The sequence below is a fragment of the Aulonocara stuartgranti genome (genome assembly GCF_965226115.1).
Source record: "Aulonocara stuartgranti genome assembly, chromosome: 15".
In the NCBI taxonomy this organism is placed as follows: Eukaryota; Metazoa; Chordata; class Actinopteri; order Cichliformes; family Cichlidae; genus Aulonocara; species Aulonocara stuartgranti.
Genome location: NC_138951.1, coordinates 15,310,095 through 15,382,183, shown reverse-complemented (window position 1 = coordinate 15,382,183; position 72,089 = coordinate 15,310,095). Strand labels below are relative to the sequence as shown.

Below are 72,089 nucleotides of genomic sequence, written 5' to 3'. Positions count from 1 at the left end.
TTCATTCTTTCTCCCCGTCCTATCCCCCAGTCATGTCTGTCTCGTTTGTAGCAACCGAAAATAAAATAAATTCATAATTATAATAAAGGTCAATCAAATGGACCAATATGGCAAGGCCATGATGATCCACTTGGTAAAATAAATCCGCTTGGCATCTTTCTTGGCCTTAAGACAACAACTCTGATGGCTAAAGATCCAAACGGGACACAAAAAAAAAAGAAAAAAAAGAAAGAGCAGATTATTTACGGATGAGAAGCAAAACAAGAGCCGCCAGGTGCTAAAAAATAAACCTTAGACTCAAACGTTAGAACAGGCTTTTCCCCGCAGCACGACGTGTAATAAATACTCACAAAGAAAATGGCGGCCGTTACCAACCTGTGTCTAAAAATGTATCGTGTCATGCATCGGTTAAAATACTCGACTCCAGCTACATGACGTACGGCTGGAAACACTTCCCGCAAGTCGAGCTGCCCGAGATTCACAGAATTTACAGAAAATGTTACATTTTTGTGATTTATATCGTTATCGGGACGATAGAGGTCTTATATCGGTATATGAGATTTTGGTCATATCACACAGCCCTACTCTCTTGAATAGGAGACTTTCCTTAGCTTAGTAAGAGCTGACTTAACAACTTTTTTAAAAGGCCAAATACAACTTTTCTTAGTTACACATTCGAGTGATGCTCATCCCCATGATCTCATCTCATCTTCCAACTCATCTTGATCCTTTGACTCTCCCCCCTTTCTGTCTCCCTCGAGTTCATTTCAAGACTGCCTTATTTCTTTTGCTCTTATGGACTTCAAGCTGTGATGCAAGAGTTTCCCAGTCTGGGATGTCTCTTTGCATCCACCAACTCTCTCCCTTTACATCTCTGTATCCATCCAAACTCTTCCTTGTGATGTGCACAAATCAACAATTCAGTCACATCTATCCCTTACTCTCTGTCTCCCGCCTGCCGGTTTATTCTCAATTCTTTGTCTTGTTTCTCATAGGGCTCAGACGGGAGCGCCAAATGGCAAATTCAGGTCAGGCAGGCAGGCAGGCGGCCATCAAACACAGCTTTAATGACAGCTGTGATTGAATGGAGTTTATATGTGAAATGGCACGGCTATGATAGATCTGCAGGTAAAGATTACTTTGACTGCTATACTCGAGCTGTTGCTGGTCATTGCACATTTTTAAAAGTCTGAATGCATTCATAGCTATTTCAATTAGATTTTTGTATTCAATCTAAATGGATTACATTATATTTTACAATAGGGTAAAATAGCACTCAGCATTAAATGAAAGTCATACCTCCTACAAATAGGACTGGGGTACCTGTTCAGGGCTATGAACAGTCATAGACTTTGTGTTTTTCTAGTGTGTGTTTCTTCTTTAACAGTCCTTCCTGTGATATTTAAGACTGTCTGGCTTGGTAAACTAATGAAAAGGACTCTTATTACATAGAAATGAATAACAAATAGCATCTGTTAGTTCTATCTCTATTTGCAAATCAATTTACTTTGGAAAAAGAGCAGCAGGAGGCAATCTGATTAGTGAAAATTAACCAATTATGCTCCATCTAAAGTGCTTTATGATGATTTGGAAAGTGCACTTATAAGGCCCCAGTCACACAGGCATAGAGAGGCAGAGGCATAGATGGGTTAGCAACCATCTGTCAACAACTGGTTGCAAGGGGAAAATGTGTATTCCCAGACTGGTTGCTGGCAGTTGATATGAAATCAATCGCTAAAGCCCAAGGCAAACAGGCCAAGAGACAGGTAGGTGATTTCCTGGTTGCCAAGGAAAAGTGTGTGTTGGTCGGGGATTTCCAGAGGCATCAAAACCCTCCTTGCAATTGCTCTGGTCATCTGTAGTTTGCATGGAAAATGCAGATTTGTCTGCAAAGACTCATTATTGAATGTATTTTGGCAAAAATACACTTGGGACCTCTTCAACCAGCGTACATCACTATTGCATCATAAACACTTACAAAAACCTGATCAGCTGCTCTGCTAGCTAACTTAACTAACATTAAACATCAAAGTAAACAAAATAAATAATATGGTGCTTGTGAGAATTTTTTTTTAAATTCCTCTCCCCAGCAAGGAAGGCTAGAGTAGAAGCATTTAGTTTTGAAGCACTATACTTAGTGGTTATAAACTACTCCTCTCTCCACTGTGTTTTCCCCCTCAACATCTTTTTTCTTCTCCAAAAAGTTGATTCTGTTCATCTGGACTTAGCATTTTGTGGGAGAAATGTTTCGTCACTCATCCAAGTGACTTCTTCAGTCTGAGACTGAACAGAATCAGCTTTTTGGAGATTTACTTCCCTGGATGACTGAGAATGCATCAAGACATCTTTTTTCTTCTTTTGTCATTGCAAACTTTTCACATCGCCATTGCTGTAGTTTAAAGTTTGTCACCCTATGGGGATCACTGCTGGACTGAGGGTTCAAGCAGTAGTCTGTTCGTAATCAAATTAAAAGTTGTACCTTTTGAAATGTGTTGGTTGCAGTGGTAAGGCACAACTTTCTTTTACTTTTTTTGCACTGGAGGTGAATGTTTTTTAGGTTGCACCGCACTGCAGCTTGGAGAGTAAATCTCAAGTGTTTGCAGATAAGTTAGCATTTGTGGTGGACGATTGCAACAATCTGCCAGGAACCAAAGCAATCAAAGGAGCTTTTTGGTGGGGCAGTCTGTTTGCTAGCATCGGCCAGCAACCTCCAGCTCATGCAGTGGGTTTTTCCTTTGCATTCAGTTGTATAGCCATAACATTTTTTAGATCTACACAGAAGAGCTGTGTGTAAGAGAACAAATCTGTTGGTTTGAATATTAAACAGCCTGCCCTGCCAGCTCTCTAGTGCAAAGTCTGAATATGTGAGAACAAAGCAGGTAATTGTCCAGAGAGTTCTCTGGTGTCATGTGTCTGCATCTGGCAAGCTCTAGAAGGAGACAACTTCTCACCTAAAAGAGATTATTTCCAGTCATGCAGTTACTTTGAACCACACCTGTATTTTGATTCTCACAATATTGCCAAGAGTTCAAGAGTGAAAATGACACATAGCAACATATTTAAAAGTTTGAAGATGTTTCATCCAATACATTTAAGTCTCCTCTTTCACACTTCATGACAAAGCACACATCAAAAAATGAAGTGGACAAACTTAAAGCCAAAATTGCCAACGGTTACACACACCAACAGAGCCATCTCCAGCTGACTAGACTCCATTAGTTGAAGGCAAGTGTTGATTGAAGGTCCCAAAAGAGGCAATCATGAAAACTTTGACTTGGAATCGCTCTGTTAAAATGTGCTATGAGCCTACACCCAATGATTAGGTCTCTTTCTCCTTTTGCTTTATTTCACCCGTGAGTGTATGGAATACCACAAGCCAGCAATCTATACTAATAGTGGCTTGGATTCAGTCTTTCCTCTGAGCAGAATAGGGTTTTCATTTGGACGGTGGCTTCAAGTGCAAATCTGTCTGCTCCTGATAGAAGCCTTGGCCTAGCTTGTTATCACCAGGCACTTCATAAGTGATTCCCAATTGGACGCTTTCCTGAACTGGGACCCAGAAATCAGATTGTGAATGACTGTGACACTCTAGTGTCCCTTCAGCAGTCTGTCTAAAATGCTCTCCCTGCTGCTGAATGACAGCTACCTGCCAATAAACCCATTTAGTTTTGAAGAGGGGACATTCTCTACATTGCCCGCCTGAACCGCAAGACCTTATTAGTCTTTAACAGAAAGTGTCATTGAACCTCTGTTCTCCCTTGTTGGTCAATCAAAGTCACTGGTAGCTGGAAGTGCTGAGGAGGATAGGGTTTGTTTTCTGATGCACAGAAGTTCTTTTTTATCTGAGGAGTTCTGCAGACCTGATGATCGTCTGCGCCAAAAAATAATGGACACTTAGATAATGGCCAAGTTTAAGATAAGGTACACGGTTAGGGTGTCATTTCTCACAAATGCATGGTGTTACATAACATGCACACAACAAAAAATACATTGTCATAACAGGCAAAATGACTTAAGGAAAATTGGCATTGTGCACTACTTTATGATAACAGTCTGCAGAAAAAGCATTTCCCAGATACTGTTTGTATTTACTAAGAGATATGCTTATATATAAGTGCAAACCATTTCATTTGTGGCTCAGTCACAGTGTGAGTCCAATGCTGTCAACAATATATTCAGTAATAGGGTATCGGTGTATACCTGTTGAAGTGAAACCGCACAAGTATAAACTTGATACCAGAGCTATTGTGCTCTTTTCTTTTTTTGGGATTTGTTGAAGCTTTTTTTGGACACAAAAATTAAAATAAAAGCAAAAAGATTCAGTCATCTTGAAAGTAAGTAGTATCCTCCTGACTGTGTGTACACCTGTGTACACATCACGATTTAAATTCCTCCCCCCAGTCCTTTGTTAGTGTCACGTTGTTAAATGTTGGGGTTTCCGGGTAAATCCCCTCACATTTATGAACCCCGTTGTTGTGATGGTAAATGACCAGCCTGTCAACTCACAGTAAGATGCGTTCCTATAATGACAGCAGTACGAGCATTTAACTGTTATCTAGATTATGTCACAAAGTACTTAGTGGAAAGATAGATGTAGGAAGTTGAAATTCAGGCGATATTACAATCGGCCCACACAAATATTGCACCAATCAAATGACGGTTTAGAAATTGGAGCCGAAAATTAATGCCCTGTGGAGAATATCATTAACAGGACACCATTACAAAAATAAATCAAACTTCAATTTCTTCTTTTTGGTAATTGGAATGTCAGCAAGGAAGTCAAAACAAACACCCAAAGACTGAGGATACTGCTTCCATTTCATTTCCATTTTGCATCCACACAGGATCTCGCTGGCTGATTAGACTTTTGCTCAGGTTGAACTTGGGTGAAGTTTTTATTATTTAGCGAGTCAGTCCCTTAGTCTGCTTTGGTTAAAAAAAAATCAGCAAAACTTTAAAGAAGCATGGACACCCCGAGGTGCAAATTCTGTTGACCCAAGGTGCCCCCACACTGTTTACAGCCTCCCGTGTCAAATGTAATCATCGGTGAACTTTTGACTAACAGTTACAGGGGTAAAGGATGTGGAAGCCTGTGAGCCAGAGGCTTGAACTGACAAACGTCTAGTATCCACCGCCCACAGTTATAGAAGCAAAAAGGCTATCCTGAAGACAAACGGTGACCCATATTGAAAATCTTTTCTGTTTTTTCCACTCATTGCACACAATGTCAGTATATTCCTCGCCTCACATCTCAGAGCTCTGTCTCTCAATCTTACTCTGTGTTTTGGGTGTCAGGCAAAGAGGAAGGAGTGGCGGCTGTACTGGTGTGACAGTGTGGGTTGCTGCACTTTTTTTGTAGCTGCTTCGAAACTGTCAGCCGTTCGCCTGGGGAGGTAGATGCATAAAGACAACGAGACGGGAGTGTGTCACACAGAATTGAGCTGTCACTTATATTGAGAAAAGAGTCCCGTTATCAGGCTCTGTATAGTATATAAGAGGTCACACCCAATGAGATTTGCATTGGAAAGTGAATGCTCGGAGGGATAAATATTAAGCATATGGAAATAATATATCATTAATGTATTACCTTGCCATGCTTGGGTGGGTAAGTGCCATGCAGTAAGACCTTGGGTTTTTATTTAATGCTGTGATGTCAGATGTGTGTTTACTTAACACTTGTGTATGCAGGTCTGTGACTCAGAAGGGTCTATGAAACTCTTTATCTTGTTTGCTATGGTTTGTGCAGTGGGAACAGTGTAAATTTGATTATTCAGTGCTGACAGTATAAGTGAGTTACACTAAGCTACACACAGTAGGTGTCATTATTTTCCAGTTTCATCACTTAGAATAATAAAAATCCTTTTTAAAGCAATGATTAGAAAATCTGCATAGAAATCACATTTTTAAAGTTTTATTCAGTGGTTACACTTTTTTTAAAAAAACCTCCGGAATTGCATAATCAGCACCTCATTTGCATTTTCTACTTTCCTTTTCACGTTGAATTGCCACGTTTTTTTGAACTGAGCATGTTATCGTGTGCTGGATGAAGATCCTTGTGTGTTTCTTGCTGAAAGTTGCTTAAAGCCAGAGTAAATCTATTTCTATGCCCTTGCCTGTTTGCCTGCGGTCATGATTGATATGTGTACACAGTGTGTTTTCTGTGTGTTTGGCTAGCATGAAATGTCTGTTGTGACACTGATAAATGGCGATGCTCTTTGAGTAACGGCTCTCCTGGCTGTCTTTGTTCATTGCTTTGTTCTATTATTTACTTGTGATGAGAGAGGTGGAGGGCAGCCTCTGTGTGTCACAAGACAATCCATCTGCAGGGAGAACCGTCCCCATCACCTTCCTGTAACTTCCACTCCCTCTCTCATTTTCTCAAGGTTTGGCTTTTTACCGCCATTCAAAACTTTACCACGCCCAGTAATTTTCACATATGAATGGTTTTATAGTTGATAGATGCTGCTCTCCAGCTCCACTGTGCTCCACTGCTGTGACAGTTGCAGGACTTGTAGGAGCAGATAAGTCATGTCAAAACCTTGATTGAAACACAATTTGAATCCTCCTCACTTTCACTATAAAGGCTGTATAAACTACAACAATCCTCCAACCACACAACAGCTGTGCATGCATTTCAATTTTTGAAGAGTATTCTTTTGGACACTATTTTTGTAAACAAGCTTAAACCTTGTCTCTAGGTTTTATCTCAGCCGTGCTTGACTGACATTTCAAAACCAGCACTGCTGAAAGAAACACTGACAACTTTGGAAGTGAGTTTCTAACTCGAACGCTAAATCGATCCCAAATTCCTGGGGTTTATCCTGTTTTCAGTAAGATAATTGAAACACTTTCTGAGCCCTAATGGCTCTTTTACAGACCCAGTGCAATCAACAGGTTGTCTTCTATAATCAGAAATATGTGGAGTATCATATGATGGTACAGAGCTAAGCAAACATGAGACTTCTAAAAGCATTGATGAGAACTTTAAAGGTTTCTATTGAAGGAGCTCATTGACCACACGAAAAAGTTAGCCTGCTCTATGGGTCCTTATATGGACGGTCATATGGACGGTCATATAAGGACCCATAGTGCATGGTGCATGACGGTCCTGCTCCCAGCTGAGCCATTTGAGTCTCCATCTCACAGACCCACTAGCTTCCAAAATAGCTGACTTCCTTTTGGCTCCCTGCACACATAAAAGCATAATCATATGGGTCAAAAATCTCCATGCAGTTAATGGACTGAATGACCCAAATGACAAACTATTATTATATACTGTTATTACATTATATATATATTATTATATTATAGAAAAAAATGACTGTTTTACAGCACTGTCAATGACCAAATATATTTGTTTATATGAGGCATATAATTAAATATATTTATCTCTGCTGTAACACTGGGCTTTTACAGGCTCAGTGCCAGACCATATGGGCTTGACAGGCAACCAATTTTGAAACAGGGCATCTGGGTTAACTCACTTTACTATTTCATTAAGATTAAGAAAAAAAAGCACCACTAGAGGCAATAGTACATAATTGTAACCTATACCTTGGCCAATTTTTACTGACTATACACAACAAATTCAAGCATGAACAGCTAGTTTTAAATTTCATCTTTAACCGGTGTCTAATTAGACCCACACGCATATAACACACTCAAAGAGAAAGGAAATCTCAGTTAAAAGTCCAAAAATATCTGTCTTAGATGGGAGAGTGTATAAAACGGGAGAGATGTTGGATTAATGAACTCACCACCAGAGTTGGGCAGTAACGCGTTACTTGTCCGATTACTTTTTTCAAGTAACGAGTAAAGTAAGGGATTACTATTGCAAAAATGGTAATTAGATTACCGTTACTTTCCCGTAGGAACGCTGCATTACCTCATTACTAAAACCGTGATTTTTTTGCGAGAATATCTCATGACAGTGACGTAAGCGAGTGCGACGTTCGTGACAATAGCTGTGTGCAGATCAACAGTGGATCATATCAGAGGTGGGACCAAGTCATTGTTTTGCAAGTCTCAAGTAAGTCTCAAGTCTTTATCCTCAAGTCAAGTCTCAAGTAATGTCAGGCAAGTCAGAGTCGAGTCTCAAGTCACTGGTGTAAAAGTCCGAGTAAAGTCACGAGTCTGAAATTTTGAATTTCAAGTCCTTTCGAGTCTTTAAAAAAAAACGAAAAAATAATGTTGCAGTTATGCTAAATGTAAATATTAGACCATGTAATTTTTAAATCTGTGTTTTTCTCAACACATGACAAAATAGTGAACTTAGAAAATATACACAAATTGTGAAATTGCACCTCTTTAAAATGCAGCTCAATTAAACCTAGCTCCAAGAAAAATTTTCACCGACAGTTCTGAGATAAGCTGCATGTTATTCTTCGATGCGGTTGTAGGACCGGCTTTAAAATCGCATGACAAAAATATCATACACATTAAAAAAACTGCATCACCAACGTAGCCTGGCCAACATTTGCTAGTTAGATGAAGTCAGCTATCTCATTGTAGCATATTTATATGCATATTTATAATCATACGGTTCTTGGAGTGAGTGCATACACTCATGAAGTTTAGTAACTTCAGGTCACTGCAACAAGCCCAGGTACAGTTTACCGACGGATGGGTGCAGGACCTTGAAATGCACCGTGTAGAACGAAAGACCATCGTACGTATCATAAGTTTACCAGTCTCACAAATCATCTTCATAAATACACATTCGTTAACCGTTTATTAATAGGACCTTATATTTGGTCTTTGAATGGCTGCAATCCAGTCGCCTCTTTGTTACTTCGGAAACATGGCTCAAACAATTTCTCTTCAACGACGTAATCCGATAACAACCGATCTCTTGCAGACCGGCTATTGCAGTTAATAATACAACGAGTTCTTGACATTTTTGTGTTTCTTTTTATCGCTGTGTGACTGATTTCAATTGAAAGCCTGCGTGCGCTAGTACCGCTTGCCACGAGTTCCCAGAATCCTTTGTGGTTCTACCCCTGAATGACGTCACATTTTCAATCTCTATATAATATGCATGTTAAATTTTATATTTGGGGTGAAATATCAAGTCTTTTCAAGTAAACCGGTTCAAGTCCAATTCAAGTCCCAGGTCATTGGTGTAAAAGTCCAAGTCAAGTCACAAGTCTTGCAACATTTTTTCAAGTCAAGTCTAAAGTCATAAAATTAATGACTTGAGTCTGACTCGAGTCCAAGTCATGTGACTCGAGTCCACACCTCTGCATCATATATCGAGTGCGGGAGAGAGTATGAGCGTGCAGCGTTTAAAGCGTGGAAGTACTGACCTTATTTTGAGTTTGATTCCATAAAAAGTGACAAAAACATTAGTGTCCGTTGTGTGTGGGAAGAAAACTTCTTTTTACAGCAAAAACCCCCTAAACTTTCAAGCAAGCACCGAGTGTGCTATGGCGTAATGGGAAATTCACAGAGAAACTCGGGATTCTTCAACTGACCACTGCGGCACACCTGCACCAGGGTAAACCTCCGCCTACGCCACTCCTGCTTTACAGGTGAAAATAGAGCAACAACACCGCTAGTCTTTGATTGTATTTATTTTCTGCTGTGTTTTACTTGCATCTATTTGAAAAAGTGAGTGTAAACACACAAAAAATATTTTATTTTATTTTATGTGCTGGAATGTGCAGAAAATAGGTTTAAATGTTAAACAAATTTCTTCCAGTCAGAGAATGTTGCATATAATAAAATTTTTGCTTGATGCATAAAGTTAAAAGAACTAATAAAACTAATAAAACAAGTTTTAAAAAGAGACTTTTCCATTTGATTACATTTTGTATGATGGATTATGCAGAAAAAGTAGAATTGGGCTGAAAGATCTATTTCTTTATCACCTATTCAGGTTGTAAATCGTGTTTTTAAAAAGTCACTTAATAATTAATTACTTTTGAAAATAAGTAATCAGTAAAGTAAGGGGATTACTTTTTGGGGGAAGTAATCAGTAATTAGTCACTGATTACTTTTTTCAAGTAACTTGACCAAAACTGCTCACCACACACCGGTCAGAGTCTGACCGGATGAGGAGTGTTTCCCAAAACCCGATGTGCACGGGCCCTTTTAAATCGGTGTCCCACTCACTGATGCTACCATGACTGCTGCAGACGCACTAGGCTATTAAATAATAATTATTTTATGATTTGAGTCCATCTTTTCCTTTCTTAAACTATATGACTTAATTGTACATAGTTGTAAAAGTATGTCAGTACAATTCAGCTGAGGGTGCACTTTGAGCTTTGTACAAAGTTTTAGACCCCTGGGGCTCAAACATAACGCAGATAGCTGGCATTTAAGATGGAAGACTTACATGTAACTGGAAGGTTGCCGGCTCAATCCCCAGCTCTGTCTGTCTTGGTCGTTGTGTCCTTGGGCAAGACACTTCACCTAACGCCTACTGGTGATGGCGAGAGGGGCCGATGGCGTGATATAGCAGCCTCGCTTCTGTCAGTCTGCCCCAGGGCAGCTGTGGCTACAACTGTAGCTTGCCTCCACCAGTGTGTGAGAGTGAATGAATAGTGGAATTGTAAAGCGCTTTGATGGGCTCAAAAAGCGCTATATAAATACAATCCATTGTTATTATTTAGAGCCAACCTCAAGTGGTCACTTGAGAAACTGCAGCTTTTGGCCTTCATTGTTGCTGCTCTGTTAGCCTTTAACATGACATAATTCCACTTAAATCATACTGAACATTAAAATGAATGAGAATAGTTGTGTTTTATTTAACCTAAAATCAATATAATGTGAGTGCTTACGTTTTGAATTCCTTTAAGCTGCGTGCTGTCAAATCATTCCATCAGAGCTCTGATGGTTATTGCTTTTCTAAGTGCTGTGGAAGCTGGAAAGCACAGTGACCAAGACATAACAGCACATGAAGCACTTTTAATATGGTAATTTTCATATTAATAGCTTTTCTGTTCTGTGGCATGGTGTGATTGAAAGTCATATATATTGATACGTCAACATTTTTTTTTCCTTAATGTGGCGAAACCTGATTAAAAACTCAAGATAAATGACAACCTTATCCCAAGGGTGCTACAGCGCTCACTTTAGGAAAAAAAATTAACTAAGCAGCAAATCTGTGGCCAGTGCCTGTTGTGGAAATCAAATAGCTTGTACACTATGTAAGGACGCAATCACACCAGAAAGCTAATAAAACATTTCTCTTTTCCTTTTTTACGGTAGACTTTGGCTTGTTATAGTGGCAAAAAGCACAGGAGTTTTCTTATAAAATTAACAATGGGTCTGATCTGTTCAGCTGCTCCACTAATCCAGGACGCAGCATGCACACTCATAATATGATTAATTAATTGATTTTCACCTGAGCTTTTCAAACCGTTATGTCTAAATGTTTTCATGGAAAAGGCCCAGTAGTTTTGACGAAACACGACTGAACAACCGCACCAAACCCCGTGTTCCTATTTCTAATTAACATTTCTTTTTTTTCCAAGTTCAGATTTAATTACATGTGTTGCTTTCCCATACTGGTCCTTCCTGTCAGTTACTTCATCAGTAGAGCCAGTGCAACAAGCAGCAATGTTATTTCGGGTCCTCGGTAAACTGAATGGAACTGGTGAGAAAGGAATGCTAATATGGGAACATGAATAGGACTGCTGTGTTTAACTTCAAAGGCATTATTGTGTTACTTCTCCACCAGTGTTTTAATTAACTGGGTCAAGGACCACATCTCCACATCATTGTGCTGGTTTCAAAGAGCCTGTTATGCATAAATAACAATCAGTTCTGCTCGCTAGTCTTTGCTTTTATCTAATCGCAGTCACCTGGTTTAGCAATTGGGCAGAAGCGTGTGAAGTGTGTATGTGTGGTTTTTAAGAATTATGTGTGTCCAGCTGGGGGTGGTGAATGAAGAGACAAATGATGTGGCACCCATCTTCATATGAGGGGAGAACACTTCAGTCATTATTCAGGATCACTCTGTAAGGCTTTTAGATGCGTGAGCTGCTCCTATTTAAAAGCCAGATGTTGCTTTTCTCGCTTACTATTTTGTCGGGTCGGTGAACGGGCCGTGCAGCTGAAGAGAGACAGATGTGAGGAGACTGCGAGTAAAAGGTACCGAACAGATTGTCAGATACAAACCGCAGACAGACAGCTGAGCAGATGAATCCCCTAAGAGCACGTGAAAGAGCAGAAAAAAGTGAGCAGAACAAGCGGGGGAGATGAAGTCGGGGGATTGAAAGGCAGCGGCTGTCCACTTCACTGGCAACTCTTCTGCTCTGATCTGGTGTCCACTGGCTCAAGTTCTAGGCATCCATTCCCAGAATTTGTGTCCAGCCTGCCAACCTGGTTTATGTTGTGCCCCCTTTACACTCAGTCATGCCTGAAGCTAATGGATTTATTCTACACAAGAATTCACGTGTCTGCTTTGTATTGCTGTTATGGATCAAAGTGTATAAATCAGATTTGAAAGCAGTGAGAGAGTGTGTTATTGGCTCAGTGCGAGTATAATTTCAGATTTTGTTTTTTAATAAAGGGGGAAAAAGTGCAGTTTCATTGTAACTGTTAAACTAAATACAAAACTAAATTATCAAAGGCTTTTTTAAATATAATAAAATGGTAAAAATGATTGTGCTTGTTCACCGGTAACATGGATGTTACCTGACATACTAGTGCTTCATTATTTCACACTATTATTATTTGCTTCAGTAAATTCCTGGCTTTCTCCCTTCTCCCATCTGCTCCTGCCAGTGGGTAAAACACTGCTAATTTTAATTTTTAGGGTTTTGCTCTTAAAAAAATTAAATATTAAATATATACGCAGTCATTGGTGTGTCATTGCCTGCAGGTTTTGAAAGCCTGTCTTCTAATTTTGAGAATAAATGAGAAATTACATTCTTTTCCCCATCTACTCTTGAATAACACACTTTCTGCAGATATCATTTTGTCCAACATTATTACTGTGAAATGTGAGGGGCAGCTGGTCATTGATATGAGCTGAGGAGCAGGTACAGTGGCTCGGTTAATGAGGGTCACGGCCACTGCTGGCTGTCAGAAAGCTGAAAGCGGAGAGGATCCAGTACATATTAACACAGTTAATTGTGGCTCTAATGCAACGTAGCCTAGGGCTGCTCTCTTCTTGTAAAGGACCTGAACCATACTAATGGCCTTGTCTCTTGGACAATCTCTTGAGGTCTGCACTAGCAACAATATTAGCACAACACTTAACTCTTAATTGTGACTTAATGGTATTTGGCAGTGAAAATAAATGTTAAGCTGCTGAAGCAAAAGTGCTACACTAATGGAAGTCTTGTGAAATATGTGTTGAAGTATGACAGTTTCTGGATTTCCGTCTCTGTGTTGTTGTAAAAACATTGCCAGACAGCTGTGTTTGCAACCAATATGCCAAATTCAAAAGATAAAACACTTTTGTATCACTAACACAATTTCTAATCTGCGTCTATCAAAAAGAAAAAATCATACACTGTTGTATTCGCAATCACCACCATGCTACCGCTCAAGTGCTAGCCTAACCATCTGGAGCAACAGAGCTTCAGTGTGCTGCTCCAGAGGAGTATCAGGTGTCTCCAGTGTCTTGTGTTGATGATGCGTTCTACCTGCTGAGCCACCGCAAATCTTTATCACTAGATCATCAGGGACATGCCTCATATTACATGATGTGTAACTTAATTTGACTTTTATAAAGAGTTAGATGATATCCCAAATGTAGGCCTAAGGTGGAAGACCACAGGCCTCGTATTACTGCGCTCTTGAAAAGATTAAATAGTCCCAGCAGTGTTGCTTTTGTACAGTAAGCGCATTGTAATTCAGTCATACTCTGGGTCGCAGTAGTACAACTGCAAAGGGAGCCTTTTTATTAGGCTCTCGGCTGTTGTATGTACAAACTAATGCTTCTAAATCAATGATGCCGCTGCCTGTGGCAAAGCTAGTAATCCTGGGACACTGAGCCATTAGATATGGACAAGGGCAGATCTCTGTTAATTCCACCACCTACCATTATTTCTGGAGTCAAAGACGCAGGGCAAGGCCTACCCCATCGATCACCATTTTTATAATTGCAGACAGTGCACTTGCTGTGATTTAGTACATGCTTTCAAATTTATCCACATGTTGTGGAGGGCTACCCAGAAGCTGTCATGGCAGGGGGTAGCTTGTCCATTTTCTCCAGAGCAGTAAGGTCACAAGAGACCACATTTGGTTTCTTGGCAGCATAAACTACTCTCAAGTAGCCACAATTACAGCTCAGCCATGACATTTTTTTAACCAAATGGCCCTTTTTGGGGACTAAGTGCCACAATATATAATTTCTAACTGGGTTAATACTATATTTTTCTTTTGTCTGGTTTTATAGGTTCAGATTTTTTGTTTAAATTGACCTTCATTATTAAACCTCTTATATCTTACCCCTGCCTCTCAGAGCTCAGTGCTCTCCAGGTCTTAAAGCATGAGTGTTCAAGGAATTCAAGAGCCGCTAAAGATGGTAAATGGTCTGTATTTGTATAGCGCTTTACTAGTCCCTAAGGACCCCAAAGCGCTTTACACATCCAGTCATCCAGTCATCCACCCATTCACACACTGGTGATGGCAAGCTACATTGTAGCTACTGCCGCCCTGGGGCGCACTGACAGAGGCGAGGCTGCCGGACACTGGCGCCACCGGGCCCTCTGACCACCACCAGTAGGCAACGGGTGAAATGTCTTGCCCAAGGACACAACGACCAAGACTGTCCAAGCCGGGGCTTGAACCGGCAACCTTCCGATTACAAGGCGAACTCCCAACTCTTGAGCCACGATCGTCCATGCTGTTAGATAAAAGCCCATAACCGTTCTGCTCCCACTATCTCCAAAGAAACACTCTCTTTTTTACCTATCATCCTCCATCTTATGTCCATAACACGCACACCTTATCAAAGCCTAAGAAGACATACGTAAACCTATTCTTGAACTCTGGGTGGCTTATTGTCATAAATATGGAATAATGTGTAATATATGTGTAATATATGTTCTGTGATGGCTGATGAAAATAGAAATAATGTTATTTTACAGGTGTGTCAAAGTCAAGCTGGCGGATGAACTAAATTACAAGTCAAATCATGAAGCAATTGACCTTGAAAGTGTATTTAACTGGTAAAAAATGGACATTAGACACTTAAAAATTCCATAAAAACTTGTTTCTCTTTAAGACTACAATAGAAGAAGAGGGGTGCGAAATATTCATCTATATCGTTCTATTCACACTTGCAGGATTGCTGACAGATGGGCACTATGTCAAAGCAAACAAAAAGGTAAAGCGTAGCCAGAGATGAAGTGTTTCGTGCACAATTGTCTTATTTACATTTCCCTGCTGTCAAAAAGTTTTATTCTCAGTGGTTTTGCGCTGTCATAGATAATGGATGAACATTGCTTTAGCAGTATAAAATGCCTTTATGAAGTTTGGAATTGATTTTCTGATAAAGTTGCTTTGACAAGAACTCCAGAAGTAAATTTCTGTCAGATATGAAACACAAATTCTGAGGCTGACACCGACAGACACACTTTTGTTTCCCGCTATGAAAATAAAATGACCGAACTGGCAAATTCGTGTCTTTTTAAATTTTGTGGAGAATAGCATAAAAATATTTTGTTATGTAAACCACAGAGAAAAAAAACTACATCTGTTAGTAACCAAGGATTGAGAGATTTTCTGTGTCACCTTCCTTAGCACAAGTTTTTAAATATAAATAAATGAACTGCTTACTGTCAGCTTTTGAATTCTTCTTTAAAAAAAGGTTATGAAACAGGGCCCCCTCAAAACAGTGCTTCTTTGTCTTAACGGTCGGCTACAGTGACCTATAAAAACGTGAAATTTCTCCGGAAACTAGTAAAATTGGCAGACTTAGAGGATTTGCTCACAAACCAAATCCACTTTCTTTTCTCTTATCAGCAGATTTGTGCTGCTCGCAAATCTAACATGCCATTTTGACAGCGCTGACCTTTGGAGGGATGGACATGCAGGGAATCCAGAGCAGAGGGAGCATTCAAGTATAAACGGCTCTATGAAAAAGTTATTGCACAGGAATCAGTAGCTTATTGTCACATTAGTTACTAAGCTAAGCCAAAGTCCTTCCACAGCAAGTTTTGCTCTTGGCATGTTGTTTTTGGTTTTAAAAGATCTTTAAGTTTATTGGTCACTGAAACATAATTCACTACATATATACACTCACTCCTTTATTAAGTACGGTTAAAGAAGCTACTCAACATATTTAGGAATGTAGACATGATCAAAAATAACCTGCTGAAGCTCAAACCAAGCATCAGAATCGAGAAGAAAGGGGATTTAAGTCACTTTGGTTCTAGACAGGCTGATCGGAGTATTTCATAAAGTGCTGGTGTAGTGCAAATTTCCCACTCAATCACCTCTAGGGTTCATACAGAGTGCTCAGAAAAAGAGAAACAATGCAGTAAGGGGCAGTTCCCCGAGTGAAAATACCTTTATGCATGCCAGACGTCAGAGGAGAATGATCAGACTTCTTCAAGTAAGGTAGCAGCGACTCAAAGTATTCAGAAGAGCATCTCTGAATACACAACACAAAAGACCTTGGCATACCTGGGCCACAGCAGCAGAAGACCACACCAACTGCTACTCATGCCGGATAAGAACAAGAAAATGAAGATGCAAATCACATGAGCTCAACAAAATTGAACTACAGAAGATTAGAAAAATGTTGCCAGCCTGATGAGTCTCAATTTCTGCTGGTAAGTTTAGAGTTTGGCATAAAGAACATGAGATCATGGATCCATCCTGCCTTGTTTCAACAGTTCAGGCTCTTTATGATGGTGCAACGGTGTGAGATATTTTCTTAGCACACTCTGGGCCCCCTAGTACCAGCTGAGCATCGTTTAAACACCACATCCTAAAATAAAACCTTAAGTATGTTACTGACTACGTGAATCTCTATAAAAATGTAGCCAATGAATATAGAAGAATTGTGTGACTATGCTATCCTGTCAACATGGACCAAATCTCTGAGTTATGGTTCCAGCACCTTGTTGAATTTGCGCTACATTTTGCATGCTTTTGCATGGGCAAAAGTGGGCCCAACCCAGTACTATGAAGGTGTACCTGATAAAGTGATAAGTGGGTGTAAATCACTTGTCAAATCTGATTAAAAAAGACGTAAAAGTTTTGGTCACTTTGCTCCTAAATAAGGTCTGCAGGGTTTTTTCCTTGGCACGTCTACTTCTGCTACACATGTATATTGCAAAGATTTACAGCATTACAGCTTTATTAACGATTCAATTGAGTGTTGGCACGATCACCGCTTCTGGTTCGTTCCACCAGAGCACTTGTACAAATGTCATGCTAAGTCATGTTAAGGATGTAATAATGTAAGAAAAATGATAAGTGCACTCAAATCTTTACTACGATGAGAAGCAACTACCAATAAACCTCAGCTGGGAGGTGTGGGGTGAACAGTTACAGTAATTTAAAATGAAACACCCTGGGACTGCAATCATTATGTCACCAAGATTTTACTGTGAGTGACAGTAGGCAACTTCAGCTATTACCCCCCCCAAAAAATCATTATCATAATCAAAAAAATAATAATTTGCAATAGATCTGGATTTAAATTTTACTGAATAACACAATTCAAATGAACTGTATTTCAGAATTTACCCTACGGTCTATGTCACAAAAGAACCTCAGAATTTTCCGCTTAACAGTCTCTTTTTGTACTGGGATTTAAGAATTGGCACAGGGATTCTGGAAGACAGTTTGTCTTAATAATTTACCTCATCTTGTGCCTGCTTGGCATCTCTTCCCAAAGGAATTAGGAGGGGCTTGCTGGATCCATGGCGCGTGATATTGTTGCTGAACCACAGGCTGCACAGTGGACTAGGACGCCAGCAAGAGAAACAGCAGCCATTGGTGGGTTAGTCATGGGAACTGTGGTAGTTCACAGAGGTATGAATGGTGTCATTGCCATGGCTCTACAGGGGGCCCAATGTGTGTAATGATGTCGACATGCTAGGGAGGGTTATTGCACCTCAGGCAGTGCAGACAGGCAAAAGGGTCCGTGTCGGTGGTGTCAGGGGGATCAGTAAGAACAGATATGAAGCTAAAAATAGTCACAGCAGGCATTAGCTTATTGATGGTGGCAGCAGGAGAGAAGTCTGAGATGGCAAATATGAAGCCTTAGCAGCAGAAGGTGAAATTCAGAGGGTGCCTCAGAAGTTGAGGGAAAAAGGACAAAATCAGAAGAATGTTCCAGCACTGTCATCTTGTTGCAGGTGCAATGCTCAACTAAAGAAAATAAAAATCAGATTTTCTTTTTCTTCCCACTACTTTTAAAAGTCCTTGACCCTGCAAAGGTTTATTGGAAGTCAGTAATTTTTCACATAAAAATTGATCACTCTCTGCAGGATCCTGCACATTCATGACACTTTATCTACTTAATCACTCTCAGTCTGACAGAGCTATTGAAGAGCCTTTAATTCCGCCTGATCATAAGTGAGCAGCAGTCTTAACAAGATAATGCCCTTTGAACCCTGCTTGAACTCTAGTCCTTGTAATTTGCTACATTGATTCCCTAAAGGTCAGTCTAAGTGTGCTAGCAAGTATGTATTTTGAACTTGTGGTTAACAGTCTCAAAAATGGTTTTGTTACACGGCTTCTGCAGTTCTGTAAAATGTCTACTGAATTGAAAGTGTACACGAGCACCATTTAAATCAGGGGAAAGCACCAGCCAAAGACTTTAAAGCATCAGAATCAAAAAGAGACAGGAAACATTAAAACAAACTTTTGCTTGTTTCAGTTTATGGAGATTTTTCTTTTTTATGTGCGTTTGTTTGATCATAAGTTGTGGTTTGGATGAAACATCCCTTTGCTACTGCTCCGTTCTGCAATTAACTCTGTCCCTTCAGTTTGCATGTTGGTTTGATTACAAATCCACTTCTGTGTGGTCAGTCTGATGCTACATAATCAAAGCTAATATGCACTGTGTGCACCCAGCGTCTTGCATGGTCACTCCAGCATCATATTTTTCATCCTATACTCCACAGTGCCATTTAAAATTTTGCCAACACAATTTTCTTACAGCCAAAATGCCAAAACAGAACCATAAAACGCCTAGGCCTACACATAAAAATCCACTTAGAGGCTACTGATGTGAGTATTTTAGTGACCCAACAAATGAAATGCCTCTTCACAAATCATCGCGGCCTATAACTGTTCAACCTTGACATGTTGACTCCTACAAAAAATGATGAATTACTGATGCAACACAGCTACACAGCTGATGAATCCATGAAGAGCACACTTGGGTTTTTGTACGATAATTCTGTTCTTTGATTTTTCTGGGCACCTGCGATAAGGGGAAGGCACTTACAGCGTGCAGTTAATTGATTAAACATAAGTTAGTGTACACTGTCACGGCAGTACAAGAACATTACGCCTGACATTTTGACACCAGTGTTCCCCAAATATGCACCTTCCATCAATCTAAATTAATCCCACCTTGTGTGCTCGATCCTTTGGTGAATGTGTGATCTTTAATTAGCACAGGTAATTTCCTTGCTAGGACAACATTTAGACCCTTATATCAATATTGAATGACTCGACAATCCATATTTCAATCCACATATCTCTCGCCTTGAAAACTGTGAAGATTCTAATCCAGCCAGAAGGTTCAAGAGTACATGTTTAAAGTATGTTGATGCTACATTCTGCCACTTCACTTTATTCCTTCATAAAACTTGCAGTAAATTGAGACAAACAGCTCTGAGTGACCTGAGCGAATTCATTCACCCGCGCTCTGTCCAGTTCTTTCTTACAAATAGAAGAAGGTCCCCCCTGTCTACTCAGGTGCTGACCTGCATTCTCTGACTCTCTTCTCTCTCTTCTCCGTGTCTGTGTCGACGTGGGTGAATTAACTCTGCTTACCTCCTCCCAGAAGAAGGCATGGCCACCCCAGAGTCCACTGGCACACGTGATTCCCATCTACAATTACCAGCCCCGGAGAAACACTTACCCAAGTTCAAACTTGTGAAATTCAGAGAACTCTTACTTGGTAAGAAAAAAAAATGCTGCATACTGACCAGTCAATTCTTTGGAAGAATCCTGTGTGGGTGAATAGCAGGAGGGTCTAAATTTATCAGGTGTGTTAAATGTTTTTCGCTTTCCCTGGTGATAATCAGTGATAAATAAATATTTCTAGATGTAGCTTTAGTTCTCGATTTTTTTCTTCTGTTAAGTGCAAACAATTTTGCAATTTTATTGTTCGAGTAGAACAATCCTAAAATAAGACACCTATACTGAACTTGAGGACCTTATATGAAATTTGCACATACACCAGGTCTTGTGGATGTCTGTGATTGGCAGGGAGTAAGGAAGGAGATCTATTTCTAATACAAAGCATAATCTCAGCTTTTTTTTTTTTAATTATTCAACATCACATGCTGTTTTAAAAGATAGATGGGTGAGGTCTATTTGTACATATACACAAACAAACAGGCCCTTGACTTCACTCCAAAGTAATTTGCAACTGGGATGGCCGCCATCCCTGAAATAGCATCTTGTTTTTTTTGGAAGAGAAGCAGCATGCATTTTAGCCAGAGGCTACTTGTCTGTCAACAGTGAGATAAACAAAGCAAACAATCTCTATTAATCATTTACAACTTGCACTCATTAATAATTTCTGCATTCTGTCAAATGGCATGTTCAGACACGAAGGTGCTGTGTCAACAATGGACTCTCTTTGACAAGCTGCCTGCCTATAGCTATGAGTAGCACTGTTAGCAAATCCATCCAGAGGGTGCACTTATTTCCCTTTCTGGAGCATGTTTCTGCTGGCTACAGTCCTGCCAAACCCTTTCTTACATGTGTTCTGTCCTTCCAGCTTGCTTTTTTTTCATTGGGATCACAAATACGAAGCCTGTTCTGTCCACAGGGGGGGATTACAAGGAGAGGAGACATGTCTAATGCACTCATCTACAGTGCTCTGCTGTTATAAGTGAAGCCAGTGTATGTGTGTTTTGTGTGACATCTCAGAAAACTCCTCGTTGCTCCAAAATAGCTCAGCAGAGCTGTACTGTACATTAACTGACAATTTGTCAGTTAATGTACCTCGTCTTTCTTGGCAGGGATGCCTTCAGAGGTCTCATGCTGCTCTGAAAATTGTGTGTGTGGACTCTTGGCTGTTTTACACCCTTTCATCTCACCGCTGGGGCTCTCCAAAGCCCTTGTAGTTCAAATCACAATGACACTACCCCACCTTTAGAGCTTCTTCGATGACAGAATCAGGGCAGCTACGCCGTCACCAGCATCAAAGCTGCAGGGAGACAGAGATGGATTAATAAGTAAAGAAAAGTGCGACAGAACAAGAAAGGCGCCCAGATTACACAGAGCCGGTAAAGACACCAAAGGCCTCTAAAGGAGAAGAAGTTTCCAAACCTGTTTGTTTTGTTCACGAGCTGAAAGGGCTCTGTGCATGAGCATCTAGCATTCCAGGAACAGCGGGAGAGGAGAAGGAGGGAAGATGGACTGCCACTGCTAGCTGGCATATCCAAGTTTGAAAAGCAAAAGAAGGCATGTGCTTGCACCCGCGTTCACCCAGCACGCCGCTGTTCATTATTCCACCAATCTGTCAGCTCCCACTGCTGAATCATCACAGCAACACAGGAGGAGGGCGCCAAGGCCTCCTGATGCTTTACAGTAATTTTCATGTTTGAGGACGTGAATGGTTCATTATTTGTAAAAATGGAAATTTGAATAAGACACACTGATACGCGTGACAAAAGATTTCAAAGTGTAAGAACAGAGCTTTGTGTCTCGGAATGATCTACTCATGACACTTTGCGTTTAAATATTCATGTTTTGCCCTTTGTGTTCTCCTACGCTTCTTCTGTTGCCTAAAGCCTGCTCGATAAATTCACTAGTCGCATATCATAATTGGTATTAGCACTCTAGTTGGATATTCTAGGCTCTGGTTGTGTAGTTAAACTTTCCATATATTTCCCAATCTATCATATGGGATATCGGTCAATTCATCAGGTGCCCAAAAGCCATCGCAACAATAACCTGATCTTTTATTGCGTCAAGATACTGAATGCCATTCTAGGCACGACGATGCTGCAGCTCTCTTCTCGGGTGTATGGCTCTTAATGCTTTTCCTCTCTGCCCATTGCTCCATTAGTTCTCCTATCCATCTATGACACGGTGTCTATCATAACTGCAAGAGAAAATCTCATCTCAGAATTTAAAGGCAATTTGTTACCGAGGCCCAACTCCAAACACCAGAGTATACAGCCTGAAGCTCCAGGACTCTATTTCCCCTGCAGTCAATCACACTGAAGTTCAACCCTATTAAAAATCAGTCTGATGATAAGGCTTTTTCCTTTTTTTTGTCAATATCAAATATATCCTGCTCGCCTCAAGGGGTTTATCAGATAGTTAGAAGTTTATGAGGCATCACTGTTTATCAGCCTCTATCTGGTGTTTAAGTATAATCTTTATGACACCCGAAAAACAGCTGTGAAATTTGTAGAGTGGCTGTAAGGTCACCCTGCCAATGGGCTGTGGCTAACAGCTGCCGGAGTCGATCGGCTTCCCTGCATCTCACCGGGTGAGAACAATTGAAGCCTAAACCCGCCCAGCTACTTGTGTCACAAAAACTGAACACCTATCACGGTTTATTACCGAAGGCACACAAACAAAAACGAGCACATAAAGTGCAAAGTCATCCGCTGAAGATCAGGTGTTCAAAGCGGTTATGGGATGGGATCATAGCACTTTATGAAGCCTGTAGCAACCTCACAAACAACCACACTCCCACACTTGATCTTGCTTGACCTAGGAGGGAGGAAGAGGTGGAATGAAGCTGGCTCTGCTTCGCTTCTAATCTGGTCTGACAGGTCCTGACTCCCAGAGTATGATTAATGTGAGCTGCAGCTGCAGCTGGACGCATTTAATGTCATCGGCAATATCACCCTGCTCCAACAGATGAGATCCCAGAAATCATAAATTCCCATGGCATGTTGTCCATATTCATTAGCAAACAATTTATTGCAGAATTTTGTTGTTATTTTCATATGAGGTGCCGCCGCATCCATCACTGAGTCAGGCCCTGAGCCCGGGAGTGCCACAGAAAGTCAAAGACTGATAGCCTGTACCCAGCTGCCATGAATCATCCGTCTGGTGTTCAGTCATTAAACAGGTGCCAATTTGAATTTGGCTTTTCGTGGGACCATTCTAGTTGTTCCCTCTGGAGAGAGCGGGGAGGAAACCTAAGCATATGGGCTGCAAACATTCAACAGGATCAGAGTGTGGAGTCTGCTATCTTGCATGCCCATGAGTAAAACAAGCGTTGGCCCGTCAGGAACAACTTGTAACGAGACGGGAAATATCATTGGTCAAAGCAATGATTAATTCAAGAGCCACACTCAGGACAGCTGTACTTCTACCAGGTTTCATATGATTCATCAGATATCATTAAAAAGTCACCGCAAGGAGCAAAGCACAAAGTTTGATCCGAGCAAGTCAGTTTTCTTTTGAGGGGGAAAAAATTTCACATCGTTTCATGTCTTACTCACCTGTGGCTGACCTTGGTGCATAATCTTGAAGTGTTTTGTTTGGCTGTTTGCTTTTCCTTATTGTGAAATCCCGCTCCATGATCCCACCTTGATTATATTACACTCACCACCTTTATGTGTTTTGAAGAGTGGGAAAAGCTGCTTTTCAATTCTAGTCTTTGACATTTAGTGGTTGACTCAACAGAACTCTGAAAGTAAGAGTAAACAAAAGGTTTTCAGGCTCACATGGATAAAGGAGCACACACACACACACACGCACAGAAAACAGAGAGAAAAAGCAGCCGAATCACTGTTGATGTTTCATTGTGTTGCCCTCAATCTAGCAGTCAGCACACCACATAACCCCCAACACCACCTTCAACCAACTCAGCCATAAAATATTTTCTCATTCACTGCACGTTCCACGGTAGCATGCATCTTAATCTGAAGAGACGGTTCCATTTCAGCTCGCTCCCAATAACCTTCCCATTCATTGCTCCCCACGTACACCTTCAGTGAAAGAAGGGAAGCTCCCAGAAATAGAAACGAAAGAAGATGATTTCAGCAGCTGAATCACAGATTTAGTGGGAATAACATGAGTAGAAAAGAAGAGAGAGGAGTAAGGAAATGGGAAGCAAGTATAGCTGTGAAAAAAGGAAACGAGGAGACGTGCAGAGAGAAAAAAGAGCCACTGTGTTTGGCTCTGTGGTGTATTAACTTCCTAAGGTGGGACTATTAGAAATGAATCTCATTGCTGTCACCGTCTTCCTAGTTAGAAAAAAGAAGGAAGCACCCTTTCAGCCGAGTACGGTGTTGCGTCAAGACGAACAAACTGGATAAATAGTCCACTTGCTCCATATTATCATGTTAAAAAAGCAATCAGTACCCCCGCCCCCCTCAAGGGAGTATCTAGAATTTGAGAGACAAATGAGGTTCGAAATGAAATAGTCTAGAGGAAAGTAATGAGTGGATTCCACTTACCTGATGAGCTTTATGCTGCTGACAAATTACAGGTAGACTGAATATTGAGTGCTGATAGACCCGGTGCAGCACACTTAAAAGTTCTCTGCCTGATCAGCATCGAAAAGTAGGGCTCATTTTGGCATTGGATGATGATATTCCAAAACAGTTTTTATACATTTTTGGGGTGGCTGTGGCTCGAGATATTGTTTACCAGTAGGAAGGTTGGTTAAATGATTTCCCACTCTTCCAGTCCATGTGTGGACGTATCCTTGGGTAAGATGCCGAATTCTTAGTTGGCCCCAGTGCACTCACTGGTGTGTGTGTGTGTGTGTGTGTGTGTGTGTGTGTGTGTGTGTGTGTGTGTGTGTGTGTGATTAGATGAATGAGACTCAAATTAAGTAAAAAGGTGCTACATAAGTCCCGGTCTATTTACAAAGCATTTCATTTTCTTGTATTTAAATAAAAAACAAATCAAAATATGAAAGATAATAACTTTGCAAGTAATTTGAACCAAATTTCAATATTTATCTGGTTATTTTTGAATATTAGATCTATTAAATGTAAACATGCTGACTGTAATTTTTTAATTGACTTAAATTTCAATTCAACTTTTGTGTTACTTTAAAGGATACCTATTATACCCATTTACCCCTCATATACACATATAGTTCATAATAATCCCTATTTATCACAGGATGCCCTGTCGTTCATCCAGTGTCCAAATTAAGCAGTTTTAGCTCACTGCCCTCTCCTTCTAAGATAAATTACTTCTGATTGGCTGCCCAGTCAGGAAGTGAGAGGGCGGGGTTGCTCAGCTATATGCCTGAGACCAAATGATAAATTTATAATATCATGCACTGACCTATTTATTTGAAGTTTTGGTCATACTCATTATGAGTTTTCAGTGTTGTAACAGTATGACAAGCATCTGGGTAGGTTCCCCTTAGGTGGGGTTTAGTGTCAGGAATAGCACCGTCCATTTGTTCGCAACATACAACTAACCTTTTTAAATCAAGTACAGCTATTATTAAGCTGTTTGCTTCTTGTTACTGTTGTATTGTGAGAAATTGCTTTGAGAGCTCTGAGTCATTCTTGAAAGAGATCACCAAGCGGAGGGCTTTTTCTCGCAGATCTTTCAAAAGAAATGAGTTGACCACCTATTTGATCGCACCTATCTTGGTGACACAGGGACAGTCATCAGTCCAGCAATCCCTTTCTTTCTTTCCTAATTTCCTCTAGTCTAAAGACATCAGTAAAAGTTTAGCTTTGTTATGACAGATCCAGACACACCCCACAAAGGGAAGATAAACTATTACAACCAGAGGGGTTGCCTCCTGCTGGCCATTAGAAAGAACTGAAGTTTAAGGTATCTGAAGTGCTGGCAACACCTTTCAGAACCAGCAGTATTAGCACTACATATTAATTGTGGTAACAGTTCATGGAACTTCTGTTAAGCAAATATGAGTGAAAATATTAAAGAAATGATATTGCAAAGCCGATACAAGTGATGGTGCACAAACACTAGCAATACCCATTTTACTTTAAAGTGTAACTTACTCGAAAATGTTACCTCTGGTGAATCCTGCCAGACCCTGTACCCTTTACAAGGGCAATCGTGGCTCAAGAGTTGGCAGTTCATCTTGTAATCGGAAGGTTGCCGGTTCGAGCCCCGGTTCAGACAGTCTCGGTTGTTGTGTCATTGGGCAAGACACTTCACCCGTTGCCTACTGGTGGTGGTCAGAGGGCCCGGTGGCGCCAGTGTCCGGCAGCCTCGCCTCTGTCAGTGCGCCCCAGGGTGGCTGTGGCTACAATGTAGCTTGCCATCACCAGTGTGTGAATGGGTGGATGACTGAATGTAGTGTAAAGCGCTTTGGGGTCCATAGGGACTAAGTAAAAGCGCTATACAAATACAGGCCATTTACAATCACAAAATTAATATACTATATATGCTGTATCACTCTGCATTAGCTTAAAATTGGTATACGAGGTTTTCCCAGTATGAACCGTGCTTTCTATTGTAGAAGAAAAGTGCATTTAATATTTAATTTAAATTTCAAATTGTTGTGCGTTAAATTTGTTGGCCGCCTTTAGCACCACTCCTTGTTCACTTTCTGTTTTATGGCAGTAGTGCAGATCACCCAGATGAACTCAGATCTTTTACCCAGCAGTTCCTCTAACATTTTAATTTTATTAAACCATAGCAAACTGAACAAGATTGGTATACCAGAAAAATTTGATGAATATATTTCTTGTTTTAGGCAAACACATGTGAATTGAGACTGAAATATATAATTTTAAAGCTTTTTTCTTCTTGCAAATATCCATAATTTAACTTTGCTACATTTACATCTGCTAAGATTTGTTTTGTTTTTTTGCTTGTGTAATAAAGAGTGGCCTTGATTTAAATGTCATTGCACCTTGTTTTTGTTGCCATGGAAACATTTCAGCCAGACTTTGTTAATGTCATGGCTGGCTGATATTCTGAATCAAGCAGACATGGAGGCTATCTTTGAGTGTAGTATTTGCGCCATCCAAATAGGTAGCCCCAGCAGGGCTGTTGTTCAAATGAAGGGAGGCAGTGTTTGTGGAAGAGTGAAAACCGGAAAAATAATAACAACAGATATTCTCCTTTTCCCCGCCCATGGGGATGACAGAGAAGCGTGATGTGTGGTTTTTGTCCTCAGGCTGCTTGAAATGTCACCAGTGCACACCGGTGGTCACTGACAGGGGTGGCAGGAGGGAGGAAGACAGAATGCTGATGGGGAAGCTGGGAAAGGACTTGATGTCCAACTTCACCTGCTGCACATATGCATATATATGCCCCCAGCAGCACTGGGTAAACACTCAAACACAGGACACACATAGTCACAGCTCAAAGGTGATAAAAGACAGAGCCACACATGTTCTCATGCACAAATCCAGATTTTAGCCCAGGCTGTATTCTGACCTCAGAGAGAACTGGCTGTCACTGAAGTGTTGCGGAGAGCAGCAGGAGCACACAATTCTACTGAGGGAGCTGACCTTTTTTGCAGCATTTCTAACCTTTAGTGGTTTACCTGCTACATCTGCAGGGAATGTTTGCTCTCACACAGTCACGGTCTCTTGTTAGCTTTCTCAAAGAACACACTATATTGCTTATGCACTAGACGGACTTGGCTTGTGAAAAATTGAATAATCCAATAAGACAGCTCCAGGATCTAAGAACAAGTAGCACCATCTCAGAACCCAAGACAGAATAAATGCTTCATGATCTCAATGTTTTCAGCTTGCTAAACCCCACTTCGCTCCCGATTGGTCAGTCATTATATGCACTAATGTTGTTATTCAAACTCGCAGAACTATTTCTTTGAATTTCTAAAAAGACATCTCTGAGTTTGCATCATTACCAAATACATAATAGAATAAAGGAAAGCTAAGTTAACCCAAATTCTGTGTGAAATAATTTTAGGGTCTTTCTCTCTTGCTTTCTCAGTTGGAAGCTTCGAGTATGTGTCAGCGTGTTTTACTTCAAGCTATTCACATTCCCTCAATTAAAGGTATGTGAGTCTACCTTGTGTAACGTTGCATGACATTGGCTTCAAAATATGAAACAGCATCGTAAAAATATGTCACTCTGGTTTTTACTTATTCAGGAAGGCGAAAAGTAATTCAACTAAACTTGGATTGCCAACTAGTTTGAGCTGACACACCAAAACCTGCTTGAAAAGTTTGAATGAAATTGATGAAATTGTATGGATATTGCAGATTTTTTTGCAAGCAGGTTTGATTTTCGCTAGACTTTTGAAAAAGTGGCATCAAATAAAAATGCCTGAAATACAGGCACAATCACGACAAGTCAGTTAACACAACATGCATGAGTTAAAATTGTGTTACCACATGTGTTATTAATTCTGGAAACACTCACAGGCATATACACACAATTATTATTCATAGGACTGGGAGACGAAGGTCTTAAGTTTGCTTTTCAATGTGAAAACGATTGTGATGGGTGAGCGAGCAGTTTCAGAGAGTAAGGGCACAGTGACTAAAATCACTCTCACCAGCCTTGGATCTAATTCAGGATTCAGCTAAGAGACATTAGCCTAAAGACATGAGAGGTCTCATTGGGTTATATGCAGTGAGTAAATCGGAGATGTGCAGAGGGGCCAAACCTCTGAGTGCTCTATTGTACTCAGAGCCTGTTAACTTGTTTCAGTACTAGTGTATTGAAAGTGTCCATTAACATTTAAGAAAATATTTGCTGTCACCACATTATGATGAGGATTATTATAATATATTGACAACTGCCTTTAAGAGAAAAAAGGTAAAGTAGCGGTATATATGTTGTTTAGCAGTGGCAACAGTGACCTCTGTGGCCACAAGTTGTAATTGCAGGGTTTTGAATTCTGACGAGCTCTTCAAAAGTGAAGCGTACTGAAACAAGCGGATTTTTAGCTGCCCATTCAAACAACGTGAATATCCTCATCTCAGTACAAACCAGCACATGTATTTTCCATAGGGTTCACCTTACATCGGCCTCAAGCAAAATATGAGCAGAAGCCATCTCTTTCCATCTAGGCATCCAATTAGTAGATAATGCTTCTAAAAGCTAAACATAAAACAAACTACAATTCCTTTTCATATGATAAATCATTAGATAAGGCTGGAGTTGTAGAGTAAGAGATGTTATTCACTGTCATTATATTTCAAGTGAAAACAAAAATGATTTCTAAGCTGTTTTTTTAAAGTAAAATAGCTGCATGTGGGAGAGCGTGCCTTTTTTTTTTACTGAAAGCATGTGCTCATTAACATGCAGAGCTGTAATAGAAGCTTGAATGAGAAGGATGACTTTGGAGCTAAAATAAATAACACCCAACAATATTTAATTTTCATAGTAGGAAGGCCAAAGAGTCAACCAAGGTGTCCCGCTCATGTTTATAAAGCATAGACAGAACCCTGGGGGTATTTCCAGTTCTGTATTTGAAATATAAATGAGGAAAAAAGTCATTGATGTTAGATGTTATGAGAGATCTCATTTGGGGCTCAAACTTGCCATCTCTTTTATTAGTAGACTCGATAGGCAGATAAAGCAGGCAGTGTTTTAATTGCAGCAAGTTAGTTTTGAGTGCAGCGAAACCCATAATAAGCATAGTTCCATCTTTTTGTCACCTTTCTTCAACTTCTGGTTTCCTTCAGCCACGATTTGAACTCATTTAGCTCTTCTGGGAAATCACAGGCGGTCCACAAATTCACACTAACTAAATCTATTAATTTCAAAATGCTAAATGGCTGCTTCAGAGGCAGAAATACTCACATTCACACTCTCAGCGCGTGAAAAAATGTTTCTAATCATGAGCACTGCTGTCTGTTTTTACTACTGTAGTTTGTCTGGATATTAGTGAGCTTGAAAAATCAATAACATCCCTTGATGAGTCTAACCTTTATTCGGTGTCTCATGACTAAAACTATCCTTCGAACTGGCGAGGTGAATAAAGAGAAGCTCATTTTGCAGTGGCTTTGCAGCATCCCTGCACAATACATGTGTTCATTATGAGCCCTACCTTCCCTGCTTTTCTTCTGTGATAGTGTCAGCCTTATTGCCTGTGCTTTCAGTGCCTTGTTGAGTTGTCTGTGTCCCTCTTGCCCGTCTTTCTCTCGCCTCTCTCCATCTCCTTCGCTGTAATAGATGCTGAGACCTATTGATTTTTATCCCAAGTACTTCTCACTGGGCATCTGGCTGTCTCTTCCACTTATACTATGAGCAATGCTGAGCATCTTTTTTTTAGGTCAGTGAAGGAAGATCAATTAGACGCCCTATTGGATTTTTAATTTCCAAAAGTTTAATTCATGAGGTGCAGATGACATTGAAGCTCCTATCTTATAAAGGGGCTTTTAAGGTTTTGTTGTGAGGCTGTCATGGTCCTGGGCCATGTTGGCCCAGTGTTCTTAGTTTTCTTGTATGTTTGTATTTTGTTCCTTGCTTAGGCCATGTTTTCTGAGTTGCCCTGTTGTGTTGTTCCCTAAGTGTTTTCCCTTCATGGCTTTTACCCCCTGTGTGCCCCTCTGTGTATCTGTGAGCCCTCGTCTCTCCTTATGTTTTATTCCATGTTTCCCCTGCCCATTATGTCTAAGTTCTCCCCGTGCTCTCTCTTCCCCCTGTGTGCCCTCTATGTATTTATGAGCCCTCGTCTCCCTTTGTGGTTGTTTCATGTTTTCCCAGCCCGTTATGTCTGTGTTTTCCCCGTGCTCTCTCTCCTCCGGTCTGAACCTCTGTGCATTTCCTGTTTACTTTGTGACTCTCACGCCCGTACATGTCATGTTCAGTTCACCCCGCCCTGTCTCGTTATGATTATCAGTGTCACCTGTGTTCCCCGTGTGTTCCCACTTTCCTCGTTAACCCTCTGTGTATTTCTGTCTGCGTCTCCCTCTGTTCAGCGTGACGTCGTCCCTCATGTTGTGTGGATCTCCCTGTGCCTTCCTGCGAATGTTAGTTTACTTTTTCCCAGTTAGTTCTGTATTTCCTGTATTCTGCCGTGCCAGCATTAAAGCTGTGTTCTTTAAGTTCATCCCCGTGTCTGTGAGTTTTGCATTTGGGTCCTCCTCCTGCTTGCCACACAGCGATCCATGACAGAGGCCTCATATTACTGGCCCTGCTGAGATACTTCAAGGACTATTGCTCTCTACTAAATGATAGGACAGTTTGAAAATAACAGGCCATTTGTCCCTTAAGCACCTCATAAAAAAAAAAACCCTCTAATGTTGTTTTCTCCCCATTAATCCAAAAGTAGTTTTAAATCACCACAAATTGACACCCTTGAGCAGAAAGGTCCTGGTTGCTCTTTAGAAAACGACGCCTCTCGTCCTTTCTTCGCTACATGCGGTAATGAGGGGAAATTGAGCAAAATGTGTTTTTAATTAAAAACAATAATGCGACCATATTTCAGGCACGGAATGCACTCTGAGATTACCCGAAGATCAGGAGCAATCAGGAGTGGGCAAGTCAACAAAGTCACAGATAAAGCATGTGAAACAAAGGCAGCAGTACAGCCAGGCATTAATCAGGCTGTCAAGGGGTGTCCAGATAATAATCAGAGAAGACGCACATCATGCCAGTGTGTAGTATCTAATTACTTGACAAATTCTGACTCTTGGACCCTGAGAGGCAAAGTGGATGAGAGCAGCACGAGCGCAGCCACCCCGCTGCCTCGCGCCTTTGGGCTCAGTGTTTGAACAATATCATTTTTCTAGTGCACTGCAGCTCAGTGATCATTACTCAGAATGAGAACAGATACTGTGGTGTGGCCAGGGACTATCGACAAGGGTTATTTTTGCAATGCAGTTTGGCTTAAGGGGAAGCATAATGATTATATCGCATGTATTATTCTAAAAGCTTTTTCTTGTTGTCCTCTGCCCTGTGGATCAGAGGGTATTGTAAAGCTGTCCAGTTTTTTCTAATTACTGAAAAAGAATGCAGTACAATGGTCAATTAGTTCAAATGTAGACCACAATGTAACAGCTTAACTATTAAGTTTTAATGCAATCTGTCTCTCTAACTCTCTCTCTCTCTTTTAAAGTAGAAACATCTCACTAAAAACAACTTTGTCATTTTCACCAACCACAACATTAAAACTGACTAATATTTCTGCCATTAGCGCCACCAGCATAGATTTGATTGGTGTGGGTATGGACAAGTAACTTCTCAGAGTGTCCTGGGAAGCTGGCAGCAGATCCTTCGGGTCCTGTGGGCTGTGTGATGAGGCCTCCATAGATCAGACTTGTTTTGAGCACCCCAAACGTGTTGGGAATTTTGGAGGCTATGATGATGCCTTTAGTTCTTTGTGAACCATTCTAAGGAACTCTCTGCTCCCCTTTCTAGTCTTCTGTTACCCCCACACCCACCAACTGGCCGCAGCAGATTGCTGACCCTCCGAGTCGAGTCTGACTCTACTGGAGGGAGTTCCTATTAAAAAGTTAGTTCTTCCTTTTCACTGTTTTCAAGCGCTGCCTCATAGCCAGCAGTCGCAAAGTTGTGGCTCTCCAGTGGCAGATGAACAGTCAGAACTACAGTATATACAGATATAGATCTATGTTGAGTTAGGAAAAACATTGGAATTGTTCAATTTTGCTGCTAAAAATAAACACATTTCCTTATTTTTGGTCGGTCAGTTCATAAATACAAAGTTAAAGAACCAAATAATCATGAATGGCTTACTGCAGATTAGCTATATCTGGTAAAACCTTAAATTATTTATTCCTATTAGAGATGCTGAGTGTTGATTGATGTCTAAAAGTTCATCCGGGTGCTAAATTGAACTGCCTGCTGTCCAGAAAACTTGCACATTAAAAACATTTCTGTCACTCTAAAGCAAAAATGAAACAAATGCCTCTAACTTTTGTACAGTTCAAATCCTATCAGAAGCAAGAATGGGAAAGCATTTTGTAAACTTCAGCAATCTTTCTGTTCCCACTTAAAGTTTGTTTAAAGAGCACCATATGTTGTTTGCATAATTCCCTAATTCTTTGGTAAAACAGATTAAAAATCATCATGCCAGAGTGCTTTTTCCTGTGTACTGGAATAGTTCATACTAATTACAGGAGCAGAAAGTTTAGTATCATTTTTTCCTGCTTGTAGTGGGCAGGCAAAAGGTATAAAAAAAATCCTTCCTTCTCTTCCGCTTCTTTTTCATTATATTTGATGGAAACACACAAGGACAAAAGGCACACACATGCCCACATGTTCCCTTCTTGTTATCAGGATATACTACAGCTGCTTGGAGACTGAGTGATCTGTTTGTGTGTATGTGTCTTGCTCAGGCAGTTGGCCACAGCAATTTTGCAGGAGTGAACACTGACCTTTGACTCCATTACAGCTGATTGGATTGGTTCTCCTCCCCACTGCTGGACAGCTGCCCAGCACCACAGTCTGCAGTGACACACTCAGGGCCGCACGCTGCCTATAGTCACTCCTTCTGCTTTCCCTTTATCTATACATGTAAACATCTGCATCACCTACGTGTTTTCATCCATCGCTTTTTTTCTGCTCTTTCTCTATTCCATACAGAGACTACCTCTTCCCTCCTCATTGATATATCCCTCCTCTTCATAACCTTTTGTCTTTAACACTTTCTTTCTCTTCCTACTTTCCTGCCTATGCACTTGCTATTTGTTCAAAAGTGTGTAGACACCCCCATATTGCCCCTATGTGCAATTGATTTTTCATCTGTGGTATGCTGCACAGCAGCCCATACCGACATTTTCCACAATATTTTGGCCGCCTGGCTGCGGTGATCTGCTCCCATCATTAGTGAGGCTGAACACTGATATTTGGTGATAAGGACTTGCCCATGATCCCTAAAAATGTTTTATGAGGTAGCAGACGGGGCTGGGTTGGTCAATGAAAAAAGTGTCATCTGGTGTTCTTGCAGGTATGTCTGTACAATGTAAAAATGACAATTAGCAACTGTTGATCTCAAACAAAGTAAAGTTTTGAGCTTAATTCGAGTCAAAAATAAAAGATTTGTCACTGGAAAAACCAAAAGCTCAAGTTTCCTATGAGAAATGCCTGATAACAGCATGATGCGTGCATACCTCCCTGTGAGTGTATGTGCATCTGTTTTCCATTGCATTGATTGTTAATAAAATTTGAATCGATACACGAGTTCTAGCTGTCTTGTTCATGTAATTAGTGTGAAACTAAGTGTATGTATACACACACACACACACACACACACACACACACACACACACACACTTTAGCGTTCAGTGCTTTCATGCTCCCTTTGACTTTGAAAAGCAAATTTGTGGCATTAATAATTTGTACAACACTGATGTCTCACTTGAATGGTTCAAACACTGGATATTAGGCCGTAGTTATTCTCAAAAACCAGAATCAATATCTCAGTTGTTGTGTCGCATTTTTTGCTAATACTTTGATATATCTTCAGAGGGAATGACGCCTTTATTGTGATGTTGTTCCAGTGGACTTATAGTGTGAATGATCTGCAAAAAATACAACTTTCACCAGATTAGCATGCTTTAACTCCTCATTAACAGCTCTGCACGGGTGTCACGGTATGTGAAGATGGAACAATACTGCCGGCGTTTCAGTTTCAGAATTCTTACAACTGTTACTTGAAAAGCTTTTTGAATCTTTACTTCAATGACTAAGAGAACTTCAGTGCTAAAGATGTGATCAATTTTATTTTAATTAACTTTCTGAAGCAGTTGAAACTCAATACGAGTTGAGTAGGATATTCAAGACTTTATTCAACAATACTTATCCTGTCACATGTATGTTTAGTCAGCATTCCCTAAATGTTAAGTCTGTAGGTGCATTCAGTGTCTAAGGGGTACAAGCCTTTTCTTCCATTGTGAAAGGTCCTGAGTTCAAACCCTGAGGTTTTATTGTTTACTCAACAAGAACTTGTGCATTTTTTTTGAATGATTTTTTATGTATTTATTTATTTTGTTAGCCTCACAGGAACATTCTAATTAAATGAAACAAAACAATTCAAGTTGAAGAACTTTTTTCTAAACTTCCAAACCTGTAAAGTCAGCAACAAGTCAAAAGCTGAAGATAATTCACATGGACTGAATCAAGTTAACTTGATGTCTTTTATCTTTTCTTTTTTTTTTTTTTACTAAGTAATGTAACATATATCTGACCCAGAATATTTTAGGAGCTTCTCTTTATTAAACTTTGTAATAATATACAGAGTTCCTTTCAGCTGCTCCCTTATTTACAGTAGATCGCCCCAGCAGAAAGCTCCATATGGTTGATTTATATCTCCTCCTGGTATCGTTTGCTTGTTAGGTGAATGTTAAACCTCTACTATATGAACCCACTGTAATATAATACAGTGCTAATCATATGGTAGCAACACATTAAGAACAATATAATGTAGAATCCCCTTCCCTTTTCTCAGCCCTTATAATTTCTTCTTTCAAATTGTTTGAAAAGTAATTAGAAGTGCCCTATATGCCCTAACATTTTATGACACATTTACCTTAACAAAGCAAAAACAAACAAAAAATAACACTTGTTTACAGCGACTGTGGTTATCAAGAGCTGGATAAGAAGACTTTATTATGGATGATTTTAATTTGCTATCCCACTGACAAAAGTACAGCATGATGAAAAATGCTCATATCTTACAGAACTCACTTTTCTTTCCTCTTAGAACATGTTTATTATTTTCTAAGGGAACACGACATGCTTCAGACATCTGGCATAGGAGAGCGACTTAAAACCTTTCCAGTTTAAAAGACTAAGATGATAAACTAGAAGGCAAGCAAAACAAACAGCATTACACACATTTTTTGACCGGGTAGCAGTCTCAGGTTTCAGCTAAATATGACAATCAGAGGATCTAGCTCACCTGAATTACCATGAGAAACTTAATATCTGTCACATATAGGGTGAAATTAGACTGAATCTAGCATAATTTAGCTTTAGTGTAATAGCGGGACAGTCTTAAAAGAGCAACACTTCAAGATACATTTGAAAGGAATCCTGTTCCCAATGAGACATGCACCGGATTCACTAATTAATCCATAAACATGGGGAATAATAACCTTATTCTTAAGTGAATTTTCTACTGGAGTAGCCTGGGACATGTTAGGAAAAGAGCCATATTGTTTCTTGACAAAATTTCTCAGTTGGAACATATCTAAAAAGTTGGTGCAGGGTAGTTTAAATTTCATTGCAAGCTGTTCAAGGGATGTGAATATCCTGTCAAAAGAAAGAAAAACCCAAATCAGATGTATGCTATTAATGATGCCAGGCACAGAAAGCCACATCCATTCCAACAGGTATGAAAATGATAGGTCCTATTGCAGAAGGGCTTTGCAATCCAAAATGCTTCCTGAACTGCAACCAAAGTGTATGAAATGGACTGAGCACTCTGCTGAGCATCATAAATGAGCAGAAACTAATAAATGAATAGAACAGTAATGTGATTCCACTGTACCCCAGTCTGACATGCATTCACTAATATTCTGATGAACACAGAAGAAACATTTTTGAACATTTTACAAGAGATCGAGTGCACTCCTTTCCAGAGATGGGCAGTAACACGTTAGTTGTAATCGATTACAAGTAATCTGATTAATCCGATTACTTTTTCAAGTAACGAGTAAAGTAAGGGATTACTATTGCAAAAACGGTAATTAGATTACCGTTACTCTCCCGTAGGAACGCTGCGTTACTAATTTTTTTGCGAGAATGTCTCATGACAGTGACGTAAGCGAGTGCGACGTTCGTGACAACAGCTGTGTGCAGATCAACAATGGATCACATATCGATTGTGGGAGAGAGTATGAGCGTGCAGCGTTTAAAGCGTGGAAGTACTGACCTTATTTTGAGTTTGATTCCATAAGAAGTGACAAAAACATTAGTGTCCGTTGTGCATGGGAAGAAAACTTCTTTTTACAGCGAAAAAAAATCCTAAACTTCCAAGCAAGCACCGAGTGTGCTATGACGTAATGGGAAACTCACAGAGAAACACGCGGATTCTTCAACTGACCGCTGCGGCACACCTGCACCAGGGTAAACCTCCGTCTACGCCACTCCTGCTTTACAGGTGAAAATAGAGCAACAACACCGCTAGTCTTTGATTGTATTTATTTTCTGCTGTGTTTTACTTGCATCTATTTGAAAGAGTGAGTGTAAACACAAAAAATATTTTATTTTATTTTATGTGCTGGAATGTGCAGAAAATAGGTTTAAATGTTAAACTAATTTCTTCCAGTCAGAGAATGTTGCATATAATTAAATTTTTGCTTGATGCATAAAGTTAAAAGATTAAAACTAATAAAACAAGTTTTAAAAAGAGACTTTTCCATTTGATTACATTTTGTATGATGGATTATGTAGAAAAAGTAGAATTGGGCTGAAAGATCTATTTCTTTATCACCTATTCAGGTTGTAAATCGTGTTTTTAAAAAGTAGCTAAGTAACTAAGTAATTAATTACTTTTGAAGTAATCAGTAAAGTAAGGGGATTACTTTTTGGGGGAAGTAGTCAGTACTTCAAAAGTAATTAATTAATTAGTTACTTAGTTACTTTTTAAAAACACGATTTACAACCTGAATAGGTGATAAAGCGATAGATCTTTCAGCCCAAGTAACTTGACCAACACTGCTCCTTCCTCCTTCTGACTCCAGAAAACACCTGTTGACCAGTAGTTGTTGACCATTTCACATAAATCTAAAAATTAATCAATTATTCCAAATGGTTTCTTTAGAATGGAAAGTGGGGATATTTTGGAAGCAGTATAAAAATTTGGGAACTACCTTCATTTTGATCAAATGAATGCAGCTTGCCATTGTGCACTGCTGTTCTATATCTTCTTTTCATCTATTGATCACAGGTGTTGGGTTATATTTGAGATATTTGATATCTTCAAGGCAAAAGCAGAGTATTGTCATGGTCTGCACTAGTTTGCTTGTCTTTTGTGTTTTGCTCCCGCTCTGAGGACCAGCTTCGGTTGGGCAGGCACTGTTTCACCTCAGGGTCAAGCTGCCATTTCACGCTCTTTGGCCTCCACATGGGGTCAGAGCCGACCCCACTGATTTACTGGGGAACCCATGGGGTCAAATTTGACCTGTTCCCTGTACTTAAGTTCCAGTTCCTGCATCCAGTCCCCACCAGAGTGTCTGCATACCTAGACCAATAATCAAACTCCTCCATGGTTTTCCTGCATTTCCTTTAGTTTCAGCTTAATGTCTTTTTTTTTCTCCTGCATTCTACTTTCTTCTGTGTGGCTGAGGAGTGGGCCCCGTTGATGGATCAACTTACCTGCTGAAACCAAGCTGGCTCATTCCTCCTGGAAACCTTCATCAGTACATTCTCTGCATTGATTACCTGTCTGCCTTACCTCCAATGACCTCCGGCACCCACTGCCAGCAAACAAATGCCCACCAGAGACATTGCCTTAGTGAATACAAATAAGCCAGTTCTCACACTCAGCTCTCTCATGTTAGGTGCATTTCTCTGAACACTTCCTAACAGTTTCACCTGGACTAATCACTCTATCCCGTCTCCTAATGAACTCCTGCCCAGCACCCTGCATCAGCTCCAGAAATAGCGCCTTGTTGAGATCTGCTGGTGCAAGTAATTCCTTGAGTGAAATAAAGACTTGTGAACTGAGAAAACTGTCTCTATAGCTACTCAAAGAGATCTCATATTATTAAGGATTGGTGATATTGAGGACATGGGATTGCTGGCAATCATACAGCAATCATCAGCATATAAGGCAGTTTTGTAAGCTGTATCCTTGTGAAAAAGTTTGACACCAGCATAAATAAATTGCTAATGGTTTAATAGCAAGGTCAAAAAGCAAGGGGGGGGGGGGGGGAGAGAAGGCATCTTGTTTTGCTCCTCTTTAAAGAGTACAATGCAATACAACTTTATTTGTATAGCACATTTAAAACCAGCGGTACACTCAACTTGATCAAATACATTCTCCACCACCACTTCAGAGCTCACTGGAAATAAGTGCTTTAAAAATAAAATCAATTAAAAAAGGTAAAACCTTGTCAGATGTGGAGACAGAATATGCAGGAGAGCATGATCTGATATTCCCATGCTATAATACTTTGACCTGCCTGAGGGGAATTAGTGTAATACTAAGAAAGAAATATTCAATACAGGAGAATATTTGGTTCACAGGAGAGAAAAAGGAGTAAGCTCAACTCTCTTGATATTTAAACTACCAGGGGTCACATAAGCCAGTTTTGTGAAATAAAGATGCTTAAGGCAGAGGACAATTTCCAGTGGCTGAATGAGTCTGGATAGGTGTTTGCAAAACTGGAAAATCTGGAGAAAATGAAGGCTTCATCATCCCAGTTGGGGGTATAGATACTAGCAGAGTCACCAGTTTATTAAGGAGCTAGCCAGAGGATAATACGGACCACCCACATCTGCAATAACTTCCTTTGTTTCAAAGAAAATCTCCCTGTGAATAAGTATCGCTATGCCTCTGGCTTTTAAATTAAATCTTGAGTGAAAGACTTGTTCTATGCATCTCCAGCAGATTCTGTTGACATCAGCATTTACAGCGTTCCTTATAAACTAACAGAAGATAAAGGTAAAGAAGATGGTGTGTTAAAGGACATACCAACATATGCAAAACCAGATGTCCAAGTAGTAAGTGACAACAAATGGCATAGATACAATAGATCAAAAAAATAAAATAGTTCACGTTCAGCTGTTTACAGCAGCACGAAAGGCACTTTTAACTTCACAATCTCAGTGCTTAGGGAATTGCATAGAATCTTGGCTATGGAAGACCAGCAGAGCAGCCTAAATCAGTCATTTTTGTCCAAATCTTCAGTGCCACAGCCCAAACACTGCTTTGGCACAAACAGGAAAAGAATAAAAGAAAAATATCTAACCCAGATTTTAAAAGTACTTGTGTTTAAGTTGTAGATTGTGCTCTTAGTTTGATGAAGACTATTAACTTTAGTCTACATCAAACTCGGCTCTCAGCGTTAGTAGTTCACAGAACTTTAAGCTTGCAGATTGGATTTAACCAGCAGAGTTGTGCATGTTGCTCAAAAACCTGTAAATATAAATCAGCATTAGTTAGGCTTCACATATTTGCAAGTCACCCACATTATGTGTACTCATGCACCCTCAACATCATCTTGGCCTGTGCACTGTGGGCTGATAACCAGCTGGATGCTCTCCTTCTTCTTTGAACTAGATGAAGCAGTGTCCTTGATTTCCAAAAGGAATTCCAAATTTTGTTTTGTCAGACCACAGGACAGTTTCCACTGTGTCTCCTTTTAAATAGGAAGTGCCTTTGGCTCTTGTTTTATACTTTCTCATTTTCATTACTTTGCATGGTAAGGTTTTAATTTGCATTTGTGGAAGTTTACTAACAAGGCATTTTCAGGAGTGTTCCCGAGCCCATGCAGTGATTTCCAGCATAGAGTTGTGCCTGTTTTAAACACAAAGCCTGCAAGAGGGGCTGAAGATCACAGCCAAAACCACACACTGGTTTTCTGCCTCTTCCCATGCATACAGATTTGTCTGGATTCTCTGCTATCATGTATGATATTATTAAGTATGGATGATGAAATCCCCAAAACCTTATGCTGAAAAACATTACTATTTAATTGTTGAACTATTTGCCCATGCTCTTTCACTAGCCTGTGAACCCGTCACCATCCTTACTTCTGAAAGACTCGTCCACTTCGGGATGCTCTTTTTATATCCAGTCATGTTACAAGTTGGTTGCCAGTTAACCTCATTTGTTGTTCCATCAAGCGGTTTTCTTTTTACAATTTTTTGTTACTCTTGTGAAAAACTTTGCTGGCATCAAATTAGAAATAAGAATATAATTTTTTGAAAACAAAGGATTTAGTTTAACATTTGATGTGTTTGAAAGATTTGCAATCCACTGCATGCTTTCTTTGCGAAAAGGGCTGTGAGTCATTCCCTGAAAATGTTATGCACACAAGCTCTTACCTTGGACCTTCCATCAAATAACTAGATATTTTGGAACACAGTTGTTAATAATTTGGTCTGATGATTGCCGTGGTTAATGCTTATCCAAGGTGTATGAGTGCGCAAGCTGCGAGTCATGAAACATTTTCTATGGGAAAAGTGCATGCGATTTTTTACTTTTGGAACCAGGGGTGCCTGAAATGGCTTATCCCAACTTGCAACTCTATTTAAATCAAATCCCTATGAGTGGATTGGACCAGTCAAAAGTGGATGTGGCTTGAAAAATACACAACCGTTCAACTCCACACACACGCACACACACACACACACACACACACACACACACACACACACACACAGGAAGACTAGACTCCTTGTCGTTAGATCAGGAAATGGAAGAGATGAATAAATTTAACCTTGGCTTCATGTTTTAAAAAAGCAACAGAATTTTTGCCAGCTGACACACCTTCATCTATGATGCAGCTATTATAGTTAACATCGTGAGCTTTGTAAGGTTGGCTTCTCCCTCTAATTATCTAATATGTCCATGTCTGTATGGACATATGTGTTATAACCCCATCTGTCCTCCAGGTTGTTTTCTCCTCTTTATTTGCTTTGCTTTAATCCCCTCTGGATTATTCTTTCCTTACCAATACTCCAGTGTCTCCATCTATTTTCCTGTTTTTCCTCTCCATTATCCACTGCCATCTCTCTCCCATTGTCTGTTCCAGTTCACAGCCCAGAGCTTTGTTTCCTGGTTAAGGTCAATGTCGGCTTACATTAACTGTGGCTAAGTAAATCTATTAACAGAGATGTGTCGATGTATTCGAGCACACAAAACCAAGCGAGGGCCTGTGAATCCCATCAGATTCTGTCCAAACATAGCCTGTCTCCGTTTGGTGCCCTACCAAAGTCTGTTGATTATGATCAATAATCAATAAATCAATGATCAATAAAGAGAAAAAAATGTCTTCTCTTTATTCAAAATCTTGAAAGATTATCATATGATATGATAAACCATGAAATAGCAGACACATGCTTGACAAATAACTGGAGTGTGAGTAAAGCTGCCTGCATGAGTGATTGCAGAGAAGCACAGTCTTGTCAAGCTCTACCTGCTGTTTTAGAGGTAGAAAAATTATTAATTTAAACATGTAATTTAGCACACAGCTCCCATTGTTTACCACATGTATTAAAGTCGTTAAGTCAGCTGCTAACATATAGTATTTTTGTGCAGCTTTATTCTCTGTGATGAAAAATACAATAACCTTGCTTTCCGACTAGTTGTTGTTCATATCTCTGTTTACTCACGGGATCAAAAAAGGTGATTAATGGCTGTTTCTCTTGGCTGGAGAATCAGCAAGACAAAAGGCTTTTTGTTGTAGGTGAGATTAAAAATGGCAAAAATGACATCCTGATACAGCCAGAAAAATCATATAGAATTACAGTTTTTTACAGACGCTAGGACACATTTCTCAATACTTAGGTCACGTTTGCAAAACTCCTCACACAGTGAGCACAACAGAAGTCTATGTGGGCTAAACTGAGGACCAGTTATCATTGTTTTGGCACAAAATGCATTCAATGACTACATCTCTCAAATTTCATGAATTATCTTCTCACTCAGACACAACAACTGCCAAAAATCTTTGTACGGACAGGACATTTTGCATGTGCTTACATACTGTTTTCAAAACTGTTAAACTTATGGCCAAAACAATAACACAATGCAAAACTTAAAAAGACAGCAAAATCCAACAGCAATATTTTATTGATACATATTTTAAATCTAAAAATGCAGTTTAACCAGCCACAGCTGATCCTCATTGTAGATGAACATCTACACAGGTGTTACTCCTTCAATTTTTCAACTCCTTCAATTCTGGCATGCCAGAAGATTCTTTCCTAGGTGTATTGCCCTAGATGACATAAGATGTGATGTGGATGAGAACCTGTGGCCAAATGGAGGAGACCGAGTAGAATAGCATTGCTATTGTATGTGTATCAGTGGATGGTGTTTATACAAATTCTTGTATTTTGGGATTACTTAGTGCAAAAAAATAAAAACACATAAACAAATATTACAGTTTTTTACAGACGCTAGGACACATTTCTCAATACTTAGGTCACTTTTGCAAAACACTTCACACAATCCTCCTAACTGACCATCAGCTTGGCAAAGCAGTTCATTTCACATTCAAAATGCACTACAACCACTAAAACACTTTATTCAGGTCTCAAATAAACTCATTCTTCCAGAACACTAGCAAAGGTTGACAGCTGACAAACACACTTTGTCACCCACAAAACAAAGACCTAAAAAACACTAACAACATGTAGCATTACACAGTGTTTTCTTGTGTAAAACAAGGACACATCTCTGTTTATAATTTCAATATATGTTACTGGAATGAATCAGACATCATGCAGAATTCGTTAATATTTGTTTATGTATTTTTTTTTTTGCACTAAGTAATCCCAAAATACAAGAATTTGTATACACACCATCCACTGATACACATACAATAGTAATGCTATTCTACTCCATTTCTGGCTGGGTCCATGTTTACATCACAAAAAAACCTATTCAGCAGTTGTCTCCTTTTGTAATGAAATTGAAGGAGTAACATCTGTGTAGATGTTCATCTACAATGAGAATCAGCTGTGGCTGGTTAAACTGCATTTTTAGATTGGAAATATGTTTCAATAAAATATTGCTGTTGGATTTTGCTGTCTTTTCAAGTTTTGCATTGTGTTATTGTTTTGGCCATAAGTTTAACAGTTTTGAAAACAGTATGTAAGCACATGCAAAATGTCCTGTCCGTACAAAGATTTTTGGCAGTTGTTGTGTCTGAGTGAGAAGATAATTCATGAAATTTGAGAGATGTAGTCATTGAATGCATTTTGTGCCAAAACAATGATAACTGGTCCTCAGTTTAGCCCACATAGACTTCTGTTGTCCTCACTGTGTGAGGGGTTTTGCAAACGTGACCTAAGTATTGAGAAATGTGTCCTAGCGTCTGTAAAAAACTGTAATGCAGCTGAAATGTTTACTGATCTTGCGCTCTATCAACTTCAATGAAAACATGAAGTTAATATAAAGTTGGGAAATAACAAAAACCTAAGTATATTGTTTAAAGGTGCTGTTATCTATATACTTGCAAGCACGCTAAATGCTTGTGGAGCTATTTGTTCTTTAAAATGTCTAGAAATATGCATAAGGGCTGAGCTTGTTTTACCATTAGTAGGGTCAATATTTAGATTTCTCAAGCGTGAGCATGAAAAGGAAAAAAAATTAGCTCTTGTACCTATAGAAATGATGCGTGAATATAATGAAAACAATGAGATTATTATGTAGAATACATTAAAACTGAGTCTTATTGATCCAACATTAGCATATAAATAAAATAAGATAAACACAAACACAAAAAAATGCTTTTGCACAGAATCTGCAGAATTCAACTGCACACAAACCAGTTGGTGACTTCCAGTGGACCAGTGTTCAGGATTAAAGAGGAGCATGTTTTCTTCATTTATCCTGTATTCTGCTTCTTACGTTTGTTTTAATATACAGTGCAGCGCAATAAGGGTAGACTGTCTCTAATTTATGTAGCTCTTAATGATGTACGAACAGATAACCAAGCAGTGAGGTTGTGACCTTGCTTTGTACTCTGTGTCCTTAAACCATGCTTTTGATGTATTATTCAACAATGAATTCGTATAAAGCATTTAAAATAAGTGTGGGTGTGACAATGCTTTTGTATATGCGTGCCGGTATTTATTATTCAACAGTGAATGTGGAAACCGCTTTCTAGAATAAGTGTTTGCGCCTGTGCGCCTTTGCTGTGGTACATGTGTGTGTATGCGTATGTGCATGTGTTAGTGTGCCTGTATGTGTACTCTTGTTGTGAGGACCAATATCTTTTGATAGTATCACATCATGGGAACGTGTTGTTCTTATGGGGCTAAACATGCAACCCCCATGTGCGTGTCTGTGTGCGTGTGTGTGTGTGTTTTCCTGTTGTTATGAGGCCCACTATGTCTTGATAGTGCCACATTACAGGGACGTGTTTTGCTTATGGGGACAAAAACTAAATGTGTGTGTGCGCGCACCCCAGAGTAAGTCTTGGGTTCATTATTTGTGGTCCTGGGCACAAGGGCTCTGTTAATGAACCTCAGACTTTGCTGCTGTTACAGAAAAAAAAGAAAGAAACAGCGTGGTTTACATGGTAATGAAAGTATTAGCTGCTTTTTGACACGGCTCCAGATGGACAGAAAACAAATATCAATTAGTTCCTTTAATCCTCGGATGCGCTTCATATCCTGAAACAGTTGAGATGGGGGGAGGGTCTTGCCCACTTCAGCGTGATAAAGCCTTCGTCCAGAGTGTAATGAGGCACAAATGGTCACATTATAGTGCATTTCCTCATGGCTGTCTCTCACGTTTCTTTCTTCTTTTCTTTTCTTTTTTGTTATAAAAACCTCTGTGCTCAGTTGTTTGTAATTAGATTCCTTCAATACTTTGGTGTCATTTTAAAGCACTTTATTTGTCATGATACAAAATGGGGTTTTTTTTCTCTTCTGTTTGGTGTGTGCGTGCATGGTGTAGCAGACTGATGGCACAGTGAGGAGAAGATGAGCAGGCAGACAGAGCAAAGCTTTCACAGCATGAATCTGTCTCAATTTTAGAAACAGTCCAATAATCAGTTGTAGAAAGCAACTTATTTAGCAGATATTCGGAGTAAAAACAGTCCCCTGCAGTGTTGGTGGCAGGGAGTGTTGCTTTATGTCCAGAAAGTTTAGTTGGAGTAAAAAAAATTATTCATAATGATTTGTGATACTCACTTCACATCACTCTTCAACAGTCCTTCATCAGGACAGTCATTAGGTGAATAGCGAAATACAGCAGTCACCATCTAAAGTAATCGCCTAATGAATGTGCACTTGCATGTATGTTAGGCTAATGCAACAACTTGCCCAATTATGTCATATTGCAGCAAATGCTGTGGCTAATTCAGCATTCTTGCAGGGCAACTCTGCTTTTTTCTTTAAGTCCATTGTGCTGGCTTTGCTTCTGTTTTCCTAGACTTCTTTCATTCAAAGACAGAGAATTATTATTTTTTCTTATAGAACTGAACACACTTAAAAAAAATGATCCTCAATGCCAGAATTTAAAAATAAAAACTTTGGACATTTATAAATGAATTCATGTTTCTGGTGGCAATGGGACTGAGAGAGATCTGGCTGTGAGCAGAGTAGCCTCAACAGCCAAGGTCAAAATGGGACAGCTCACTTAGGGTGGTTGAGAATGACTGAGCTAAGATATAGTGAGACTTCCAGATACAAATGCACAAACTAGTGATGGCTAACTAACCAGACATAGCAGTGGTGGACAAACAGAGGAAGGCAGCCATTATGATAGATGCAGCTGTACCAAGTGATAGCAGCATCAGCGAGAAGAAACACAAGAAGCTGGAGAAATACCAAGGGCCGAGAGAGGAGCTGAGAAGATGAATGATCCCCAAACTGGGCGAGCGGCTCCAGTCGATGCCAGAAATTACATATGAGACCTCTGCCAAGAAAAGCACAGTCCTTAGAACAGCATAGATGCTGTGAAGGATCCTCAAGTTCTCCTTCTACACTTGAGGGGGATGGATGGATAATGTAATGTGTATCTGTATGTGTTAGTCCCCGTAGGGAAATTGCTCCTCTGCATTTAACCCATTCACCCAGTGAAGCAGTGGGCAGCCACCAATGCAGCGGCCGGGGAGCAGTGTGTAGGGACGGTACCTTGCTCACTCGATTCTATATATTCAGTGTACCTCAGGGTAGCCGTTCAGTGGACTCGAACCCCCGACCTTCCGATCATGGGGCATCCACTCTACCTACTGAGCTATCCCTATCCCGATATGAACCCACATCAAGACACTCTGGAGGAGGTGGTCTCAGGCACCTCAACATTTGATCAACTCTCTCTGTTGAGCCGAGCCAGAGCGTTCTGCTACAGGATCTATGCGTACTCACATAAAATAGTAAAATAGAGTTTCATGCATCATCTCTTCTGTACAAAAATTATCCTTGCGAGTGCAGCCTACTCAAGTCAGAGATGTTATCAGGTGGTGATGATGATAAAAAAAAAATAGTGCAAAAATCTGTAAAGAACATGTAGATATAACTGTAAAATTCCCCCTGTTGTAGATAAAAGATTCATGCCCAGAAAATTGTTATTCCGGCAATTTAGTGCAGAGAGTTGTAAAAAAAACATTTTAATTTGACTTAATTATGTTACCAATGAGCTCACTCTCGATGCTGCTGTTGATTTCTGCACATTAGAGTCCTGAAACTTTAAACTGGAAACATTTAACATTAGCTGCAATTCTAGCAGTGTAAAACAGACTTAGCAGCGTGATTCTATACTTATTCAAGTATGAAAACAACTATAATTTTCTGCATCACCAAATGAATGCATACAATTATATGTAACTGTAACGTTACAGCTGGGCTTCATTTGGGATGTTAATAAGATACCGTTTAAGAAATTCTACATATGAAATTGAATCTCCAGAGAATCCATATTGCACTTAAAATATGCTGTTTAAAAAAGAAATAAATTATATGTGTAAGACCCCTACATGCTATACCAAGCATAGGTATACACCCTGTCCATTTTGTTGACAGCTGTTCCTGCTTGTATTTGGTTCTCCTGCAGGGTTTGGTTGGTATCGCATGCGTCCATCTCTGGCTCTGGTTTAAATGGTCTTTTTCCCCATGTAGAAATTTTGTTCCTGCCCCATAATTTACAGTCTTACCTTCTATGCTGCAAAATGTGTTTATCTTTTTAGAAACTTTGCCTTCTTGGTGTAATGAAGTAATTTCTCCTCTTATCATTTGGGACAACGCAGTCATTTTCTTCATGTTTGATAGCTTAAACACGTGCATGAGAGAGATTAATTTTATATATTTTGTAATAATATATAGTATATAAAACTTTTTTGATTATGTCATTAAACTGATATCATAATAAAAAATTGTATAGATGTGTACTTGACATAACTGGACTAATGTATGCTATATATCAGGAGAAAATTCTACCCTTTCAAACTCCTAACTGTCCTGCAAAGTAGAATGACTTTGATCTGTATTGTCTCAAATGATTTCTGTACTCCTCTGCTTCAATTATAGAAGCAGAGATTCTCGGGATTCATGATGTTAAAGACATCAATTTACTAAGGAAGCCAATTGTAACCTGATTGCTTCCTTGTCTCCTTTGACGAATAGATTGCTAACCTCTGCGCCATTCACCCAGTTAAATAAAATTTGAAAAAAATAATAATTGGAAATACACTGACAGAGCAAGACGAGGGAATTCAGGAAAAATACAATAGCTGAATCAAATCAGACCATTGAACTCTCAAAAAGTTGAAACTTTCATTAATACTGATAATGCCTGTACAGCGTGTGGGATGTCCAAATGTTTTGGAGATTGCCTGTTTCCAAACACCCTCTCAAAAGCCCTCTCAAAAACAATAAGTAAAATAATGACATATCCCCACTGTTTTCTTCCACAGCTTTTGTTTGTGTTCACTGCTGATTGCAGAGTGTGTAATAAGGTTAACTCCAGTTTCTTTTGAGTCAGCCCGCAGTCTTTGACAAAAACCCTGGCTGGGCTTTGATCACTTTCCACCCTCTGCTATCCTCCCTTTGTTGTTTTTCTCTCCCGAGCACTCATTTTTCTCAACTCCATCTGCATCCCACCTCCTTTTTCTTCATTCCTCTGTCTCATTTAAGCCGTCCTGAACCTTTTGCTCCCTCACTTTTCTTTCCCTCCCCTTTCTAAACGTATTCTCCGTCCTGAAAAGGAAAGAGGAAAAAGAGACATCAGTCTAGAAATCAAAAGTGCAGGGCGTCATGTCTCCCCATGAATTCCTACACACCTTGTAATTGCTGTCAGCGAGCCCTCCGACAACTCACTTAATTGCCTGCCATCCAATTTATGGTGTGATTGGGGAGGCGGAGAAAAAAGAAAAAAGTTGAAAAAAGCCAAGAGAGATGACAAAAGGAGGGCAGGGGAGGTGGAGAAGCAAGCCTAAAAAGACGTGGCAGCTAAGCACTGAATAGAACAGCAGCGAGTCCATAAAAAGAGATAACATATCATAAAAGTAAGGGTTTTTTATGGTTAAACTTAGGTTAAGGAATTTTCCCCACACTCGGAAAGGAGAATTTCATGATGGACCTGCAATTAGCGTAGTTTTCATTAATATTAGTGACTTGCATAAAAGTACAGTGAAGTAATGATTCTATGTGGGAGGACTGCACAGAAGCTGCTATTGTTCGAATAGATGGTTCTGCACAGCGTAATTGGTATAAGTGCTGTCATTAACGCTCCATTGAGCTATATAATGTTGTTCTATGCAAAGGTGTGTTCAGGGCCTATTTAGCTGCTGCAGTGTCTACAGATAATGCTCTGAAGCAGAAATAGACAAGAGTTTAGCTGTGCCCCACACTGGCATTTGACTAGTAGGTCTTCTATCACATCTGTAGGTATTTCTGACAGCAAGGCTTAAAATACAACAGGCTGGATACAGAAAGAAGGAGAAGAAGACCTTTGCACCGGTGCTGCATCAGAGCTTCTACCAGAAAGGAGCAAGTAGATAAATAAAAACATCAGCAATGACCAGCCGGTGCTGAACACATAAATCATTCCATCTAGATGGAAGAGCTCACCCTGGCTTTCCCCATATAAGGAAAGCCAGGGGAAAGCACAAAAGATCCTTGTGGTACAGTCCCAGCCTTTTTCTGCAGGCTGCCACTGAACACACGCTACTTCCAGATAACTGGTGAAACCAGTCAAAACTCATCCTTTGTTGTTTACTCCTTTTATTTTCTGCCTGTCAAAGCAAAGTTGACTTTTAAGTGATTTGTCTTTCCTCTGATGTCATCTGTCTCGGGTGCGAAGTGATAAGTTTGCGATGCTAATGAGCACAGAGACTGGCAGCAACAATGGTAGCAAAAACCTCTGGGATCTGGCCACATTTGTGGAATTATTAATCAGATATTGTACCTATGTAATGTCACATAAACATAATGTATATGCAGCACTTTGCACAAACACTTTTTTTTTTACCTGAACAGACCCAGGCCATCATTATCTTTGTTTCTTGTCTAGTATTTGTGTTTTAGTCCCACTTTTGATTCAACTGATATTCTTTCTCATGTTTTGTGTTTTTTACATTTTCTAGTGTCTCCTGTGTTTCCTCTGTTTTTTCTTGGAGGTGTCTTGGTTCCCTTGTTATTACTTCCTCTTTCATTCCCGTTGTTTTCCCTCACCGTGTAACCTGTCTTCAGTTGTTTTCACCTGTGTCTAAACAGACTCTGTGTCTCCTGACCCCGGTACATTTAGCAAATTGTAACAGTGGCAATCAGGCTAAGTGCAGGAAAGGCAAAGATTTTTTTGGTACTATTTTTCTTTCCAAAAAAAGGAAAGAAAAAAATAGATCCTACTACTATTCATGCACAGAGGTCCAAGGGATCTTCCAGGAAAGGTGACAGTACTTTTTGGAGAATTGATAAGTCAGGACGATCTCTGATTTTAAACCTAACAGATTCTGCTTTGTAGTAGTCTGCAGAATAAGTTACCATAGCGATGACCCCCGAATAACAGGTGACCCCCCCCCCCCCCCCCCCCTTTAGATTCTTGCTGTGATTGAGAGAGCGTTGGTGTTTTTTTCTTTTCTTTTTTCACCTTTATGAGTATATGTTGTCCTACCATGACTCCCTCACTGTCCTTCATCTGATCCTCTCCTCAATAGAATCTTAACACTCCATTATTCAAAACACATTTTTCAGTAAACATGAAAATTCAACACATTTGCAGTTCCTCTGCTTGAAAGTGAAAGCTAGGAAGAAAGACTCTTAATTGTGATATATTGGAAATAGAATAACTACAGCTATAGCAGCTGAGACGATTTGTGACTGCTGATGTTTTTGATGATTTATTTATTCAGTTCCTAAATGTCTGTCTTACGTTTATTGCAAAATATACAATTCTGCAACATAATATGAAACCACCCACACTCTGTTCCTTCTAGTGTATAGAATTCTTTTTTTATTGGGACTGAAACATGAGACAGAGTTCCTCCAGCACCAGACGTCACTGATAACGATGATGCCACTGTGAAGTCACATTTAAAAGCTAATAGTTAAATATATGCAGGGGTTTTTTTTGTCTTTGTCTGTACTTTTGCACTGTGCACCTGCTAAATTATTAAACATCTGAACATAAACCATCGCTGCTGTTTTGTATTTTATCATCAGAGAGAGAGAGAGACTATCCAGACCTGCCACGCAAGGTCATGACAAAGATAAAGAAGCTGTGTCGGAAGATAAGAGGAGAAATTATTTCACTATAAAGGGAATGGTTTCAAAAGGCGTTCCAAGAGTCTCAGTTGGCGCCATCATATTTGACTTTATAACTATTGGTGCGGCAACAAATCTTATTGGGTGTGGAAGCAGCAGCTAAATCTCTCCACTGGGAGGCCCCTATGGAGAAATTTGTTTGTTGTAAACAACATCTGAGAAAGTCTCTTGTATCATTGCCAAGACTTGCAGGAGGACCAGATAAAGCCAAGAAGCAAACGTGTTAGTGCAGACAAAGAGAAGAACATGAAACAAGGACTTTATGCTGAACTCCTTTGAGAAGTTATTTTCAGTTTCTCTGAATATTAATTCCCTAAAGAGATGATGCTGTCTTGATTGTGATGCTCACTCTGTTGTAGCTATTCCCACTGCTTTTGGATCATTATGGTCTTTCATTAGATGTTGGGAAAGATTGCCATACACTGCACTGGGGCCACGTATGGTTACCTACACAGGTAAACTTCTTGTCTCTCCAGTAAAACTGAACATCTGTGTTATTGCTGAGTCACTATGCACACATTATAGTGATTTAAACAAACACACCATAATTGACAGTAAACATTCACACCCACATAAACAAAACAGGAAACCTTTCTTGTTGTATAAGTTCATGGCCAAAGTCGGGCTGACACAGGATAAAAGCAGAAATAAACAACCACTGCAAGACCTAAACAAACAAGTGTTGTTCCTGAAGATGAAGTGGCCAATTCACGCTGTCCGCAAAGAGACTCTCCCCTCTGGGCGCTAGCTTTGGCTTTGATGAATATTCATGAGAACATCTCTGGTGTGATGGCAGCGGGGGGACTGTTTACTCCAGCGAAGAATCAAAGGGAGGGTGCTGCTGTGTCAGATGGCGGGAAGAATGTGGAGGTGGGTGGACAGAATGTAATGGAAATGCGTGTGTGAGCGCCTGTTTGTATTTCAGGCTCTGGGAGACTGGGAAGGTTTGTTAAAGACACGTTGAGAGGTTGTTGCCGTGGGGACAGCTCACATATGGATTAGCCTGACACCGAGAACCAGAGGTTGCAGATACATATGACATGTAAACATGTTGGTGAGTGGTAATGTATTTATATATGTGTTCTTAGGTATTGGGCAGAAGTACTGTACGACATGTAATATACCTCAGGCTTATATAAATGTATGCTGGGATGGGGTATGGTAATGTGTAGGCAGTAAGTGTTCACTGCTCTGCAGGGCAAAATAACTTGTATGATAGTCTGACTTTGTGAGACATTTAAAAATTGTTCAGTCAGATAAAAATTAACATCATAGTGAGAGATCACCAGTTTGTCTCCCTCGTGGTGAGGTGTCTTTTCATGACTTTCTTATTCTTGTCACAAGCGTGATGTTTTAAATGTTTTATTTTGTTCTGTTGTTCGATTATTAGTATTGTTCTGTTTTATTTTGTTCTTAAGGGAAGAGAATACAGGGCATCCTTCACGGTGGACATCGAGCAGACGGCATTGCGACGTCTTTTGGGAAAAAATGGAACACCAAACCGGCCAGTGTTCGATGGGAATCTTCTAAATTGGATTACAAGTCTGGCTTAATTGCAGCTTTTTTCTTTAGATCCCCAAAAAATAGACAGTTGGTACTTTTGAGGATTAAAAATGTACAAAAACTATACAGGACAGCTCGAACTTTGGATGTAAAATTAAGACAAAACTAGGTTTGGGGAGCTTAGGGAAATTATTGTAGCTCATGTATAATGATCTGCTATCTCATTAGGCTAAGCCAAACTCCAGTCAGTTAGTACAACACCTGCAAATGGGAAAGAAAAGCGAAAAGCACCCAAGATTTTTATGCTAAGTATGTATGTTACTTAGCATTTCACCCAGCAATACAGAACTGTTACAAAAACAAAAGCCATCATGCAATAGTTTGCAAACAAATATTACATACATAGAAAGGTTACCTCTCAATCAAAGCAGGGTTTCTGCAGTGGTCAGTGCCACATTAAATATATTTCTTAACAGTCATTCTGCTGGAAGGATGCAGGTAAATTAAGAATAATTATTATTTTAGAATTTGTTCAATTATTATTTTTTAATCACCTCAAAAAAAGGCATTGCTTGGTATCTGGATTTACATACATATGGAACTGATCATAAAATCTGATATCACATAAAATAATGAGATGATTAGCTAGCTGCTAGAGTAAAAACTAGCAAAGATTTTCTCAAGGTCTGAGGGCATTGACTGAATAAAGAAAAAAGGACTGAACAGCTAAGTAAACACCTAAGCGTGCCTATAAGAGCTAAGAAAACAATGCTCAAGAACTTTGATAGAAAAACACTTTTACTGTTTTAAAAAGACATAGCACAGCTTCACAAAAATCACAAGTTCATTTCATGTGCTAAATGATATAAATTGTCTAAGCCTTCTTTTGCTCTAGGCTTGGTCTCTTTTATGCTTTGCCCAAAACAGCTGATAATTAATAACCAGCAAATGCTATCTAGTCAATTATTTAATAACAAGTAATTATCTGCAAGGTGGCTGGGCTCTTTGCCTTAGAGATAGCATGAAGAGCTCAGACATCTGGAGGGAGCTTGCAGTGGAGCCGCTGCTCCTGAGTGCTGAGCGAACACAGTAAAGGTGGTTCAGGCATCTGGTTAGGCTGCTTGCTGGGTAACCCCCTTTGGAGGTTTTCCCAGGCATGCCCAACTCGGAAGAGACACTGGGTTAGACCCAGAGCTCATTGGAGACGTAATGCTCATCTGGTCTGGGAACACTTCAGGATCCCCCAGGAGGAAATGCAAAGTGTTGTTGGGGAGTTGTTGGGACTTCTAGAATTCCCGTTTTAGCCTGCAATGACGAAAACTCAGATAAGTTCAGAGAAGTGGAAGATGGATGGATTCTCAGTAAATGAGTTTGTGTCACATTTCATAGTTGTGTTTAAATGTCTGTTCAGCACACATTAAAGCTGGACTGTTTAAAGTTCAAAATAGCTCCAGTAAATGGCTCCAGTTATACTGGCAAAAGAAAAATGTGTTGATGTTTTGGTAAGATATTAAAGTATTCTCATTAGTCTTTATCAGCCACTCTGGCTCTGACTCTTCCAATGTCAAAGGCATGTGAGAATCTTCCCTCAGTAGCAGGTGTGATAATTGAGACTATAAGGTGAACCAGGCTAGACTGTAGGCTAGACAACGTGTGTGTGGATGAGAAGCAAGTCACAGTCGATAAGGATTTTTGCTGTGGGATAAGCTTTGAAGACTCAGGGCAGACTAGATGAAATCAAATTGTCCTGACAAATTGCTTCCATTGGCCTAAAACAAGTTCCCAACATTTTTCGAGGTGACAAAATGTCTTATTTCCTAAGGCAATAAGAGTTACATTACCACCTCTACCAGGAACTGCAAGGTGTCAGCAAAATATGTGGCTTACAGTTCTTGTCTTACAAAATTTGGTAGGATTAAACACATTGAACCTGGGATTAGGCATAAATGTTGCAGTGCTGAGATTCAAATGGATGCTATTTTAAAGACGTGTAATTTTACAATTCACAAAACTACTATGCAAGTGTGTTTTCTTTGTGGATATTTACAAAGTTTAGTTCAGCCATAACCCAACTTTATTTTATATCTACATGACTGGTAGAAAGACAGTAGAAGAGTAAAGTCAGAGGATGAATAGAGCCAGCAAGAGTGATGGAAGATGGTCACTGAAGATGAGCCATGGGGGAGTGATCAATGGAGGCTGAACAGCAAAAGACAGTAAGTATTATTCTGCATCAAACATTGTTCTAGGCAACCCAAAGCCAGTGGGACAAAGACAGAGACCGAGAAAGATCTCAAAAATCTCCACACTGGGGAAACAAGTTCCAGTGATTTATTCAGCAGATCGTCTGTTTAAATCATGGGAGAGTTAAGGCACTGTAAGGGAAAAAATACCATAACCAAAACAAACTTTATTGCTAACAGTTAAAGTGTGTGTGTACTTCAGCTGGGGAACAGGTGGGATGTAACTACAGAGATTTTAATACAGATGCTACCAGCTGCGAGACTGAAACCCTCATTCTCAAAATCCTCTGGAGAGAGAAGAAGCTTTAATGGATGGGGGGTAAAATTAGCAATGGCACTGAAACAAAGATGGATCCATGCTGCCAATATCAGTATGTAGTCCTGTGAAGGGAGACTAAAGACCTAACTGGCATAGCTGCCAGCACTCTCTCATATCCCAGGGGTCTTAAGTACCTTAGCTCCACAATCAGCTCGGAAGTTTTTTTCGATTTGTTGAGTCAGACCTTTATTTAAGCGTATCTTTTCAGAAATGTGCCTCTAACTCTGTCTCTTTCTCAACATTTCTTTAAATAGTTTTTTGATATTTTTAGGGATAGAAGTACTGATCTGCCCCATCTGTCTACTATTTGGTCCCAAAATATTAACCTATGGATCACCCCAGAGGTGTGGACTCGAGTCACATGACTTGGACTCGAGTCAGACTCGAGTCATTAATTTTATGACTTTAGACTTGACTTGAAAAAATGTTGTAAGACTTGTGACTTGACTTGGACTTTTACACCAATGACTTGGGACTTGAATTGGACTTGAACCGGTTTACTTGAAAAGACTTGATATTTTACCCCAAATATAAAATTTAACATGCATATTATATAGAGATTGAAAATGTGACGTCATTCACGGGTAGAACCGCAAAGGATTCTGGGAACTCGTGGCAAGAGGTACTAGCGCGCGCAGGCTTTCAATTAAAATCAGTTACACAGCGATAAAAAGAAACACAAAAATGTCAAGAAGCTGTTGTATTATTAACTGCAATAGCCGGTCGCATGACAGCCACGGGAAGCCGACGGGTAAAGAGATCGGTTGTTATCGGATTACGTCGTTGAAGAGAAATTGTTCGAGCCATGTTTCCGAAGTAACAAAGAGGCGACTGGATTGCAGCCATTCAAAGATCAAATATAACGTCCCAGAACACTCCAGCTCACAGGTTAGTCTGCTCCAAGCATTTACACAAAGGTCAGTCTGCTGTTGTAGTTAACACGTCATTTTCATAACATAATTGGTGATATAAGTTACAAGCAAGTCTGGCGCTGAACAGAAATTGTCGCGCTATGCTCCTTTGTTTATTGTGCATAAATAGTGAATTGTCCTGACACAATATTGCGTTTCGCTTCTGTTATTATGGTACACTGACAAAAACATATACTTTTATTCACAGGATAAAACAGGTTTTTTGTATCACTAATTGCCCAGTACGATTACAGCATACAATATTATTGTCACTGCTACATTTCTGTAACTCGTACCAGAAATTATTTCCACTGCTAATTAATTACCATTGAGCTCAAAGGTCCTATTAATAAACGGTTAATGAATGTGTATTTATGACGACGATTTGTGAGACTGGTAAACTTATGATACGTACGATGGTCTTTCGTTCTACACGGTGCATTTCAAGGTCCTGCACCCATCCGTCGGTAAACTGTACCTGGGCTTGTTGCAGTGACCGGAAGTTACTAAACTTCATGAGTGTATGCACTCACTCCAAGAACCGTATGATTATAAATATGCATATAAATATGCTACGATGAGATAGCTGACTTCATCTAACTAGCAAATGTTGTCCAGGCTACGTTGGTGATGCAGTTTTTTTTAATATGTATGATATTTTTGTCATGCGATTTCAAAGCCGGTCCTACAACCGCATCCAAGAATAACATGCAGCTTATCTCAGAACTGTCGGTGAAAATTATTCTTGGAGCTAGGTTTAATTGAGCTGCATTTTAAAGAGGTGCAATTTCACAATTTGTGTATATTTTCTAAGTTCACTATTTTGTCATGTGTTGAGAAAAACACAGATTAAAAAATTACATGGTCTAATATTTACATTTAGCATAACTGCAACATTATTTTTTCGTTTTTTTTTTTTAAAGACTCGAAAGGACTTGAAATTCAAAGTTTCAGACTTGTGACTTTACTCGGACTTTTACACCAGTGACTTGGACTCGACTCTGACTTGCCTGACATTACTTGAGACTTGACTTGAGACTTGAGGATAAAGACTTGAGACTTACTTGAGACTTGCAAAACAATGACTTGGTCCCACCTCTGGATCACCCTGAGAATTTGTACACACATCTATGGACCACAAAGGATGAAATCCAATGACCCTGGTTATCCCTTGACTGTAACATAGTGATGCTTGGGCAGGACCCCTTTGTGTCGATTTTTAAATGAAGCGCTCCTCATGCCTTGAGCATCTGTTTTTAAAGTGCAGAGTAGTCTGATGGACTCCTCTAGAAGCCCCCTCTGGACTGTATGCTTGACAGGCTCCAGGAGTAAACACATGGTCAACAGTGCCATAAGCATCAGCATCATTAAAATGCTGTGGTTCATACCATGTAGGAACAAGAGTAAGTCATTTTTATCCCTAAGCAATGCAGAACCATTGCTGTGACACATTCTTGAAGCCTGACTCATATTTCTCCAAAACACCATTACTGGGATAAAACAACCTTTCCCGCTATGTTGGACAGAAAGGGTTATTTTAGGAGTAAGAGAAATTTGTTTTTGAAAGCAAGCTAAACCTATTTCCTGTTGGCAAGTGTACTGCTGGAAATATTATGAGACAGGAAAGAGTGGCGAGGCTAAAAACTGTGAGATCTTACATTGTCAGTAGAAATACTGGCCTTTAGGAAACCCACCTGAATAAATACATGCAGCACTAGTTGAACAGGACAAACAAGACAAAAGACACCCACTTGAAAGTCCTCTTTATTCTTGTAAGACAATTTCAGCAATGCAAAGCATTAAAGTGTCATAATTGTATTTTTCTTGTTTCACAGAGAGCCAGACAAGATGTCAAGGCTGTACTCGGTGATGCGGCCAACAAAGACGAATGATCTTATACGAGAGATGACTCTGAGGTCAGGCTGATATTGTCATAGCACTGACTTTTTAGTTTTATTACCATCGACCTGCCTCACTGGAGAATGTATTGACTGAGAATGTGAATGAGCTATCTTGGATATTTATGACCGCACTTCGTTCATGCATTCCTGATGCTGAAGGAAAAGCCAAAGACAAAATGAAAGAGCTCAATGAATTGCATAAAATTTGTGAGAATCTGTTTTTGTTTGATGAAATTTGTTTCTTGCATTTCTGTCTTCATCTGAAAACAATTACTTGTGTATGAATGTAATTCTGCATATGTTGAATTAGTATTTGTTGTAGTATTTCTTGTCTTAGTTTTACTGTACATGTTTGTCTTGCTGACCTTGTAACCCAAACAACATGTTTCCGTACTACTAACCTGTCTTACAAAATAAGTTTTGGGAGGAATGCAGTTGCTGTAGTAGTTGTAGAAAGCAAGTTGTAAAAGAGGTTGCACAAAGGAAAAAGTTTTGTCTCTTGAGGTCTTCGCTCTGCAACCTACATTACACTAACTTTCTCAAAATCCACCCAAGGCCGCAGTCCTAGCTATAACAAGAAACTTGAGTTGGATAAACATAACTATGAGACCATTATTCATGCTCATTACCAGGAGCTCAGAGACTTCAGTGAAGTGGAGCTGAAGAATTGATTAGTCCATCAGCTGAAAATGAATATTAATATGCAATCAGTTTGATAACTAATCATTAAAGTAACAGATAATGTTGATGTTAATAAAAATAAAGAGACATTTCAACACTTCGGCTCTTCAGTTGTGGGCTTTTTGCACTACATGCTGATTGTGTTGTGCTTTGTGAACACTGGAAATATGATTCAAATAAATTGAACTTCAAATTCAGTGGGTAACTAGGTAATGTGTTAGGAATGAAAGGATGCCACATCATTTGATCGAATTGAGAAGCATCAACCACAGAGGGTTGGATTCAAAGATTGGAAAAATTATATGGCAAGCTAGCCCATTTTGCTGAAATTTCACTGCAGCAACTCAAAATGGTACTCAGTAGTTTGTATGACCCCACATGCCTGTATGCATGCCTGACAATTTTGGGGCATGTTCATTATGAGATGTGTAAAGGTGTCCCAGAAGATCTCAACTCAGATCTGAACCAGGGCATCACTGAGCGCCTAAACAATCCAACGTGCAATCTGGTGTTGTCAAATGGACTGAAACATAATGTCCTAGAGGCGTTCTAATGGATTTAGGTCAGGTGAGCGTGGGGGCCAGTCAATAGTATCAATTCGTTCATCCTCCAGGAACTGCCAGCATACTCTTGCAACATGAGTCCAAGCATTGTTGTGCACCAGGAAGAACCCAGTACCTACTATACCAGCAAAAGGTCTAAGAATTTTATCCTAATACCTAATGACAGTCCAGGTGCTGTTGACTATCCCGTAGAGGTCTGAGTGTCCCTACCTGGATATGCCTCTCTAGACCATCACTAACAAACCACCAAAGAGACCAGAGACGGTCACACTAGTGGCCTGCTGAAGGTTATTTTGTAGATCCCTGGCAGTGTTGATTCTAGTCTTTCTTGCACAATTGAGCAGATAATGGTCCCGCTGGTCAGTTAAGGACCTTCTACAGCCTTGGCCAGCTCTAAGTACCTGTCTCCTGGAGTAGCTGCCTGTCTCCTGGTATCTCCTCCATCCTCTTGGAGACAAAGCAACCTTCTGGCAAAGCATGTGGCATCCAAGAGAACTTGGACTTTACTGTAGGGTTCAGATACATTGAGTTCTATTAGAAGTTCATTTTAGTTTGACTACATTTTTGACTAATGTAGCCCCCAAACCTTATGCTACAGTCACACTAGAGAAAACAGCAACTGGAGCCTTAAGTAATGAACTCGTAATGATCTCTTACTGACTTTGAAATGGTTACTTTCGAGGTGGGGAGTAGGTCTGCAAAACTCAAAGCCCTGTGTCTCAGACCCAGGACCATGATAGCCTCAGAGTGATTGCAATGTGTTTGGAAACAATTAGATTATGATTAGGTTTAGGCCAAGGGTTATGGTTAGGAATTCATTTTTGATGGTTAGGGTTAGTGGCTAGGGAAAGCATTGTTTGAACAAGGGACAGCAGCTTGTGCTACATTCCTTTTTACCAGCTGCCATTCAAAACGTATTGCCGTGTAGCTTGGCACTAAAAAAAATAAAAAGAAGAAGAAAAAAAAAGAAACGTAGAAAACCAAGGAGTGAAACACACATCCTGTTATTTTGTCAGTGTCACTGGTGCAATGACAGGAATAGGTTGGGTGGGTTGAGGAGGAGGGGGCAGTGGGGTGGTTGGTTGGACCTTGAAACCAAGCAAGCAAGAGAATGGACCCAACTGAGCAACGGGCTGGCAAGGCAGGCGAAAATAAACAGTGGGCTTGAAGAATCAATTCAGCGTGCCTGTCAGAAGACTGTCAAACTCCCCTCCATGATGGACAGTCTGGATGTTCACAGTCTATTCGCCGCCAGGCTGCGGAGCGGTGAGTAAGTGAACCATGCCGGCCGAGCAGACAATATGAAGAGGGAGTGCAGAGCAATATCTGCTGTTGCCATGCTAGATCAGCATAAACGTCAAGGCCACTCTGGTGTGGCCTGAGGGGTCTTCTGGGGAGAGTTACATCCAAGAGGTGGGTGTATTTGTGCGCATAGATTGTCAATATATGCATATGCTTGCAGTGTGATACGTATTAGTCACTGCGGGATTGTACGTGAAAAGTGATAACAAAAATCAGCCTTGAAATTTCAATTAACTCAATTCATTTACTTATGGCTCGATTTCTTTTTCATGGTGTCCATATACGCCTACACGAGTAGACGAGATGAATTCACAGAAAATCTCATATAGGGATGCTGTTGTGAGCAATTAACAGCTGGTTTTGTTCTCAAAATTAAGCAGAACACCCCCAAAACAAACAGAATCGTCTGTAATTATTCATAATTATCGCCCATGTTGTAGCCATGCAGAGACACCCGCAACGATAACAGGATTTTTTTTAAGCAGTTTAAGAACGGAACTCATCCAGGAGTTTATGCAAGACAGATAATATCATTCATCAAGTCTCGGGGAGGGGAGATTTGTTTTCCCCTTGTGTTTGACTTGTCATCATTGCTCAGTGGTGAGTAAATTGTGATTAAAAATAGATTACCAGTTAAAAATGAAACCTGTAACAGCAGACACTTCTTGAAGTTTGTTTTTTTTCCTTTAGTTTACTTTGATTAAAAAAAGAAATATATGTAATGCATACTAGCATTCTAACAATATGTAATCTACAAGCCTGCAATATTTGTAAATGATAATATTCATTTGAAGCTATAATTTCACAGAGTGCATAATCATTCAGATTATAATTAACATCTCCATGCATATAATAACTGATTGGTTACAAATTTTATGCTACCCCAACCATCTGCAGATTTTCCTAACATGCAAAAAAAAAACATCCAGTTTTTTCTTGGTGATTTTCTCTCTTTTTTTTTTACATACAGCTCTCATTTCTTCACAAAGATAGATGTTTAAAATTCCAGCCCATGGTGACCTTTTGCTTAGTGGGAATTCACATGTACACATGGTGGGCTATTTTGTGTAATTAGAGGTCTGATCAGGGCTGGTTTGGTGTGATCATGGTGGAATTAATGTTTAAACACTCACTGAGAGCTTTATTTCAAACACGCCCAGTCTAGACTAGTGCAATCCAATATAGCAGCTATCTAATAAATGATCCTCGGTGGACCGCTTTTAAGGTCCTCTGTAAACCCCCTTTAAAAAAAATTTGCGCTGTTTTGCATGTGGTTTCTTCTAATTTTACCCCACAGTTTTTCATGTTAGTTTGAAGTGCCTTTCACTTCCTCCAAGCACAGTGTTTCATTTTTGATTTTGTCCCCAATGTCTTTGGAACTTCCAAGGCATCTTTTACAAATGTAAGACATAACACAAAGTTGTTTTTGTGAGAGTAGTGTTTTCCTTTGTGGTGTCCTTCCATTTACACTTATTCTTACACTGTCTGTGGACACACGGATAAAGGTTTTAGCAGGTTGTAGAGATTTCTGCAGGTGTTCTACTCTTACCCTTGGGTTCTTTTTCACCTCTTTCGGTATTGCATGTTGTGATCTTGGTGTGATCTTTGCAGGATTCCCAGTGCTTGAGAGAATAAGAACAGGGTTTATGTAACAGTTTCATTGTGGCTTGTGAAACCCAAACTTTTCTGACTTTGTGCATTTCTATAATGTTTCTTATACATTTTTGTGAATGGTTCACACTGACCAGTTATTACTGTGATGACGTTCTCAGTCTCTTTTTATTCATAAATAAGGGCACCTCCACTACCTTTACCATCAGTCTCTTTTTCGTAATTGGAATGCTGGACATCGAGTCAGTGTTGTGCGATGCTGCAAATTTTGGTATTGATGTGAGAGTAAACATAGAGCCAGTATTGCTAATACCAATACTGGTACTTTTCACTTATAAAGGCAGCTTATGTAGTGGAGATCTGTGTGTCATGACTGCTGAGATTAATCATCATTGAATTGCAAACTCTGAACACATTTTAACAACCACTAAATCACTGTAATTGTTACTTTTTAACAATAGTTCACACACGAAATACAACTTTAAGTTGTTTTTTGAATGTATTTTAAAACTGGGCGCTTTATAGAGTTGTAATATAAATGTCCATCCATCTACTTTCTTCCGCTAATCCAGGACGGGGTCACGGGGGCAGCAGCCTAAGTAGAAAAGGCCAGACCTCCCTTTCCCCAGCCACATCCTTTAGCTTGTCCTGGGGAAACTAAGGCTGTCATAAAACGGCTCTGCAGGCAGGCAGGAATGGACCCAAATGCAAACTCACAGAGATGAAAAATAAACTCAAAAACACAGCTTTATTAGCTGGCATGGAGGTGATACAAAGACTGGGATTCTGTAACTTAGTGAAACACAGGGAGAGAAACACAGCCATGAGGGAGGACGTGGCATGGAATTGAGGGAGACACTGACATGAATACACAGAAGATGCTTGAACCACCTAACCTGGCCCCTTTTGATGTGGAGGAGTAGCGGCTCTACTCTGAGCCCCCTCCTGAATGCCCGAGCTCCTCATCTATCTCTAAGTGAGAGGCCAGCCACCCTTTGGAGAAAGCTAATTTCCACCACTTCTTATCCGCAATCTTGTTCTTTCAACCACTACCCAGAGCTTGTAACTAAAGGTGATGAGGTAGGAACATAGATCAACCAGTAAATCAAGTGCTTCGCTTTTACATTTAGCTCTCATTTTGCCATGACAAACATTTACAGCGTCTGCATGACTTCAGACGCTGCACCAATCCATCTGTCGATCTTCTGCTCCCCTCTCCTCTTACTCGTGAACAAGACCCCAAGATACTTAAACTCCTCCAGCTGGGTCAATAGTCCTGAGCCAGAGTGGGCACACCACTCTGGAGGTGCTAATTCTCATTCCTGCCACCTCACACTTTGCTGCGAACTGCGGAGGTCGTCACCTAATGAAGCCAACAGAACCACATCATCTGCGAAAAAAACAAGAGATCCAGAGACCTCCCAAAGTGGAAACCTTCTCCCACTCGGCTAGGGTTAGAAATTCTGTCCATGAAAATTATGAACAGAACTGGTGACTAAGGCCAGCATTTGCAGAGTCTAACACCCACCGGGAGAAAGTCCGACTTATTCCCGGCAATTCAAGCCAAGCTCTTGCAATCACTGTATAATGACAGAATGGCTCAAAACAATGGGCCAGGCAGTCCATACTCCCGGAGCACCTTCCACAGAATACTCAGAGTGACACGACCAAATTCCTTCCCCAAGTCCACAAAATACATGTTGACTGGTTGGGTGAACTCCCGTGCACCCTAAAATATCCTTAAGAGTGTAAGGAGCAGTTTGATTTCCTCATTAGCAAATGTTAATTAACATGTGAATGCTTATATGAAGTTTTCTATTGAGCACTGAGCAAATAATGTTTAAGCATTTGCTGGCTTTTTTCACATATACTTTTCTTTTATGCAGTAGAACAAGATGTTTTTGCTAACAATTTAAACCCTGATCATATTTCTCTGTGGACTGTGTAGTCTTTTAGTTGTTGCCTTCAGGCAAATGTAACACAATCTACCTACTAACTGTTTAGTACTACTAGTATTAAATACAAGCAGCAGCCTGCTGCAATACTACATATTGTCACTGGCATTTAACCAAACTAGCAACCACTAGCACCAAACTAACAAGGTCAGGAACAAAAAGCCTTGTGCCTGCCCAACACTGAATCACTGAAATAGACATGTCTTACAGATCAGCCTGACGATGCATTTAGATGACTACAGCATGTATAAGCATAAGAATATAGATAAGTATACACGAATCTTCCAACTTTTTGTTAGCTGTCTCATACAGTGCACTATATCTGCATTATTGAAACTCAAGTTTAGACTGCACAGGCATTTGATGTAGTCCTGCACATTCAAGGTAATGTGCAGTTCTGCTGTTTAAATCCAGCAGAACTGTCCTTTTTACCCCCTCCTCCCTGTTTGTTTCACAGTGACTTGCTGTGTCGGAGCGTTCATGCTCCATTGCTCTGGTCTGAGCGCTCAGCTTGCCTTGGGGTGTCTAGATTCTGCAGCGCAAGACAGTAAATCCTCCCATGTCTGATGGCTATTGATTAGGTATTCACATTCTGCCTCCCGCCTGGGAGAAAACAGCTCTGGCCTCCACTCCCTTTCACTCATCATCCCTGTCTCTCACTCACTGTTGCTCTTCCAAAGATATGACAGAATACAGTATACTATGTAGGATATAGGCACTGCTTTGCACTTTATTTCAGCCTCTCCTCAACTCCAAAAGCATTTCACTCGTGCTTTTGTTTATCTGAGATTATGACCCTCCCCTGACAGTGTTTCTCTTTTATTTCCTCTTGTCTTGTCATTTCCTCTTTGTCAAAGCCTAATTTTCACCCCTCTCTGCTACTCTAAAAATGTCACTCTCGTCATTTCTCTATGGGACACAGCGAGCACTGTGGATGTCATTACCACCCGCTGAGGGAGTGTGGAAGCATTGCGTACTTGCGTGTCATCGCTGATCATGTTAATATATGCAGATGAGACTGTGCATATGAATCAAGTGTTTCCCCTTGGTGGAAGGTCTAAACACAGCTGACCAGGCATTCACCTTAACTGCTCCGTGACACCAGCTGCAAAATGTTGAATGAGAAGCAACTCGAAGGAGTAAACAAGTAGGCAGCCCTCAGAGGAGACAGAGAGTAGCTGTACATAGAAATACATAAAAACACATGAAAAAGAACAGGCTTCAAACACACACACAACAAAAGGGAACAGTCTGACGTGATTAGTGCATTTATTTCAAACGAAAAAAACAACAACCTCTCATTGACTCGTTGTGCTCATTCTGCTGAGAATCTCACTTCCTCAATAACTAAAGTCGTGTTGAAGCATGGCAGTAAAAGTAATTTAGGAGTCAAAAATTGGAGCTAAACTATTTATAGCTGAGGTGTGAGTAAACAGTATGCAAGTGCAGGTTACAATCACAACTTGAATACATCATTTTTATTTCCTCAGTATATCTCAGTGCCGCAGTTTAGTGTGTGTATTTACAACCCTTCGTCTCATGTCATATTTCACCAACGCAGCTTTTACCTAAAAATATGAGCATAATATAATCTCCTGGTGAAAAAAAAACAACAAAAAACCCCAAGATTTTACCTTTTATGCAGCACTGACTAAATCTCAGTAGGCATTCGTGTTTGTGTGAGAGTCGGAGGCCTTTAATGAGTGTGTCTGTGCAGAAGAGGATGTGTTAAAGTGAGTAGAACTATAAGTGTGTGTGTGTGTGTGTGTGTGTGTGTGTGTGTGTGTGTGTGTGTGTGTGTGTGTCAGAGGGAAAGATAGAGCAAGTGAAGGATTGCTTATTTTTTTATTTTCTGTGAGAAAGTGCAGTTGTGGAGAAGTGTGCTTCTGTGTATGTGTGCAAAAGATAGAGAGACATGCTTTCAGGATTTTGTTTAGGGATTGTCACTGTGGATGTCAGTGCGTACGTGAGTGTGTGACAGAAAGAGGGATTACAGTATGTCTATGTGGGTGTATGTTTTTCTGTATGTGTCTGATTGTGAGAGAGTAAGAACAGTATGCATTCTTGTTTTTTTATGGGTCTCTAGAAATATATTGGCCTAAAATAAGTCTGTTTTCAGGATCTGACGCTCCTACTATGCTTGTGCATAAGCTGTGTATATTGGATGCATGCGACAGAGGATCCATAAACTGCCGGTCGCTGAGTTGGAGGCCTGCCCGGGAGCCTCTGCTTACCTTCTCTCAGGTGATTTAGGAATCTATCGATTTCATAGTCCTGCTTTGTTTTTCCGCTTTTTCATAAATAGCAGATCAAACTCGTGATCGCCCCTCTTTGTTTTGTTCTCTTCCTCCTGTGGGCTATTTTCGCTGACATTTCCACCACTATCCATGGTGCAGGGAAATCATTTCATTTTTCTGCACCTCTGCAGGCAATCCCAGGCAAAAACAGTGAGGATGATGACGAATATCCTGGGATCAATAAATAACGGTGCATAAGAAGTGTGTGATTAGCTCAGTATCATGGTGAAGTTAAAAGAAATAGTAAAACCACTACTGATGTTGTTAATGCAGTGGAATTAAATTCATAACTTTTTAAATAATACCAGGTTTAAGTGCTCAATTCAACCAAATTACAGGAAAAGGGTTGTCTTGGTTACCTGTAATGGTAAGATGAAGTGATGTGAAAATGGCTCTGATTTAGGTATCCACCTCCGGTGGAGGTGGGTGAGTTTTTTGTGGTGTTCATAGTATTAAGACATCAACAGCACTGCCTCACTGTGTCGCGTAACTGAAATCTCTAAGACAAATATCTCAACAGTTGAAAAATAAGATTAATATGACATTAATCAAAGTGCATGGGTGGTTTGGAGCACTTCTCAAAAGTTTGTGTGCACAGAGCTGCAAAATTTCACTGCTTTGCACTGTGACGAACACTCACAAGTTTGTCTGGAGCTTTCAGACAGCAGTAGGCTTTTCTATTTTTAGCATGTCTTTTAAGCTATGCAGAGAAAAAATTAATAGCATTAAATTACAGTCATAAAAGAAAGTTTTCAAATGTACACATTAATAACATGTAAGGGTGTACTTTCAAAAATACAGCCTTATTGTTTCTATAGGAATTCCAACTTTTAACCATCATCATGGACGGGTGGTGATCTGGTCTAAACAACCTGGGCAAATTCCAGTCATTAAGTCAACCATGAACTCCTTATACACCAAAGTATACAGTCCTCTGGAGTCAAACGTGAGCATTTAAAAGTTGGACAAAACTGAGTCATCCAATAGGACATTGATCTCAAGCACAGCAGCAAATCTACAGAATGGCTGAAAAAGAAAAGAATGACAGCGTGCTGCAAAGTGTTGCCGTCAGACTCCAGTCATGAACCCAACTGAAATGCTGTGGACTGAAGCAACGTTGTAAAGAAGAGTGGGCTAAAATCCCTCCACGACAATGTGAGAAACTGATAAGATCATACAGAAACTTATTACTTCATGATAATGTTACTCATAGTGCTTCTACAAGCTATTCAATCATGGGCTGTACTTAGTTTTTCACAGGACTGCATGGAGTCCTGTGAAAAGTTTTTTTCAGAGGACTGTGTGTACTATCAACCTCATTCATCCATCCTGTGTCAAACGAAATGGGATGTTCAAATGACATCTCTGTCTTAAACAGACAGAGTAAAAGTGCCTAAATACAGCAGCCAATGGCGATGAAGCAATAAGGATTATGGGGAAAAGATAAACAACGTAAATGTTGACTGATGTTAACAAATGGAGTGGAGAGTTAGTCCAGACAGGGTAGTGATTATGTGCCTACATTAGCTGATTGTTTCATTCAGACTTCCAAATTGCTGGTTCATCCATCGCCTGTTTAGATACGGGCTGACTCGTCGGGTCAAGTCACATTCACGCATGTTTGTGGGGCTCAAATTTTAATCTTCTTAGCGCTTTTCAACGCCGCTCTTCTAATAGGCTCACGGTAATGCTCCGGGTCTTCCACCCCTGCACCCTCCTCCACATGTTTCCTGTTTATGTTGGAAATCTAATGCATTTATCGAGAGGCGGTTTGCTCGCACCTGAATTCTTTTTGCTATTACAGATTTGTTAAGAATGGTGCCTTTTCCTTTAAATCTAAATGTTGAATCATTTGCTATAAAAGGTCAACCACTGTTCAATCATTTCCTTGGCTGAACAATGGCTGTGATAAAGTCAGTAATATTAATAACAAATAGTTTAATGATGATGATCATGAGGAAAAAATGGTGACAGTGTAATAGTGATGATGTCATAGGAGAGGTACGAGCTTTTATGATGATGATAATGATGGTAGGAATTATCATTACGAGGCTGATATTAACGATGACAAATAAGGTGATGATGAGAGAGGTAATACGCTTTTTAAAAATAACTGCTTCAGATAGGAGTTATTTCGAGGAGTCAAATATTTGTCTTACTGATACAGGTTTATTTCTCACCTTGGTATTTTGGGGATTTGTTTCAAGCGTGACTGCAGAAAGGTGAAAAGAGAAAGTCTGCCTCCTTCTTTGATGTCTTTAAAGCTTTTAGGCATGTCAGTAGGGAACAGTGTGGACTGTCATGGTCCAGGATGAGGATCTTGGTTGGACTGTCTTCTCTGTGTTCAGGTCAGGTTTGGTTCCTCGCTCCAGGCAGGGTCAGGCCTTGAATCCCACTAAACTCACCTGCTCTTCTTTAGCCGGCAATCATGGACCTGTTTCGATTACAGTATCTTGTTTCCTTGTGTATTAATCACGCAGTGTCTCTGTCGCCAGGTCCTCTTGGTCTTGAGCGAGAATTTATGACTGTTTGTTACTCACCTGGCCTCCCAACACTAGTCCCGTTTTTCTCACGAAAGCCTCTGGGATTGTGCCTCCCCTGCCTCACTCATTTCCAGACCTCAGAAAGGATATCAGAACGGGCAAGGAACTCAGAACCTACAAGCCTCTGCGACCCTCACATGACCACCCCACCCTTGGGAACTTGTCCCCCACCTCTCTAATTAAACTCACTTTTGCATTATCTCCAAACAAAGTGGTGGTTACTCTGGACAGTAACCACCAGCTTCTAAAAGCCTCTAACTAGCTGCTCTCCTCTCTTCTAGAAAGCTGTTTCCAGTGACAACCGCTCCCAGTGTCCCCCCCCCCCCCCCCCTTAAATCCCAGTTAATGTAAATAAAAGCAGACCTGAAACTGTCAGTTCCTGTCTGCACCTCCATTTGAGTCAGAAACCCTCTTAATGGTCTAGCTAGCCCATTTTTACCTTTATATATTTCATATACATGAGGGTTTTCTTGCCCATATAACACATAATGCAATGGAGCACACATTTATAACCTCATTAGACTGTTCTGAGTGGGGAAAACAGTGTATATTTCTGACAGTAAGGCTGTAAACAAACCTCCTTGCTGATTTATGGGATGCGCCCTCTTGTGACACCAACATTATAGGAGCAACAGAGCTCCACTGAACTTCAATCAGTGATTTCTTGTGGTGCAATCAGATTAAACCCATAACAGCACAACCCCGAAGTCATGAATTATCAGCTAGCTAGCAAGCTTGGTTCACAAGGGATCCACAGAGTGAATCCACACGGGTGTTTTTGAAACTTTTTTGTTTATGTGTTTGTTTGATTCACAACACATAAATGCCTATATACACTCTTAAGCCTGTCCAAGACTTTATTATTTATTACAGTTGCCAATTTAACATTTATATAATAGTTATGACCTTCAGTAATATTTTAATATTTCAATCTCTTTGTTCAAAGTCAAATGAATTAATATGCACAATATTGTCAGCCTCATCTTTTCCTTTTGCAGATACAGTGGATCCAGTCAAACATCACAATACAAAGGATTAAATGCTTTTTCAACATTTCAGAATTAAATTAAAATGTCAATAAAAGAAAGGCAATATATAGATGTTCTGCTACAGATTCCAACATGTTAGTCTAAGAAACCCGTCTTTTACCTAAAACTCAGCAAATGTCTGGCTAGGGAAGGAAGCAACGCTGTTCTATTTGCTAAGATGAACAGCAGACCTCTGGAGTCAGAGAGTCAATAAATATCTGAAAATGACTCGGTTCTGTAATGTGTGCTCCAGCATCATGGAAAGCGAGCTCTAACTTGTTATTGATGCAGCGAATGGCGTTCAGGTTAGGGTTGATCTTTCACGTAGGAGAGTGGCTGCACCATCACTTGCAAAACCAACAAGCCGTGCACATAACATTTATTCAGAGCTGCCCAGCATATCAAGCCTTTTTAACTCGACTGCACAGATAGCAGCCCCAGTCCAAATGCAAAGTTGCAGATTTCTCCCCTTTGTCGGCAGTTCTGATGTAGGCAATCGGCACATGTTTGAGACTCAGTAATGTTTTGTGAGGCTCAGGTAAAATATGCAGATCCAGTGCTATGAATGCATTTCATGTATTCTTTTATTTTATATAGTTATCACAGCAAAAAAGCACTACTTGGTGGCATAACGAAAATTTAAAGTGGAATGGGATCTGAGATACAAAAAATAATTCAACAGGGGCATGTAGACTATAGGAGGGGAAATCCCAGCAAATCCATGGTATCTGCTAATAAATCCATCCATCCTGTCCTGCTTATCCAACTCAGTCAATGCCAGCTGTCACAGTTCATGAAGTAGAGTACACCCTGGACACTTCATCAGTTGTTGCAGGGTTAACAAAGAGAGACAGAACCGTTTACGCTCATATTTGCAACTACGGCTGTTTTAGATTCACTAATTAACCTAACATGCATGTCTTTGGGAGGAAGCCAGAGTACCTGGAAAGCACACAGGCTTACCACACAGAGGGACGTCAGCCAGGCTTAACCCAAGATCTTCATGCCGCCCTCGCTGCAAAAAAAACAACAACAACAAAAAAACCCGTGTAAATAAAAGACTAAAATTTCAATCTTCAAAACTGGAGCACAGACTTAGGCGGGCTGTTAGGGAAATTAACCGCCACTTGATTGAAGCAGAGTCTTCTAAGCATTGTTATCTGTGAAAATACTTTGAATTGTCTCAACGTGTTTTATTGTTTTCGGTAACTACCCCAAAACATTTTCACATTTTTATTTGAGCTCCAAAATATTGCGGGACTTGATTCTATAATTATTAGACGTCCATGCTTTGTCTTTATAATAATGATAACAAATTAGTTACTGCTGAGGAAGAGACTGGTGAGTGGATATAAATGATATAATGGCTAATATGATAATGATTGTGCTAATGATGAGAATGACATGACAAATGAAATGCTAAAGAGTAAAGACAGCAGCACTAATGAGGGCAAAATGAGAGGGAATAGAAGCTAGTGGCAGGTTTGCACCAACTAAGCCAACAAGTAAGCTCAGGCCTGTCTTCATATCAGGGGAAACAGCAGTGAAAAACTGCTCCCCATCGTGAAACAAACAATAAAGAGAGCTGGAAAGCAACCATAGCAACCATTTATCTCAATGTAATATCACTGATGGCATAAGGGTCCAAATTAGTTATAAAGCTTCAATTCATACTTGCATTTAGCTAATTTCCCACTGAATTATCATCCCCCTTTATCTCAAAAATGGCATCCCAATTTGTCTCTCTTTTTAGGGGATTCATTGGGATTTTGAAGCAGGCCCTATCCCTTGCGGATATGCATCTCCAAGAACACAGATGCTGTGTTGTTTGCTTTGCTGAGAGCCTCAAACTCCCCACAGATGCGCTCA

General features: G+C 40.0%; 1 long non-coding RNA gene across 1 annotated transcript; it reads left to right on the top strand.

Annotated features, from left to right (window-relative positions):
• Positions 1 to 52,176: 52,176 nt before the first annotated feature.
• On the top strand, positions 52,177 to 59,018 carry LOC309689702. The gene is made up of 3 exons (XR_014271503.1): positions 52,177 to 52,417; positions 52,782 to 55,082; positions 58,175 to 59,018. It is a non-coding gene; the product is annotated as an uncharacterized lncRNA (long non-coding RNA).
• Positions 59,019 to 72,089: the final 13,071 nt, after the last annotated feature.